Here is a 60,360-nt window from a genome sequence, read left to right on the forward strand (position 1 = left end):
ATGACTTTTTATGCCTTACTATACAATGATGTTTTTATGCCTTACTATACTATGACGTTTTTTGACAATTTTATGCCATACTATACTATGACGCTTTTTTGAAAAATTTATGCCACACTATACTATGACGTTTTTTGACATTTTTATGTCATACTATATTATGACGTTTTTTGACGTTTTATGCCATACTATACTATGACGTTTTTTTGAAAAATTTATGCCACACTGTACTATGACGTTTTTTGACAATTTTATGCCATAATATACTATGACGTTTTTTGGCGTTTTTTGCCATACTATACTATGACGTTTTTGACATTTTTATGCCATACTATACTATGACCTTTTATTTTTTTAAAATTGAAGCCTCACTATACTATGACGTCTTTTGACGCTTTATGCCATCCTATGCTATGACGTTTTTTGACAATTTTACGCTATACAATGATTGGACTTTTTTGACGTCTTATGCCATACTATACTATGATGTTTTTTGCCATACTATACTATGACGTTTTTGACATTTTTATTGCATACTATACTACGACGGTTTTTTTTTAAATTTGATTTTATGCCATACTATACTATGATGTTTTTTGACAATTTTATGCCATACTATACTATGACCTTTTTTTGAAAATTTTATGCCACACTATACTATGACGTTTTTTGACAATTTTATGCCATACTATACTATGACGCTTTTTTGAAAAATTTATGCCACACTATACTATGACGTTTTTTGACATTTTTATGTCATATTATATTATGACGTTTTTGACATTTTTATGCCATACTATACTATGACCTTTTTTTTTAAAATTGAAGCCTCACTATACTATGACGTCTTTTGACGCTTTATGCCATCCTATGCTATGATGTTCTTTGACAATTTTACGCTATACAATAATTGGACTTTTTTGACGTTTTATGCCATACTATACTATGACGTTTTTTGAGAAATTTATGCCACACTATGCTATGACATTTTTTTTACATTTTCATGCCATAATATTGTATGATGTTTTTTGAGATTTTTTTCATGACATATACTATGACATTTTTGTGCCATACTATAATATGACGTTTTTTTAACATTTTCATGCCATAATATTCTATGATTTTTTTTTAGATCTTTTCATGCCATATTATACTATTATATTTTTGTGACATACTATATTATGACATTTTTTGAAACTATATTATGACATATATTGAAATTTTTGTACCATACTATACTATGACGTTTTTGTTAACATTTTCATGCCATAATATACTATGATTTTTTTTTTGATCTTTTCATGCCATATTATACTATGTTGGTTTTTTGACATTTTTGTGCCATATTATACTATGACATTTTTTGCAATTTTTTTTATGCCATACTATTCTATGACATTTTTTTGACATTCTCATGCCATAATATTCTATGATGTTTTTTGAGATTTTTTTCATGCCATATTATACTATTATATTTTTGTGCCAAACTATACTATGACATTTTTTGCATTTTTTTTATGCCATACTATATCATGACATTTTTGTGCCATACTATACTATGACATTTTTGTGCCAAACTATACTATGTTGGTTTTTGACACTTTTTTGCCATACTATACTATGACATTTTCTTGCCACACTATACTATGACATTTTTTGTAATTTATTTTATGCCATACTGTACTATGACATTTTCATGCCATACTATAATATGACATTTTTTGCAATTTTTTATGCCATACTATATTATGACATTTTTGTGCCACACTATGTTATGACATTTTTTCCAATTTTTTTTATGCCATACTATACTATGACATTTTCAGATATTTTCATGCCATAATATACGATGTTGGTTTTTTGACATTTTTGTGCCATATTATACTATGACATTTTTTACATTTTTATGCCATACTATACTATGACATTTTTAGACATTTTCATGTCATAATATTCGAATTTTTTTTATGCCATACTGTACTATGACATTTTCATGCCATACTATAATATGACATTTTTTGCAATTTTTTTAATGCCATACTGTACTATGACATTTTCATGCCATACTATAATATGACATTTTTTGCAATTTTTTTTATGCCATACTATACTATGACATTTTTGTGCCATACTATACTATGACATTTTTTGCAATTTTTTTTATGCCATACTATACTATGACGTTTTTTGACATTTTCATGCCATAATATTCTATGATGTTTTTTGAGATTTTTTCATGCTATATTATACTATTACATTTTTGTGCCATACTATACTATGACATTTTTTGCATTTTTTTTATGCCATACCATATCATGACATTTTTGTGCCATACTATACTATGACATTTTTGTGCCATACTATACTATGTTGGTTTTTTGACATTTTTATGCCATACTATACTATGACCTTTTTTTGACATTTTCATGCTATAATATTCTATGATGTTTTTTGAGATTTTTTCAAGACATATTATACTATGACATTTTTGTGCCAAACTATACTATGTTGGGTTTTTTGACATTTTTTATGCCTTACTATACTATGAAATTTTTTGCAATTTTTTTTATGCCATACTATACTATGACATTTTTGTGCCAAACTATACTATGTTGGTTTTTGACACTTTTTTGCCATATTATACTATGACATTTTTTTGCCACACTATACTATGACATTTTTGCAAATTTTTTTTACATACTATTCTATGATGTTTCTGTGCCATACTATACCATGTCGGTTTTTTTTACATTTTCATGCCATACTATACTTTGATATTTTTCTAAAAGGCTCTACTACATCTGTGTTTTAAATTTTTTTTTACTATACTATGACATTGTTTGACCTTTTCATACCATAATATACTATGACATTTTTGTGCCATGTATGAAGAGATGATGAGACATCCAGAGTATAAGTCCAGTTTTGGTTTTCTTCCCCTCCTGTTCTAAGGCTTTCACCTCCTCCAGGCAGTCTCATCATGATCATCAATGTAAAGGGAAGTCTGGGAAGTGTGAACGGTCATTTTTCCAGCAGTGCCACAGGGAGTCTATTATGTGTTTGCAGGGTTTTTTAATGAGCTGGATGGGGAACACTCATATTTAGCGTTTGTATCATCACCATAAGACACTGGTGAATAATTATTTTAACCCCAGGACCACTGGAAATGTTGAAAACTGCAATAATGGAGAAAAGATGGTTCATCTAAGCAAAAGTAAAGAAATATTAATGCAAGTTGTCTTTTTCTAATATTTCAGTTTTCAGTGTAGACACAAAATTAGAGAACATACAAAATCTTCAGTGTAAAGTAATGCATCATTTGACAACGTTGATGTGTATTATTTCAGTGTTTCTTCAAGATGATCTATCAACTTCTATTCATCCAACACTTTATAGAGAATTTGTACTTTGTTATTTCATACAGTTCTTTCCAGATATTTGGACAAATGTCATCTCTTGAAAAATGTCTGTTCATAAAAACGAGGGGCAGCTGTTCAAGCTGCTTTATATCAATTTGAACTCCAGACTTTTTCATTTCACGCAGCTCAGATACCAGTGATGATGTAACTGCATTGCCCCGAGTTTGCACAGTCTTGGGCAGAACATTACTCTACTAGTTGTATATATAAGTATATGTAGTAACTTGTCAGCAAACACTTATATACACCTATTTAAATGGCTGAAGAAAGATTGAGGAGAACATTCACAGGACAGGAGTGACCAACCAAACAATCTCTGCCCATAGAACTATATCAATAAATGACCCTTCACTAAGCCAGTCCGACTCTGCTGTCACACTTTAAAAAAGTTGACCTTTGACCTTTTGGATATAAAATGTCATTACTTAATTTTATCCTTATAGACATTTGAGTTGAATTGTGTCATAATTATGTATGTATGTAGGCATATATGAATTCTTGAGTAATGGCCAAAAACTTTTTTTGTGGGGTGACAGTGACTTTGACCTTTGACCTTTGTCCACCAAAATGTAGTCAATTCATCTATGAGTAGAAGTGGACATTTGTGCCAAATTTGAAGAAATTTGCTCGCATTCACGAGAATAGGACTGACAGACAAACCAAATCATTGCGGCTCCAGCCCTCACTGTGACCAGCGCGGTGACATAATAGTGAAATCCATAGGGAATCATGACTAAACCTTAGCTCATAATTAAACCAACATGTTGACTTACCTTACTTTGCAAGAACAATGGTGTTCCTGTATATGTTTTTCCTGCACATGAGATGTCAAGACACGGGGTGCCTGATATTTGCCTTAATGTCCTCATCATTCACAATACTCAATTGCAAACAATTTATATGAACGTAGCTCTCAAATGTATATTATAGTTCTTTCTGTGTATTTATCTGTGATATTTCAGAAACATTACTCCAGAAATGCATTTTGCTTTCATTTGTTTTGATATTTTTCACTGATGTCATTGAAAACACTGTAGATTGACATGCCATGTTCAAAAGTTAGGTATAGCAACAGTAACCAAGGGAGGTGGAACTTTGTGAAGAGTCAATTGTACAAGACCAGCAAGCACAATTTAATAACCTACATATAACCTAAAACCTACATAACAAACATATTGTTTCAGAATTTGACCCTATTTAAACCTGAGGACCACCCCACTGACCTCACATAGGCTAGAATCCATAATGTGCCAATCTATCCAAACCCTGTATGACCACCAGTTCATAAAATACAGAAGCTGTGTGTGTATATGAGAGTGCAGAAAAATTATGTCCCTGGGATCAATAAAAGATAGAAAGAGAAGAAGCTTTTAATTAAACTGAGCTGGTTGACCCAGCTCTGCAGGTATGAACAAGCAGTAGAGACTCCATCATTTATATTTATGATGAGCTGACGAACACAGAGATTTAAATCAAACTGAAAGCTAACAGGGGAGAAGAGGAATACAAATCCACACTTCTGTTTACTCACACTCATATTGGGAATATTAAAATGTTCAGTTCACATTTCATGAGTTGATTGTCTAAAGAAAAAAGAATAGTTCACTTAAAATGCATAATCATGTAGTTGTCTTGTCTAGACTTGAAAAATATAACCAAACCAGTCTGGAAAAGTGATGTATGATGTTCAAAATCAATAAAGATAAGTTATTACAAAAACAATATGCAAAAGTAGTGTCACATGTCACTGTTTATAATACAGGATGTTTATCCTTTGCTGGACGTGCTGCTTAAAGAAATGTGGAGCATAAATTGAGAGTACATCCAGACACCACTACACCACTGTAGCAAACAGTTGTCTTTTGACAGATCCATACATCATATCTGTCTCTTTGGCTGCTCCACTGTGTTCAGCAGGTAGTCTCTGTCTGCTGCTTGGTGCTGAGCAGATGGTGAAGGGAGACAAAAATAAAACAGTAAAGTTATGAGCTTTGAAATCAAAGAAAGATGCTAAAAAGAGCTGAGCAGACAAGCATCCAATTTCACATTAGATATATTTGTTTGATCCCTAATTTATATAATTATTAGAGCACCCGTGATTGAGCACAGAACACTCCCTCCCTCTCTTTTGTGAACTGAATTTCTCACTTCCATAAATGTGAGTTAGAATTTTATTTATTTATTAATTTTTCTTTTGATTGCTCAGAGCACCTCTTCTTTATGCACCATGTTTCACGATATCTATGCCAGAACCAGTAACTGTACCACCAACCCTGTATTAATGTCATTTAAATTCAGTAAAAATCAAAATAACAAAAAGAGAAAAAAAAGTCATAATTATTTCACATCTATCTGACATGAATTTATAGCAGACGTTACAGTGTAATAAGCAGTGTCAGACTTGGGTAAGATACATGAGGATAGGGTGTTGTGATGGAATACAGGATTGGTTTTTACACCTCATTTTAACAACCACTGCATCACAGCTCAGACAGCAGCAGTTTGAAACAACTGATGTGTCCATCCGTCTGTTAGCGTGAAGGGAAACAGTCAGTGGGCTGAAACCAGCATCTGTCATAATGACCGTAAATCAACCCAACCACAGTGACTGCCTATTAGATTACACTTGTTGAACTCCTTTGATCTACCAATTATATTGTTTATGCGAGACACATCAGATCTGGCTTTTCAGCGTGACATTATGCTTTAAGTATGCATATAAACTGATTCAATACTTTTCTATGAATGATACTGTGATGATGCCATGAACAAACAATGACACCAGATGATATGTAAATTAAAGCATCCTGTTGACATTTACACAATTCAAGCTTTAATATATTCTTACATCAGGGAATGATGGAATTAGTGTACGGTTTAGACTGTATTTCTCTCTCTCTCTCACACACACATATACAGTATATATATATACACTGTATACACATATACATATATGTGTGTGTGTGTGTGTGTGTGTGTGTGTGTGTGTGTGTGTGTGTGAGAGAGAGAGAAATACAGTCTAAACCGTACACTGATTCCATCATTGTGTTTGTGTGTGTTCAAGTGAATGAAGGAGGTCAGGAGCTTAATTGTTGTTGGCTTCACAGATTATTTAATAATATTTTATGTTTCCTGTTATCATTTTGGTCATCATCTTAACTCTGCACACCGCCCACTGCAACAGGAAGTGGGCACCACCAATTATGTTTTATGCTATTTGGGCCTGGATTGGAGAAAACCATTGTAAGGCTCATAGCACCACCTGCTGGAATCAAAGCGCTCATTTGTTGAAATTCATCTCCAGAGTCATCCGAGTCTTTCGTTTAGCAGCTCTTTGTCTATGTACAGGAGAAGTAACATAAAAACAACAACAACAAAACAACAACAAAAACAAAAAAACATAGTAGTAGTACAAGAAAAGCCACATAAAAACGGTACAAAGTGACAAAGTGCATGTTTGTGAGTGCATCTGGGTTATGGATTATTACTCTCAGCAGTCAGTTATTCAGTCATTTAGTGGAAGGAGAGGGAGGGAAGGGGAGGATAGGAGGGCGACACAGAGGTGACAGCCTTTGGGAACAAGCTGTTTTTTGGTCTGTTGGTTTTGAATTAGTTTGTCCTGTACTTCTCCCAGAGGGTAGGGAGGAAAACTTCTTCTGACCTAAAATGTTCTTGTTTTTGTTAATGCTTGCTCAGTTGTTTCTATTATGATCTGCAATTATCTTGAATGTGACTTTTTGATTGTGTTGAAAAGACTGTCAATAAAAAAAAAAAAGCGTGTCTTCTAATGATGGCACGAGGTAAGCTCCGCCCATGTGTTTTGGTTCCACTGTCACGTGACAGATAAGGCTGCTAATTTTATCCAAAATAAGTTCTGAAATAACAATAAGTTCTTATAGACGAGTACGACGTATTATCATAACTGCATTTTATTCGATATAACGGCTCTCCTCTTAATTCACTGAATTCGTCTGAAGCACAGAATATTATTTTGAAAGTTTGAAGCGGAAGTTCGAGTTTCTTCTTTGGTCTCGCTTGATACTGACCGGTGATGAACCGTCTCCCTCCGTCACGGTAACTAAAGATGGAATCACCAGAAAACCTGTCCGGTCAGGAAGTCGGTGTGGAGCAGGATACTACACCGACCTCCGTGGATGTGGACACTGCAGTGCTGCTGCTGGGAGCGGGAGTAACAGCCGTTACACATCCGCTGCTGTACGTGAAGCTGCTGATACAGGTAGCTGATGTAGCTAACTAGCTAACAGTAGCCATAACAAAACAAAACGCCGTTGCTGTGTTGTTTTTCACTCATTCAAGTGTTACCTGCACTTATTCAGCTCAGCCACCAACATAATTATTAACACGCAAACATGTCAAACATTTTCTCAGTTCTGACTGAGAGTGAAGATGTGTCCACCTTTGGCCTTGACCTGCTCTGTGTGGTGGACCGCGGTGAAGACAGGTTGATGCTGGACATTCAGTGAAGATAATCCGCAATAACTATTGAGTGAGATCATCAGTCATTAGATTTGTTGAGCATTACAATAAAGCTTTATGGATGCTGCTCAGGTTATTCATATTTCAAGATGTATATAAAAATGATGATGATGTCCCCTTACATCTGGAGAGGCATCTCTGTAGCACCACAATGCTTCATTTATAATAGTTGTGATGTCATGACAGATTTTGCCTTTATCAAAAAATTGCAGCTCCTGTGATTTGGATATTGCTTTTGATCATATAGCAAATTCAGTAATGTCATAATTTGTCATTCTTCCAAAATTCTGTCAGATTATTTTACTGTGAGGGAAGACTAAACATGCTCCAATGTCCACAGCAAAGGACTGTTTTTGTTTAATTCTCTATGCAGGACAAACCCTGCAGTAGTCGTCAATATTATCATAATTCCCATGAAGCGGAGAAGCTGTTTTTAATCTCAGTTATCGCTGTCTCCAGGTGGGACATGAACCTCTTCCCCCGACTGTGGGCACAACCATGTTTGGGAGAAGAGTCTTATACTTGCCTGGCTTTTTCTCCTATGGTGAGTTAGCTGTGATTATTCAATGTCTGTTTGTTTCACTGGACATGAATGAAGAGCAGGTGACATGTGATGGGTTTGTTTTCAGCACATCACATCGTAAAAGTGGATGGAAAGAGGGGACTCTTCCGCGGCCTCTCACCTCGTATCATTTCCAGTGCCATCTCTACCATGGTTCGGAGCAAAGTTAAACAGGTGAGGACTGACCCTAAGAATGACCAAATATCTTTACAGTTTATATTAAGCATTGATCGTCGTATGTTGTGTCAAAGTTCTCTAGTGGTCATCCCAGAACTGGACTCAGCCTGGAACCAGCCTGATACGGTCCTGACACACCAGGAGTCTGATGAAAAAAAATAGATTTAGACATACAAAGACAGAAACATGCATTCACACATCAGATTTACAAAACCATTTGTACAGTTTGTTTGGTTCTGTTGTATAAATCCCACTCCACAGTTAGCTATCAATCAACTGGTTATTGATTAAATAACCAGTTTTCAGACCTGTCAGTGAATAAAACAGTGCAGAAGTCCAGTTTTGACTGCTTTTATGGGTGAGCAAATAAATATATAGCAGATTTCAGGTAAACAATTAATCCTGCAAGGCTGGATGGATCGTTTGGGTGGGCGGGGCTTGGGACATGGCCGAGAGCAGTGACTGCTTTGTTGTGACATCACAAAGTTACAGAAGTTCTGATGGCTCATTTTAAGGCAAGTAAAGTCTGGATCACCTGTGAATATTCTTCACAACATAAATTATAAACAACATGTACGAGCCACTTGAGAACTAGTTGGTTCATACGAGTGGATCCTGAATCAGCCAATTATATGTTGCATATAAGCGTGAGGTGGTGTGTGATTACCAGAAAAAATGTCTTTGGGTAAAAGGTTGTCACAGTAATTTTGGTTATTTATTCAGCAGGTGGAGCTTCTGTTCAAGAGAGATGAGCTGCAGACTTCACTCAGGAGAGTGGTCAAAGAGGTGAGACCTCAGTTGAAACTGAGTAACATGAACTCGTCGGACTGAAATGATACAGTTTCACTGTCTCTCCCTGCCTCCTGTCTGTTAACCTGTCAAAGGACAAGGGCGCGGTGACCTCACAAAACACTGTATTGGTCTTTTGAATGCAATATCTCCATAACGCCTTGAGGGAATTTCTACAAATTTGGTACAAACTTATTAGATTTTGGTCAAAGGTCAAGGTCACGGTGACCTCAGTTTTCATTTATCTAGAAAATCAATAGAATTTTTAAAAAATTTTTTTTATATATCCGATACTGAACATTTTATATTAGTGTTTTATTTTTGAACAAATCTTTTCAGCTCTCTCCACATTGTTTCCTCCGCAGACCACACATGAAATGATCATCCAGTGCCTGTCCAGAGTCGCCACTCATCCTTTCCATGGTATGTTATCTCACCGTACAAAGTGTCTCTGGTTACACAACCACGGATTAAACCAGTTAGTGCTGTGTTGTTGGTCCCCTGCTGTTTTTACAAGTGACATATACTGTTGTGTTTTCCTTTGGCAGTTATGTCAGTGCGGTGTATGGCCCAGTTTGTTGGCAGAGAGGTCAAGTACGGGTAAGAATATATATATATATATATATATATATATATATATAGACTGTATATATATTATATATTATTTTTCAGCTGTAAAATAAGCTGCTCACTAACCTGAAGGAACCCTCCACAAAAATGATAAAAAATAACATTGAGAAACTCTAATCTGCCTCATCAGGACTCTGTGTGATTGTCACTATGGCCCTGTTCACATGGTTTCACAAAGATATTTTAGAGTCTTATTTGTGCTCATAGATCAGTCTAATGCAAGTCAGACCGTTTCACAAAAATAAAGACTGACTAACTTTAACACAAAAACATTAGATACCCTACCCCCAGGCTAACTCAGGCCTGAGACCAATGTATCCATGGTAACAATCAATGTCACCTGTGCTGACCAGTAGCACCTAATCACAAAAAACAGGGAAACATTTATATATTTTCAGTGTGAACTTTGTACACGTGTTAATGGAGGTCGTTTTACCTTTCAGAGGGATGTTCAGCTGTATTGTCAGGATTTTTAAGGAGGAAGGAGTTTCTGGATTCTATGTGTGAGTCATGTTATAATTTCATTCATTAGTTACATTCGTACGACATACTCACCTCGACCTTTGACCTCCAGCCGTTTGAGCAGTGTTTTGTGTGTTTGCAGTGGTCTCATACCCCATGTGCTGGGAGAGGCGCTCTTCCTGTGGTGTTGTAACCTCCTGGCTCACTTTATTAACACCTACGCTGTAGACGAAAGTGTAAGTCCATCACCTTCACTCATACTAAGGTAGCACTGTGTTTAACAGGAGAGAGAGGAAAGAGGCTGTCATTTTATATTAACACAATCACTTAATTACTGATTTAAAAAAACCGTTGAATAACAAAACATAAAGTGTCAAAACTCTGCCATGTAAGACGGGAACATCTGCTTCTGAACCATTCACCATACTGAGTCACATCATCATCTTTATCAGCGTTCAGACAGTAAAGCCAGACTTGATAACTACAGTGTTTCACTGGAGGGACTGTTAATGTTGGATGCAGTTTTATTTTCAGCAGTAACTGTAACAGGGAACAGACTGTTTTCATTTGCTGTTGATGTAAACTCAACACTTCCCTCATGTTTACCCTGTCGTGTCTTGATAAATTGAGTGTAATGTCCATTTCCACAGAACTTATTCACTCTGCTGCTTTGAGGTCAGATTCACTAAGACACTGTGGTTTCAGCCAATCACACACACAATCTGTATAAGAGTCGTTCACATTCACCTCTTCCTTGTCTTTGTGTTACAGTTCAGTCAGGCCTCAGCAGTAAGAAGCTACACTAAGTTTGTGATGGGAGTAAGTTCAACGTTCGCACTCCAGTTGAAAACGTTTCTCCTGTGTCGTCACCTCAGACTGATGCAGTGTGTTTTTCTTCAGATTGCAGTGAGTGTTCTGACGTATCCGTTCATGCTGGTGGCCGATCTGATGGCCGTCAACAACTGTGGGTGAGTGAAACTTTCAAACTTCATATTCACAGATTAGTTCAGAAGCAGGATGATTCAACATGTGTTTAGTTCATTCAGTGTGGCAGCCCGATGGATTTTCAGTGACGGTTTATCTTCTGCAGCTACAATCTGTGGCTGATTCATATTCAGATAGAAATAATACATTTAAATATGAACTAATAAAATACATAAAGGTTCACTGATTTCTTACTTCTTCTAATGTTGGAAAATAACATTTACAGGAGTTTCAGAATTTCCTCTCGGAGGCCTGTATTTGTAAAATCCTGGCTGCAGCCCTGATGCTTCAGTCTGATTGGTTGTCTTTGTGTTGTCAGCCTGGTTGCAGGTCTTCCTCCTAACTCTCCCATCTTTAAGTCCTGGATGCACTGCTGGAATCACCTGAGCCGAAAGGTATGCTCATTTCTCCACTCTCACTTCTGACACAACAGCACAAGACACACTGTTTTCCAGCCACTCTCATTCTGACCTCTCACTTCTTTACAAACACATGAATTAGGTTCAACCTAGTCTGGATCTTTTGTTTACCTGCCTCACTGAGCCCGACTCTGATCATTACAGTCAGTTCAATTTAATTTGTATTGTTCCACATCATAACATCTTATCTGAAGGCGTTCACCTGAGCCAGCTCTAACTATAAGCTTTATCAAAGAGGACAGTTTGAAGCCTGACCTTAAATGTAGAGAGGGTGTCCTTTGTCTGAACCCAGACTGGGAGCTGGTTCCACAGGAGAGGAGCCTGATAGCCGAAGACTCTGCCTCCTGTTCTACTCTTCACAAGTCAGATAACCCCGAATAACCAGTTTATCTGTGTAGTTTATGAGAAAGAAGCACAGTCGTTAATTATAAAACATCATTAGAACTTATGTAGTTAACACGACATGTGGTGAAACAGTGATAAACCTGCAGAAGAAATTGACGATCAACAAGGAGAAATGTAAACACAAGAAGCTGTTGTATTTATATATATTATAATATGCTGTTTTTTAACAAGTGAACCCCCCCTGCCCCCAGGGTCACCTCTTCAGAGGATCCAGCTTCTTTTTCCGCCGGGTGCCTGTGACCTCCCTGCCCTCCATCGAGGACTGACATCATCAACATATTCACTTGCTGGGATGTTCGTCCTCTTCCTGCTAGGAAAGATTTTTTCAGACACCCCATTCCCCCTGTCAGCCTCTGATGTAGCAGGAGCAGCGGAGACGGCGCAGCTCGTGGTGCCAACAAACTTTTGGTTACAGGAGCTTTAGTTCAGTTCAGATGAGGAAGGAGGTTGTTACAGTGTTTTGTTCTTGCCTGCAGTGACTACAGCTCTGATCTCATAGCTACGTCTCCATAGCAACAGCTGCTGAGGCTCATGGGTACTGCAGTAATTAATGCTGTCACACAAACCACATATTCCTGATGATTATTATCATCAGATATATGATATATATCATAATAATATGGTCAGTGTTGGAGCACTTCCTGTTTCTGAACCTCATCGGGTCAGTGATGTCATCAATGATCCTGATTCTGTGTTGAAGAGGAGCCTGAATTTAACCTTTCAAAAAACTAGACCACCCACCTCACCACCACCCACCAGTCCTTCACATCAACCACTTTGTTTTCCATTAATTTCCTCGCAGTTTAAAAGTCTTACACTCTTTAAACCTGTTTGAGATGCGTCATCCACCACTGCCAGTCACATTATCAGAGGTTTAAATCAGTCTGTGATTGAGCTACATTATTATAGAAATGTTTGATTTTAGTGAATTATGTGCTTCAACACTGCAGGTTTGGATCATACAGGACAAACTGAAGGTTCGTTGTTTCACTGCAGTTCAAAACAGTGTCTTTGTTTCTGTTCATGGAAAAAGTGTCACAAAGTGTTTCCTATTTTTTTAAGTTTAAAGACGATTTAAAAACCATGAGCACATTGGAGAAAACACACACTTAAATAAATATATAAATATATATATATACACACATACACACACATATATATATATATACACATATATATGTACATACACACACAACTGAGTCTGAGATCTCTTTAAGACCCCTCTGTATGTGTATATATATATATATATATATATATATATAAGTATATATAAGTATGTAGATGTATACACTACTTTCTTACATTTTAATTTCACACCCTGAAGTTTTAAGAATTTTTGTTTTTAAAATATTTTTGTGCTACAACCTTTTCTAATTCCATAACAGAGTGTTTTTTATTTGTCAGCCTAAAACCTACAGGTGTTCTTATTGGATGATGTCTGTTCCCTGACGGCCAATTACACGCATGTTCATGTTTTGACTCCAGGCTGTGATTTGTGTTGTGGTTGCTCTGCCCACTCATTCTTCTTCTGTTGTGAAAATAAAATCTTTCCTGTTCGTCAGTGTTGAGTTCATGTTCAGAGTCTGTATTTACTGTAGTTAACAATTTACCACCAGGAAAAAGCTGAACTAAAGCTGAAACTGAAAGCTGAGTAACTAATTATTGACAGCTACTTGTTTTGCTAATTTTGCAAAAGTTACAGTTGAATTAAATTATTATTTTTACTAATATTCTAAGATGAACATTTGCTTTATTGAAGCAGCATGAAATTACTTCAAATTGTGTATTTGTCATAGCAAAATTTTTAAAATGTGGGTATTAGATTGGCTATGATCCAGTAGGTATTCTTAAAAAAACAAACCTAAATCATCGACATTATATATTTCTTCTTAATTAAATACGTTATATTTGTTTTCACACCTGTCACTGTCCATTTCTCTTGTACCTGGAGTTTAACGTGGTTAAAACAAAGTTTCAGTGAGTCTGGTCTCTGGTCCTGTTTAGTTCACCATCCTCAGACCCGAGTGCTGCAGGACCAGCATCCTCTAGGGGGCAGATCGCCTCAATCCTGATGTAGACACTAAGACATCGGCCATTCAAAAAGACATAACGCAGTACACAGTAAGTGCAGAGTAATTCATTGTCAAATAGCAAAAAACAATACAACAACCACACGCTACAAAGAGAACAGTGGTTTAAATAATGCACACACACCTTCCCAGAAACCCCCTCACCTCTGACTTTGTCACATGTGGTGTGTGATGACACAAACACACACACACCACACAAATCTGAGCATTATCTGTAGAAAACAACATACAGACCTTCAAGCAGTTCAACATTGCATTGTTGTTACTGAGCATGATTACAATCCCGCACACACACACACACACACACACACACACGCACACGCACGCACGCACGCACGCACGCACGCACGCGCACACACACACACACCAAGCATCATCATCAATAAAACCACTCCACGTGCTCTATTGCTTTACACTGACTCATCTGCTGCTCGGTAGAAACATGCGGCGCCGGAGCAACAATAGACAGTTTGTTTAAAAAATTGACCCCTCCGTAGAAAAAAGCTCCACCGTGTGCTTTTACTAAAACGTGTTACAATGTGCTGAGCTTCATCTACACACTACCTGAATACACTGAGTTTTATATGACAGACAAACTGAGAAAACACCTTCAGACTGAACTGTGAAGTATGGAAGCCCATTCCTACCAGAAAAACAGAAAATTAAAAGTAGGATATGACAAACCAAACTTTTTAAAGTCACAATCATAAAATATCTTTAAGTAATCCTTTTAAAGTCAACATCTTAAATTAATATAAATCCTAAAATATGATCCGAATCAAAGTTTTCAGTTAGAAAAAATTTTGATAAGCAAAAAGAACTTGCCAATTCAAAATTTATATTTTGACATAAAATTAAAATTTTGAAATTTACAAATTTAAAGTTATGACAATTTTATTTTAAAATGTGATATTTCGGTAAAAAAAAATCCACAATAAACCTAAATTATGTCAAAATCATGATGCAAATCAAAAATTTGTGTGTCAAACCTATGAGAGTATGTCAAAATAAATCTTAATAAAATAAATCAAAACTGACTTGTCATTAATTTTCAACTTAAACAAGTTAAATTTAGACCAACAAGGCAAATTTACCATACAAGACAAAATTGCGACAAAGTCTAAATTTATTTAAAATGTATTATGCCAATATTGTAATAATAAATATCAGAACTTTGACATCTGATCTTTTACTGTTCCAATCTTTTTTTTCCAGGGGAAATAGGCTTCCATAGTTACACGTCATGTGTCAGGGCAAAGATAAGAAACAAAAGGTTCAGGCTACATTCACACAAACAGCATTTTGGAATTATTGTGGCAAAAAAACTTTTTTCTCTGTGACTCCATAAATCTTCATTTACATTCATTTTAAATGACAGCATTTTGGATATTGTGTTCACTGGAAATAGTTTAGCCCTGTGCTTCCATACTGGATCACACTGCCGCACCGTGGAGTTAATCTTCATGATGCCGAGTGTCTCTAAGAAGTAAATAAAACAAACACACACCCACACAGAGTGACAACCTGACAAAAGCAATGCTAAAAGCTGGAATCAACTTCAAACATCTTGACCTCAGGAATGAACCGCCACACTGTTGCACATAACACACACACAGAAAAAACAGAAAGCTCTCATAAGTTTTTCAACCAAATTAATCCAATGTGTTGTGAATGCAGCAGGTGATGGTTTAAACAAGAAACTGCAACAGAACTGAAACGAAGGCCGGGGGCAGAGTTTTACGTCTCTGTCCATCATGTTTGTTATCAACTATTATTTACCCCCACGAGGCTCCATATGTCCAAGATCTCATTCACTCAAAATAATATTTAAACAACTCAGCTGCCACCAATCTTCCCCCGTTCCTCTTGGTAAGTCAACACCAGACTAAATATTTTTTATCAGGAACAATTTTCTACACCAGGTTCCCAGTTTTTCAGCTGGAACAAGCTAATCAGCCCAGCCCTCAACACAACAGTGAGAGACTGATAACAATATATATATATATATATATATATATATACACACATATATATGTGTATATATATACATACAGAGACACATACACACTCACATACACACACACACACACACACACACACACACACTACTGGTCACCCTGCTTAGACAGCTGCTGAGTCTACAAGAATTGCATTAGTTTAAGTAAGAATGGGAAGATGTGTTACATGTTTGTGGAGAAATGGTGGCTTCAGTTTTAATTACCACCATCCCCCCACGTGTGGACACAAGTTCTCTTTTCCAGTCTAATAAAAACACCCAATCCAAACACAAACAGCTGGAGGCCGGCCCAAACATCACATAAGGTGCTAAAGGTAACTGAACATAAATGGGTCATTGCGAAAATGTAACAAGACTCTTGTGTTTGTTCCACAAAAAGCATCATTCTCATATATTCACGCCTTTCAACGACCGAATCTGCTAATTTCAGTCCATAAAAGGACAACTGTAATATACAAAATGAGACGTGACGGAGAGATCAAGCAGAAACAAGCAGAAACATTCAGCTCACAGTCTTTGGTTAGGTCATCTGAAGAAGCCAGCAGCAATTTAGAGAAGCCTCATAGTGAGCTCTTTTAGGAAAAGACAAGAAACATTTGGACAGAATCCCTGAAGAGCACCTGATTCACTTCAAGTGACGACTTAATGCAAAGTTTGAGTTGATAAGTCAACATGAAACGGTGAAAAGAGCGGTTGTCCTGGGTTAGAGGGAGAGGAACCCTGGGTAGGTCCAACAGACTGGTGCTGGTTTGTAGAGAGGGAATGTAAATGATGCTGGTATCAGGAGTGAAGACGTCCCACTGTGGAGAATCACAACCACTTTAATCCCAGTTCAGTTCTGAAGTAGAAAGGTACCCTCGGAAGCGTCAGAGAAAGTGAAGACCTGCAGAAGTGAAGGCAGCAGTTCCTATGGTGAAAAGCAACGGATGAAAAATTGAGCCCCTTTATTATTTGCAACGTCCTGAGTGACAAGAATCCTCATCAGTCAGGTAACAGAGAACAAGCAGCGTTCTCCGTTCAGGGCTGAAGTTCTTCAGACAGCAGGGTTTTGGACGACTCGTTCAGGTTTCATGGTGCTGTTGCATAAAAGCCAGTCTGAAGGTGCTCATCTCTTCCCTGACTTCATGTAGGACGGTATCGCTCCTCGGGCGGTCAGGCCTTCGAAGCGTTTGTAGGTGTAGTTGATGAAGACCCAGTCCTTGTTCTTCAGGTCGGCCTCGGTGTGGTTGGACACCTGGGTGGCTAGAGGAGGAGGAGGAGGAGGAGAAGAGGAAGAGGGGTTCTTAAGCATTTCACAGCAGAGGCACAAAACATGAAAGGAGTTAATCAAAGACAGGTGGGGTACCTGCTGGTGTGAGGATATCTGAATCAGGGAACTCATCAAAGTTGGAGGTGTCGTCGATGCTTTTAATCTCTATGGGAATGGCAGCAGGTCTCTCCCTGGACAACAGATCAGTGACGTTAGACAAAAGACTCAGATCAATCGCAAAGTGAAATTGTGCATTTGATTAAAGACAAAACGGATGTCGACGACCAAAGGTTAAATACCCTGTACACGATGGAGGAAATGCAGCTGACGCTTAAACAACTTTCAAGTATCAGGGAGATCATTTGACAGCCTTTAAAGAACTGTTGAGCACTTTCAAATGTAAGTTCTCTTTCTCTTGAATGTATTCTTTAGAAATACATACAAATCAATTAACATGTTCAAACATGTAAATACATCAACTAACATTTTGCTGAACTTCAAAGTCACTGTTTATCCCAATTTAAGTTATTCTAACATGAACAGAAAAGATGTAGTTGAAGCATATTTCATCATAGAAATATTCTATCGCTATATAAAGAAACTTACATGAGAAATTTAAAAAACAGCAGTTGTTGGTACTAATTATTTGACAAACCCTATATATCCAGCAATGCTCGTAATCAATTAGCAAGATGGTGGCCACACACACACCCACACCCACACACACACACACACACACACACGCCAATCAGACCAAGGCTGAATTTCAAATATCTCCATGTAATAACATTGATGTCTTTAATATGAGCATGTTACCAGTCTGTACCTGATATGGTCATAGTCCACCCCCTCAAAGAAGGGGTTAGACTTGATCTCCTCCACGCCTACAGCCCCGATCCTGTGCTCCTCCTCACAGCAGAACCTGATCACAACATGTGTTCACTTAATATCATTCACACACAGCAGCTCAACACAAACCATCTTAGATGTTATGAGCTAACTTTGACATGTTCAAAACAAATCAACTGATTTCAGTGACTGACTAGCTGCTGCATCCACTACATGTGAGAGTGATGTGTTCCTGCCTGAGGATGAGGTCTTTGGCCTTCTCTGAGATTGGAACTTCTGGAGGGAAGGTGAGCGTCTCTCGCCAGTTCATCACCTTCCTGTACGTCTCCTGAGGCGTCTCTGAGCAGAAGGGAGGGTAACCTGCAGGAAGCAAAGATCAGCCATCATTCACACCACCACATCTGGTCTGGTCTGGTCTAAAGCCCCATCATGTCTCTGAGTCATTACCTATCAGCATCTCATACATGATGACACCCAGGCTCCACCAGTCACAGAGTTTGTTGTATCCATTCTGCATGAAGACCTCTGGAGCGATGTAGTCCGGGGTTCCCACCGTGGAGAAGGCCTGACAGGGAGGGGGGTGAGGGGGAACACCACAAAGATAATCAGAGGCTGTTCGCTTTCAAGTGACTAGAATGTGATTCAGGACATTTTTGTCACCTATGCTGAATGAATGTGGAGTAAGTCTCTGTGCCTTTTAGCACCATTGGTAAATAATATTTAAGCAATACTTTTTGCTTCAGACTGTCAGTGTTGCACATTTAGTGATGAAACTTTAATGTAACCGAGATATTTAAATTTTGAGGTTTTATTTTTTTTTAATTCAAGTTGTATAAATACTTTGCACTTATTGCCGTGTTTCGCATTTACAGAGGCTGACTGATGAATAAGGAAAACAACACTGGGGCACCTTGTCTCTTCATTTGAACTGTTGCTAATATGATCAGCTTTGGTACTGATGCCAAAATTGTACTTTTTTAACAACATGACTGAGAAATAAACTTGTTACGCTACAAGAGTGTTTTCATTTAACAAAATTAAAAAACAAGAATTAAATAAAATACAGTCTAATACAGGAACCACAGGATCTGATGAAAGTCAAAAAGATGATGAATCTGACATTTGGTGCCACGTTTGTGCAACAGACACATTTGAGTCCATATAAAAAAAAGTATTGAGTTGTAATAATTAGCTGATTTATTGCATCATTTCTTTTTGGGAAAAAACCTGTGAAGGTAAAAACATGTAATAATGAAACTTTAAATTGTGTTTTCTTTATTCATATGTTCCATAGATGAACTTCGTAAAAGGAGGATAAAAATCCAGCTCTTATCAAATGCGACCGAAATACTGTTAATGTGTTACATTTGGTCAGACCTACCAGCTGCCTCCTGTTCCTCTTCCAGGTCTCTGCTTTCCTCTTGGAGTTCATATTCTGGAAAGCTGTGGAGGTGGGACAGCCCAGGATTAAAACACGCTACGCTGAATCTCAACCAGTATAAAACAGTATGTGAATATAAAAATGACAGACTGGTGTTTTCGTGAAATTAATCATAAAATGTGAATAAATGTGAGTGGCTGACATTGCATGCAAGCTACAGTTGAAATAAATGAAAAGGGTTGCCTGACTTTGCTTACTGAGGTCACTGGGCAGGCTGTGGTTCAGGTTTTTGTAGAACTCAGTTCGGTGAGCCCTCTTCAGCCCAGTGCACAGACCAAAGTCTGACAGCTTTACATGACCCTGGAAACACAAAACACACTATTATAACTACCTACAGTTTTCTTTCTGGTACTTAGCCTTCCTTTATTGATAAAAATGGGGTGGTCAAAATAAAAGATACAAGCTTTAAAACTATGGCTGGAATCTGATGGAATCAATTCAGCACAAAATTTTAGTACAATTTTAGCACAGAGGAATGAAGTTGACATGATAGAACAATTTAAAATAATTTTCATATAAAGTTAAGACAAGTACACTCATGGTTAGAAACTGTTCTATAGTTAGTCTAATAAAAGCTGAAAGTGGTCAGAATCACTGTGATGGAGTAGGTTTATGAACATGACTCACCCTGGAGTCCAGTAGCAGGTTGTCTGGTTTGATGTCCCGGTGGATGAAGCCCAGCTGGTGGATGGAGTCGATGGCCAGCACCGTCTCTGCGATGTAGAACTGAGTGGCCTCTTCTGTCAGAGTGTCCTTCTTCATCAGCAGGGTCATCATGTCACCTGCAGCACAACAGCAGAGACCACAGTCAGAGCTGAAAATACAAAACATTCCTACTCCCTTTCTTGAAGATTATGCAACTTTTTTGGAAGTGGTGCCAGAGCGCCTGATAAGCCAAAGGCTATCTGGCCGCCCATGATGTGTTCTCGTCTCCTCTGAGTATTGTGCTGTATGGTTAGAGGGTCATACCTCCAGGCAGGAACTCCATGATGAGGTAGAGGTTCATCTTATCCTGGAAGCTGTAGAACATTTTAACCACCCACAGGCTGTCTGCCTCCACCAGAATATCCCGCTCAGCACGGATATGACCAACCTAACAGACAGAGACGCACAACACACAAAGATGTTCAAAGATGTTCAAAGATGCCCAACACAGGCAACAGCAGCATTCCAGTGTTCAGCAGTCCAGAAACAGCTATCATGGCTAACAGCACAGGTAAAATTAAAATCTTGTCTTCTGTTATTTATGCAAAATGTTGCATGGAATAATGCAGGACACTTTTTTGTGAAAAAACTAGTATATATGTTTTTGCCATGTGTATAATACATGTCAGGTGAGCACTGGTTGTACAAAGTGTATGATGAGAACTGTCCTTTATCCTTGTTCTGCTTGATCCTGTCCTTGATGCTCCCCATCATCAACAGACAAACTAAAAATTCATTTTCTTTTCAAAGCTTACCAAAACAAAATTCGATGAATCTCATATAAATGTTACTGTGGTTTTATACATTCAAATGTTTTCATTCTCTTCTTGTTATTGTGCATTTCTGACAATTGTGTTTTTGTTTTATTGATATAGTGTGATTTTAATAATTGTTTTATTTGTTGTTTTTGTGTGTGAGCTCAAGGAAGACTAGCGGCCACTGTGTGGAAGCTGACGGCGATCCAAATAAAGAAATAAAGAAAGTCCAGTGTGTGTGTATTCTGCCGCCTCACCTGTTCTTTCTCCAGCATGTCAGCTTTGCGGAGGATCTTCATGGCATACACATGACCAGTGTCTTTCTTCTGCACCAGACGAACCTGGAGGCAAGAACAACACAGTTCATACAACCTGACAGAGGGTTGATCTGAAATAGCCCTGAAATACAGTCGCGGTGGATTCAGGTACAAATATCTGAAGGAGCAGGCAGAGAGGCGGGGCTATGGCTCTGTGCTCTCATTTAAAATATTACGTCTTCAGACTTGTGACACATGTACATGTTTACTTACTGTCAAAAGGCCACCGACACTTTCAATTGACAGAAGATCATTTATCTTAATCACTGGATGATTAACTATGAGAAATACTGTGAAAACAATTCAGCTATAATAACACTGACACCATCTTGCTAACTTATTAAAAGTGAGTTTTTCGTGTGTTACAGTATTTTGTCCACTGTGATAAAACAGGTTGCAGTTTTCTGAGGGTGGGTCGATTATCAAAATGACATACCACAATGTTTTCTTGAAATGAAAACCTGTACTCTTGGGATCACACCTGCACACAGGTCTAATGTTTCAAGTTGAATGTAAAAGGTCTTCACCTCTCCAAAAGCTCCTCGGCCAATCACCTTCAAGGACTCAAAGTCCTCCAGACCCAGTCGAGTCCGTTTCAGACGCAGAAACTCTGTCTCTTTCCTTGCATGCTGAGAACGCCGGATACGTTTCTGCAGAGCACAAACCCCACATTTGAAAACATACTTGCTACTTAACGTCACGCATTACTGTATATTTTCAGACCACTAGCTGAGATTCACTACTTTACAGTCTCTTATAGCTTGCAGTTTAACCCCAAAAACAGGTAGAATTGAAGGAATGCAACTACTGTTTTCACTGTACAGAAATATTTTCAGAAAACTTAAAATCTCAGATCCAAATAAATGAGTACAGTCGAACATCCTTGCAGATATGTTATTGTCTCTGGGAATTTTTTCCCCCAATTCTCAGGCTACTTCCTGGCTGTGTTTTGCCCCAAATAAACTTCAAAGAGTTATACTCCATTATGTGCATCAGACTCTCAAAGAAAAAGATGGATTAAATGGGTTGAGGGATGAGTGATAATATTCAAATCTATCTACCGACTACTTGCTTGGGGGGTGTAAAATAGAAAAGAATCCAAGACTTCTTTCACATCTGTACAGTGGGCAACATTGGATCAAACACTTGTGAGGACAATCATTATAAAAGTTTACTCTTCAAATCAAAGAAAATAAACCTCAAGCTAAATCTATCTAAAAATCTGACCAACACTGTGACAGAACTGAAAACCTCAGTCCCTGTGAGTGAATTCTCCCATACTGCAACAGGGTATGGTGGGAAAACACTGCAGATGTGTATTTGTCACTCACCTCTTCATCAGCCAAGCCCTCCTGATCCATCACTTTCTCCAGCTTCTGCTGTCTGAAAAGGCAAATTGACTTTAAGCATTATCTTACAGCCACAGAACAGTGTATGCATATCTCATAATGTCAGTTACATTGGCAATAATCATAAAAGGCACTGACACACTTGAGTGATGTAATAAAAACAAAACAAAATAAGCAAATCAGCAGCGACTCCAGGGTCCAGCCCTTTTGCAACAACAGGAAGGAACATCAGCAAGTTTAATTCTGTTTAAAGGAGTGAGGCCTCACAGGGCCTGCAGCATTTCTCAATAGCATCTTCGTGAGTGATGAGCAAATATATGATAGGGCACACCCACTTGCACCAATCAAGGACAAGTCATTAATGAGTTTTTATTCAAAACTAAATAGAAATAAAAAATATAAAAGCCAACCTCCAAAATAATCACAACAGTGATGAATATACACTGATGTAACTTGCCACAGCAGGAAGTAGTCTTCCCTCAACTAAACTCACATAAACCACATCTTCTCACACACACACATGAAAAAATATGTTTATTTGAATGTGTGTGTGGCAGAAGAAGCAATTATTTCTCAGTTCAGTGTCAGTATGAATTACATGTTTAATCAGGAATTAAAAACCTCAAAGTCATCAACATATCAGCGCAAAGTGCTGCAAAAACGTAGCCAGTCAAAAAGTCCATGAGTAAGCCTGACACCTGTGAATGTTTTGTTACCTCATCTCTCTTTCCTCATGCTGAGCGATGAGGTTGCTGTAGAAGTTCTCCAGGGTCACTTTGGCCATGGTGACCCGCTCCTTAGTGTGGTTACTCATGGAGGAGCACGAGCTTTGGCCGGTCATCGCCATGCTTTACCTGAAAATACAGAAAAAAACCCACATAAAAAAACAAAATAATGTGAGTGGAGAACATTGTACAACACGCCCGTTGCTACACACCACTGGATATTCATATCCAATCAGACTGCTCCATCCAAAAGGTAGGATGGGATAATGGAGGCCTATAGGAAGCAGCAAAGTAGACCGCAAAGTCTATTAAATTGTACCTTGTTGTTATGCTAAGATCAAATGTTACAGTATTGAGCTGACCTCACAAAAAATGGATATGTAATATGTAATAAAATGATGGGTAGCTCAAAGAAAGAGGAAGGAAAGCTGCTGGCTCTGCTGCCTGAGCCGAGCGATGTTGATTAACATTGTGACAGAGCAGTTATGAAGAAACGATGAGGAAATCTGATTTGTGCAAGCAATGATGGTAGAGTCCTTCTGTGACATGGATGGGGTTTTGAGGCAAGATGAGCTCAATTATGTCTAGACTTAAACTCTGCAATCAGAGTTGACAATGGTTAAACAGAAAAAACGAGAAAATTAAAAACTATTGTACCGCAGGTGCATTTGTATCTGCAGCCTGTGTAGTTAAAGAGATAAAAGATTATTTAGACTGGTGCCCTATAAGCTTTGCTTTCACTATGCAATAATTTTGTGGGAAAATGAAGGCTCCATTTACAGCACAATGGAAATGCACCTGCCACTGCACAACCAACACACGCGGAGGATAGTCCTTTTGTTTTCCCTCTTTTCCCCAGGTAGCAAAAATAACAGTCAGTTGAACAACTGAAGTAACTGTGGAAACTCCACCCAGCCAAAGAAACACAGCCTCATTGTTGAAGGAAGCAAAGAAGGCGAAGAGATAGAGTGACAGAAATGGAGATAAAACAAGAGTACACCTCGATGTGGCTATCACTCGATGTGGAGAGAGCCATGCTCGGACTGGGACAGAAATTCAGCCCTGGACTTGTGTACTGGAACCGACTTTATTGATTTTTCTTACTGTCCGCTTGTACACTGATGCTGCAGCCCACCAGGCTTTGTTCTGTTTATCCATGTGGCCAGTCCCACTAGTGCAGAGCTCTGGGACTTGAGACAGCTCCAAACCGACATTCAGTTGGCATTATTTCTACTAGATCACTAAGTAACAAAACCTGCCAACTTATTAATACCTTGCAGCGTTTTACTCTGCCTTTATCATAGCACTTGGGTTTTTAAGGTCAAGTTGGGATTCTTCCATTTACTTCATGCTTCAGTCAGTACCCAGGCTGAAACAAATGATCATTGTGCATTTGATAATCTAAAAAAAAATACATGTTGGTGGTACCTTCTATAAAATGACCAGTGGTGAAACATACTGTATTCTTCTTCGTCACAGTGTGGCCAACATTAACACCACTTTTAAATTTCTAGTTGTAAATCAACTTTTGCAAACATGTAAACAAGTTTGTACATGTGTAGAAAAGCTTTGTATTTGTTTTTTTACACCTTAATCTTAAACTAGACAAACTGGACAAACCTCTGCCACAGGTCCTAAAAGGTGTAGCATAGATTTGCATACATGCACAACACATTGAATGTTTACCACAATATTCTACAGCACCATCAAACCTGGGTCACGGAGGAGCCCACTGACTGGACCCTGCTTTGTCATTGCATTATCCAATCAGATTCAGGTGTAAAAACAGGGTCAAAATTTGTACTTGTAATTTCAGTGTCACACAGTGTGGGAACTTGAGAGTTTTACACTTTACATCTTAGCTACTTTCCATGATGACAGTCACCAGTACTACCCTGTGACAGCGAGGTCGGCCTTTCCTTTCCAAAGTCTGTGGTGGTACTCCAGACGTTTTTTTGCAGTAGTTAATTGTTTTTATAATGATACACAACGGTTCAGACCACCCTGAAACTAAGCAGGTAAATTAACGCTACACTTGTACTTAATTTAAGCAATCATCATCGCGTCATTCTCCGTACGTAAAATAAACAAGATACATAGTGTTTGCGGCTATTTAGAAAACGTGAGTGATTGAGTATTTCTGGTTTTGGTCAGCTGTTGTCAAAAACTGACTAACCCGGTCAGTTTCAACAACACGTAGTCCTAAAAGTTGTTCGTTTCGGTTGCAACGTAGCCATCCTTGACATAAATTTCCTACAGAGCAAATGATTGTGAATAGATTATAATCAAACTCAATACTTAGTGTATTTTAACGTAATCTTGGTTTAGTTATACTTATAATGATAAGTTTGTATAGTTTCCGTTAACCTATGGCCTCAAAAACAAAAACTTTAACCCGCTAACATTAGTTAGCTTGCTAGTTAGCTATTAAAGTTCCTGGGTGTGTAAAGTCAGCAGATAAAGTATGAATAACACCGGAAGCGTCATTCAAAATAAAACTGCCCCGTTTTAGGAAACACCATCTCATTATCTGTTCGAGACAATGAATTTTATTTTGAAAGCCTTCAACGGAAAATCTCCATTTCCATTTTCACGAACTTGATAACCCAAAGTTACCCGAAGCAAACAGCGAAGAGAAAGTTAGCTAGTCAACGTTAGCCACTTATCTGCTAAAATGCCTTGAGTCGTTTGTTTCGAAATCCAACAGTATACGACAGAGTACATTGACAATTAAATTATTAGGATGATTATCTTAAGAAAACGTCTGACATGCTGTCTTTTCTCTGTTCTATACTGCATGTCTGTAGTTGGTCTTTGTTCGCTTACCTTGGTCGAAGGTGCGGTGTCTGCCGTCTCTTCCTCTGCGTTACCGATAGTTGCGTCACAATCAATTAGAACTCACCACGACACCCAGTGGCCAAACTTCGAGGTTTTCTTCTTCTTGAGTTTCCGGCGGATTAGATTGCTCGCGGCACATTGCTGCCTCTCACTGCCTGTGTGATCAGATTGCAGTTCGGAGTGACTACATAAGTATAATCCTGTTGCGGCGATGTGATGCAAGGACTGCTTTAAAAGCTGATTGTTCGTTCTCAGTGGGATTGAGCAAGATCTTCATTGTAATAGCCTTTGTGCCTAGGCCTGATGCTGCAGCATGAAGCCTTTCTCTTTGTTTCATGTAACATTTGCATTCCTCGAGTAGGTGTTTCAGTTTGTTGTTTCTTGCACGGTCCACACACCTCATCTTCATGCTTGCCAATCTTTGCCAAGTCCCATGCCAGTCCACAGTGCCCCAGCCTCGGTCTTGTCATAACTACAGTTTGTCTTCTCTCTCCCTAAATAACAATGTTCTCTGTTTACATGGCTCTGTACAGCAAAGTGATGATGACACTTTTCATTTTACTACTCTTTCAGCCACAGAGCTGTTGCTTCTTTGTACTGGGCTCCTATCTTGCATTGTCACCAGGACCAAGGCCAAATCTGAACATATGGCTGCACGACTTGGCTTCACCTCCTCAATCTACTGTAATGCCCAAATTATAGCTCAGTGATTCTTGAGAACTGGGACAAAACCTTATTTTTTGGGGATTCTGATTTTTATTCTCTAATTTTGCTGGGAAAATATATTGTAAAAGATTAAAATCTTGGCTATTAAATCCTGTAACAGGCCAATTTCCCATTGATATATTTTTTTCTTAAATTGCACTTTTTGCAGCTGAGGGCTTGAATTTTTTCAACTCCTTCAGGCACACAAAATGTCATAGTATTATAATATAAAACATGCAGGAGATGTTTAATGTTTGTTATATTAAATACAAGATTATTTACTTATCTGTATAATCAAAAAGTTCGATATCTTTTCATCCAAGAAATAAAAACCATCATAATGTTGCCGACGTACAATTTCCATTGAAAATGTTATTTGTGTTTGTGATAAACTACATATAATATTATTTTTAACACAAAGAACAAACATTAGATGTACCTTATAAACTTTTTATTGACATAAACTCATTTATAAATCATTCTGAACATATATTTGATGAATATAACAGAAAAAATCCATCTGACAGAGGTGACTTCTCAACTGACGGAGTTGACATCATATGAAACACAAAATAGAAGACAAACATAAAAAAGTTGGAAGCATACTGAATGCCATTTTCAAACATAAATCTTCTCTTTTTGATTGTTTCAGATTTTAACAGAACTCAGCTATTACATCAAAACCTGAGAAATTTGAGAAGATGTTAGACTGTGTAACCAAACTCATCAACTTTCAAACATAACTGAAAGACTTATCTTCCTCTGTCAGAAATCAACAGTCACCATCGATTACATCTAGGGATGGGACGATATATCAACGTTTAATTTCACATTACAAAAATGTGAGGACATGTATGGGTCAGAAAAATGAATGGGGATATTATCTTCATGTTTTCTGTAGTAGTAATCACACATGGGAGGCTTGACTGTCATAATTAAACACAATTCATCCAAATTATATTATTTACACTTTGTAATGACATTTGGAAATTGTTAAACTTTTAATCAAAAAAGCGCCTGTAGTTGAAATATTTGTGGCTCAGAAATAAAAAAAACAGTTGGACAGCCATCCTTTGTCATTGAACTTTACATCACACTTACAAATAATTTGATGTGACATTAACATTGGACATTGGCCTAAAGTGTGGCTCTTCAGTCATTGGGAATCAGATACTGTAGCTAACATGTTCACCTTCTATGAAATCCATTACATCTGGAGAAATTCTATATATTTCCCTTCTTCGACTGAGATGCATGGGAGCCGCATTTCCCACCAGTTTAACCAGAACATCTTTAACTTTAACTTCCACAAACCATTTTCTCAGTCATGGTTTGAGGAGAGTAGATTCCTTACATTCTTTTGTACACGTCTCCAGTGATGTAAGTTGTTGAAATTAATGTAGTTTTAATGTGAAATAAAGTTTTTTATGAAGCTTTGCTTTGTTGATGGTTTTTACGGAGCGTGTCTGGTATGAATTCTAACAGTAGCAACACGCACAGTATAGAAATCACAACACATTGAAGTTTTTCCTGAATTTGTAATTAATCACAAGACATTCTATGTTGGCTTTTATCAACAACAAAAATGATAGAAATGTTTAAATGTGGGCGTCCTTCAACAGTGACAAAAAAACCCCCCCAAAAAACAATGAAAGGAGTTTTTAAACATGTTTAATGTTTTTATGGATAATTTCATTTAAAAACATTTATATACAGTATATATATATTTTTTAATTTTTTTTTTAATCTTTTCACAAAAATCGTACTGTTTTGCAAATTACTTGCATGCCCACTTGCAATACATTCACAGTCCACCAGTGGGCCCTAGCTCACAGGTTGGGAACCACTTATAAATCTTTTGAGAGAGAACTGGACTGCTCAGCTCTATTTCCTACTTTTTAGATTCTAAATCACTTGTCAGTCACAAATAAAGAAAGAGAGTGAGAAAAGAAAGATTGTAAAAGAAAATTAGACAGATATATAGATATAAACCAAAATGGACAAAAGGCGACCAGCCATTGGGGCCTTGCTGCCTAAAAATCAGAGACTGCAGGTGCGTGGATTTAGAAAACTAGTCTTTATTTGAAATGATTTTCCTGCTCATCAGCGACACACTTTAGCCACAGGCTGAGGACCAACACGTGGATCTGAAGTCTGTCAATTTGCCAGTGTTTCACAGAGTAGCAGCAAGATAGCCATACAGTAATTCACACATTGTTACACACATACTTAAAACCAAACTGACACAGGACATAAAACACACAACATTCACATATTCTCGTATGCACTCCTTTATACACACCCAGGTACCCTGAGAGCTAGTGTTTCTTTGTCTTATCACTTTTCTTCTTCTCTTGGTATTCAAGGATCTTTTTGTGAAATATTCCTGCAGGACAGAGAACAGGATCATAAATCAGTTGTTCCAACAAGAGCTTAAGTTACAAGACTCCGTAACTTAATTAAATATGAAATGTGATAACTAGACAATATACATTGGCCAGACTGAGTTAGTTAATAAGGGTGAGTTGATTTACTTAAATTGGTGGTTTTTTTTGTGTAGACCTACACTGTAAAAGTTAGTTTTTCAAATGAGTGATTTTACACATGCCAGCTGTTGGGGGTTGGATGCTAGCAAGGAGCAGTGGCCTTTAGTAGCTTTAATGCTACTCTCCTATTCCTAATGCTATTCTCCTACAGATGCACATTACACTCACATAAGGAGAAAAAAACCTGATTTCAAAATGATGAGATTCAGATCTCGTAATTATAAGATCTGTCGTCCCTCTAATCAATGGAGCTGTAGGGACAGTTTTGGCTTTTAGCATCATTTCCTTATACCAGAAATAATGAGATCAGATGTTACAATGCTGGTTTAATTGGCTCTGACAGAGAGACATGAAAATGTTAACCCAAAAAATCGAATTGTTTATTTTTTGTTTACTGGGCTGTTCACAAGCTGCTCACAATCCTCACCTGACGGCTGTCGTCCAGGCTGCTGCTGCTCCACCTCCTGGATAAACAGGTCAAACATCTGTGTCTGGATGAACCTCTTGACAAAGTGTCGAGTAGTCTTGGAATCAATGGCCTTGTAGAACCTTTTCTTTTCAAACACCCCCTGCCCTCCTGCATGGCTGTATTTCACATAAGAGCTGTAATGGCCGACTGTTTTAACAAAGAACTGCAGGAAGGCTTCCGACACCACCCGGTTCAGCTCCTCCACCGCTGAAAGAAAGGACAGAAAACATTTGTGATGATGGAACTAACTAACTGTTACACTTGTGTTTGACTTTGGTTGCAATTCACTCACTTGATTTGTTTTGTCTTGTACTTAGTACCTCTCGTATTTCAGTTTGGAGCTTCGGGGGCAGAATAGATTCTTCATCACCAATCTGAAAAATATTTTGAAATTTGAACTTTGACAAAATGTTTGTTTCCTGTGAAGTTCAAAATAATAAGTGATAACCAAAAGATTTACCACATTTTTGTTGATAAAACACTTACTGAAACAATGAAGGTCTTCGTTTTATCCTCAGACAAGTCGACCACCAGCAGCTGTGTTACAGGGAGAAGAAAGGGGCAGAGGGAGGAGGTCACTCCAACATGAATTCACTAAAAAGACACAAAACCTGCCTTTGTACAAATCAAACCAAGTTATGGTTGCTTTTAAGATGTTTTGCTGTGTTCTCAGTGATAACTCACATCACTCTGGTCGGTGACCTCGTCCAGCAGGCGTTTCTGGACTCCCAGCAGGTAGGGGGTGGGTGCCATCACTACATCGATCAGGATTTCCGGAACAATGGAGATGAAGGTGTGCTGCCAGGTGAAGGGGTAAAGGAGGGCTGCTACTGCATGAATGACCTGGGATAACGTGCTGCAGAGAGACAAGAGATCTGACATCAGAGCAGTAGCCATATTCAAACCAATCAGAATACAGCAGAACAAAATCCAAATGGTCAAACAATCATCAGCTTTGAGAAAAATGTTTGAAAACATTTGTGTTTGATGGACGACAATTCAAATCAAAATCAATTATCAAAATTTTTTGTAATTATTTTTCTGTTGACCGACTCATCAGGAACCCGTGACTGCAGTCTAGCATTACAAATCTTTGGTAGCCATCTTAGAAGATGATTTCCTTTGATGCCAACACTGATGTTATTTATAAAAAGTATATCTCAATGTCTTTTTCTATGTGAGTGTGTAAGTAACTATGTATTACCCCAGTTCATCAGCGATGAAAACGATCCGTCTCTCCAGGACAGCAGCAGCAAACACCAGTAACACCTCGTCATCTGTCAGGCAGCTGAAAAGCTTGGCGAAGTTGACGTGTTCGAGCCAGGAATCCAGTGGACGGGTCAGACTGATGATCTAGTGGAGAGTAACCACTGTCACAAATAATATCAACAGTGGTACCAGCCTGTCATCACTCAAATGACATGTCACCGACTTTCAGCTCTGACTACACGCCACTGTTTGTGAAGGCACTTCAGCCTTGTTTAGTTCTAAAGGAAGGGATGAGCTACAATTCATTTTAGTGGTATTTCATGATCTATTCTTCCACATTACATTATTGTACGTAATTAGAGCAACACAGTTACTACCATTATGAACAAGACTCTACGGAGTCAGTACACAGAACCATCTCCTTGTCCTTCTTTCAACCTGAGGGCTGGTCACATTAGCAGTGTATTGTAGCACAAACAATGGCCAGAATCAGTGAATACTTGAGATGACTGAGAGCTGTTGAAACATGGTATGTGGCCTGTTGGGAGAAGGGAGGTAAAGGTTGGGTAACGAAGGACAGGTTTAGACACAACTCCACATAAACACACCCACCTGGAGGATCTCATGTGTCACTGGGTTGCACTGCACTACACACTCTGTGTGTAGGTTTGTGTGAGTGTTTTTTATTTTTTTGTTCTTTAAGCCTTTTCTCTACGGTCTACTCCACCACATTTCAGAGGAATAGAGGAGAATGAGTAATGACACGACGGCCTCTGCATCCATGTTTATCAGTTCTGAAGAGCTGGGGAACTCTCCACCAGCACAGTTCTTTGGAACTAGTCCCGTCTACAGTTGTTACTTTAATTTTACTAGCTCAATGTTTTCCTCTTGTGTCACTGAACGAAGTCATACTTCCTTGATGCAGCTTGGCTGAAGTCCCAGGCAACCGGTCAATGTTGGGACACACAAATTACTGTGGAGGAAGTAATCCCATTTTCACACATTATTTTAGGCTGCCTGAAATCTCTGAGATATACTATATGTATCCTGTCTAGTGGGTTTTATAATATAATTATATTGTTGTATTTTATGTTTCAGGTAGAAGCGATGCTGCCACTACACAGCGGTTCAAAGTTATATTTGTCAAATGCCAATGTACAATGTAAAGTAAACACAGCAGTGAAATGAGGGCCGGACTTGGCAGCAGGGGAGACTATGCAAAACTGCATAAAACAAAACAAAAACAAAATCCCCCAAAAAACTGATATTATGAAAAGTATCGCATTAGGCGGAAAGTTTTGTGATATTCAATATATATTATATATTACAATGGTAAGTGTGGCATGTCCATGTTTAAGCAGGAGGTGGGTCTATAAACTGTGATGGTTTATCATCATTTTCTCCTCCAGATAAGTTTGACTGACCCAGAGGGTTGTTTCCAACCTGTCGGATCATCTAACGGCTTTTTAGACAAATAACTTTGTGAGAACAATGTTATTGAAACTGACTGTAAACTACAGTAAAACTGAGCTATTCTGAAATTTGAAAAAACTCTGATTTACACCCCATCAAATTGAGATCAGCTGCCACCAAGACATCTGCATGGTTTTTTATTGTAACACAAAAACTTTAAGTGGACTGTTCAGAGCATGAAGGAGGGGTTTTGGTCTGACCTCAGTGCCCGACTCAGGAATGAAGCTCTTAATCTCCACAGTGTTTCCCGGAGCTGGGAATGGGGCCTCCCGCAGCTTCTGCATGAATGGGTAGATCATAGCCATGGATTTCTGCCGCCGCTTCTCCACCTCATCAAATATCTGCACACACATAGGAGATCACAGTCATGATGCTGTATAAATAAATAGTAATAACCCAACTCATTCTTAATTAAATTTCGAGGACTTTATTTTAAAGTGTACTCTAAAAGATACAGGTAGTCTCTCAAGCAGTGGGGTAATGTGCTCCTTTCTTAACTTTACCACAAGTTACTGTTCAAATAAGACTGAGAAAACATTGGGAGGTGGTATTACCAGTACTACAACAATTTATTTCCACACCGCCGGCTCCATCAGTGCAGCGACAGCCACACTAATCAGTCTGCTGAGAACACTGTCACCATATAAGATGTTGGTGGGCCTTACAGAGGTGTCATAGAATTACAATAATGTACACAATTACTAATAGAGATACATGTAAGGCTCCTTCTGAATTAAAAGGGTTCAACTTCAGCTTATGTTTTTAACACGAAGGAGAGATACAGTATCAAGGCAGCACTGTTTTACTGTTAGACTGTAGTGAAGTCTGAGCTGGTTGAGAGCAGGATTTTATTTATTCAGTTCAGTGTTCAGTTATATTCTCTGAAAATGTTATTTCCAAACATTAAACAGTCTAAGGACTTTTTTTAACACTGCCAGGAATCAAATCATGGTGGAGAAATACTGAATCATTTATTTAAATATTTATTTGCCAAATTCAAACATACTGAATATACAAATACCAGATATAAAATATTAGTCCGCACAGTCATTTTTTCAAATCAACGCTTTGCTATCATTGAGCTCCAGGCTGCATTTTAGCAAGTGACTCATACAACTAAACAAACACAAAAGCACCTGACACAGGTGTGTCTCCTAGTTAGTAATCAGCAGGCAAGACGCCCTTGACACACTTATAGTTCTGTTAATATTAAGTCAACACAGAGCTGCTCTTACATACAACACACCAATACTGTAGGTACAAATCAGTACATATGGCGGTAGTACTACTGTACTGATATCGGACTCTTTCTCTGTAAGGTCTAAGGCACTTGAGATGTTTATTCTTCTCCAGATACCAGATTCATTCTGCAGGACAACCAGAGGAACAAGGGACTAAGGCAGGTTCTCCAGGATGTTTGGAACAACCTACCTGACAACTCAAGCTACTGTCGCTGTTGCTAACTGCACACTTGCCCTGCAGCTACAATGTGTTAATATTAATACTTAATGCCTGCTCTCCAGTTACATCTGAACAGCATTGGTTACAGCATGATGCTGATGACACTAACTGACAGAGTGACTTAATAACTCCCTGTTCATGTAGAAATGTTTTTTTTTTTTCTATAGATATAAAGGTTTTGTACAGAACAAGGAATCCAAAGTTGCAAAAACATCAACTAAAAACCACCCGTCTTTATTTCCTCTTTCAGGTGCAGAATGGGAGGGGCAGTATATGAACTCAATATGGCCATATAAACAATGCAACGAGCTCAGGGTGTGACACACAAACAATGCAATAGGCAGGTCACAGCAACGGAGCATGTACAGTGTACTGTGTATGAGCTTTGACAGCCGGCAGCTTCACTATGTTCAACCCAGCAAGTCAGTGAATGTTTCCTGCAGGAGCCGAGCTCTGATGGCTCTCAACTGCAGGTAAGACATGGGACCAGCTTCAAAGTCCATGCACCAGATCCTTTTAACAAAACACTGTTATACTGTCACCACCCGTTTCTGAGCTGCACAACACGCAGACACAGAGCCACCACATCCTGTACCCTGTAGCATTCATCTCCCCTGCAGTCTCTGTCAGTGATACAGTAAAAGTATTTCCACATATTATTTAGTGAATGACCCGAATCATTAGCACAGGCTGAGCTCATTGTAAAAACAGAGACTGTCAGATAAAGGCCGAAGACAGGAAAGAGTTTTCTCACTCAGGGAACACAAACAACTTTGTCTTGGACTTGTGACATTTATACACCCTCATGTTTCGGTCGAAGTCCTACATGGAACAGCTTTAACTACAGGATACTGTTTGCCTGGGGAGGGAGCAGACAGACATGCGGCATCTCCAGTCACTTCTTTTCACTGGTCTTCTGTAATATTCAAGAGAATTTTGCTCCTCCCCCAAAGAGTAATCATATTTACCAAACCAAACTGGGTCTGTGTTGAGTGTTCATGACCTTCCACTTCCCACAATGTGGTAAAGTCTAACTCACCACATACTGAACCAGGCACATATCAAGATCAAGAACAGAACTCACACACAGTTCAGAATGACTGAACCAGCTCCTAACACAATTCTCTTCTGTATTTAGAGAAGTACAGCTGATTACAGCCACATTAAGAAATAAACTGACACTCATGATGTTTCCTTCTTTTGTTCGGTTGACTCACCTTGGAGAAGAGGCCGAAACACGCCAGGCTGCTGATGATGCAGTACGCCTCAGGTGGGCGAGCTCCTTTCCCTCCAGGCTGCAGGTCGGAGGGTAAAAATAGAGAATATTTAATGAGCGCTAGAAAATGATGACACGCTGACGGTTTCAGACTAAACACTGACCAGTAACCTCCTGCAGTATCCGTTTCTTCTGCTGCCATCAACCTCAGTCAGAACAAAGGAGAAGGTCTCACTGCAAACAGAAGAGGAAAAATCATTACACTGATGTAAAGTTGTATACAGGAGTTTGGGTGTCCTGAGCAAGAGATTTATTTTGCTGATATTTGAAGTGAGTAAATTTTGTAAAGAAAACCCCTGCATGAAGCTAACTGCTATAAAAAGATATCAAAGTGCTTCCAGCTTGAAATTTCCAGTCTGAAATGCCATTAAGTTAAGGAGACCTGTGGAAGTGAAGATACGCCAGAGTGGTTTTGGAAACAAGTGCTGTGAACAGGTGAAGTTAAAACTGAGCTCTTTAGCCACGATCACCAAAGGTGTGTTTGGAGAGAAAAAGGAGCAGCGTTTGTCAGCTGTTGAGCATGGGGGACGGAAATATTGTGGTTTGGGGTTGCATGGCAGTCAGTGATACGGGAAACACTGCACAGATAGTGAGAAGAATGGATTCCACTAAATATCAGGAGCCGTTCTGCAGTCAGTCGAGAAAATGAAAGTGAAATCCACTCACAGACTCCTGACCTTAACCTCAATGAGGTTGTGGGGACACGTTAAACCTGCTGTGTGAGCCGGAGCCTGAGGTGATCTACAGAAAGAGGCTGAAAATCTCTCAGTCCTGAACAGAGAGACTGAGCAGCTACAAGAAGTGTTTGCAAAAAGTCATATTTCGTGAGTAAAGTGAGTATTTAGTCCTGATGGATTTAGGTGCATAGACTTTTACACAAGACAAAATTATTGTTTACTTTTTTTATTTAACAGAGCATTAATATTTAAAGAAAGTCTAATTTTCAATGGCTCACTGTCTTCAATATCTGCTGCAGGGTTTGGATTCAACAAAATATGGAATTTGCCTCGGGATCAAACAGCTGTACCTGTGGTATTCTGTCAGAGGAGCCCAGTTGATGCCCTCTGGGAAACAAAACAGAGTGATTGCCTTCAGCGTCTTCTCCTCCTCCTCCTTCTGATATCTCACCATCCCATCTCTCTGAAAACACACACACACACACACACACACACACACACACACACAGACACACACAGACACACACACACCTCTGCTCTTTAAAAAAAAAAAACCTACACACGCTACATAACAATAACATCTCTTGACTTCCTGCTTCACAGTGGTAACAGACTGAAACCTTCAAGTGTCTGTATCTGATTTTATTTTCTTTAAACATCTTGAGAAAATTATTTGGTCTAATGAGCTGAGAGTTTGGTTATTTTTGGACTGAATTATCACACATTAATTAACACTAATAAATTTGGTGTCCTGTAAAGTTTAGATCAGCATGCAATCTTCTCTTTTATTTGCTGCACATTATGGAGACAAGCAGTATTACAACAGTCAAAATTGCCGTATAAGAATCTTTGTAGCAACAGAAAAACTTCCTGTAGGTTTGAAATGTAGTTACTGTGACTGTGCACCTTAAAACAGACCCTGAAACGGTTCAGCATCAAAAACTAATAAATCCATTTCTATAATTAATGCAGTTTAGTCAGAAATGAAACTGAAATTGAACTACTGAGTGGTAATGATTGGCTACGTCCACACTGCTATGTTTTCACTTTAAAACGTCCATCCAGACGACCGTTTTAGTTCTGTATCAGAAATAATCTCCGTCCACACTGACACACCTGAAAACGCATATCACATGATCATTCACGTACACTGGGCATGAGTCTGCGGGTGTAAACAGGAAGCAGATTGTCTACTCCGCCATTGATTAGTTGCAGAAAATACTGCGAACGAGGCAAAGGCAGGCTGATAAGACTCAATCAGGAAGTAATAGTGGGTGTCATTGTATCCAAAGGTCTCGGTTTCACAACTGAGCACAATCCTGGAGTTTTCAAACTAAAACGGAGTCTGCAGCGCTTCCAAATTCCAGGCGTAAACGCAGCAAAAGAGACGTAGTGGTGTGGATGTAGCCTCATCTTTGTGTCACTTGGGTCATTGGTTATATGAATGCAAACTAGGGTTCATTCCTGCAACACTATTGATGTGAATGTGAAATTATTAAGTTATATATTTAATATTAAAATCTGAGAAACAAACTCTTCATCTAATGTTGTTTGTTGTAGTTCAAGCCTGTATACAGTGTAGAGGGTTACTGACCTTGGGAAACTGGTAGGTGATCTGAGGCTCATAGCTGCTGCCATCCCTGGTCTTCTTGAGGCTGACCACCACCAGATACTCAAAGAAGTATTGACCGCTGACATAGCGGTGCTGCCTGGATGTGTTGTCTGCCTCTGCTGGGCCCGGTGACTCCGAAGGCTCCGGGTCTTTGACTCCTACAAAGAAATGTCCAAATACATTGTGCTTTAACATGCAGGGTTACTGCTGTTGTCCAGACGGAAATGTTCACAGGCCTCATTAGATCAACACTTTGTTGTTGACCTATGACGGCTCATATCACAGCAGAGCCATGCCTTCAAACACTGACTCACACTCCCTGCAGCAGAGACAGAAAACATTGATCACTCCAGTCAGAAACATCTCAGAGACGATCAAGAGAAAATGGAGGAACCTGAGCTAAATTCAAGTGTCATAGGAAAGTCTCTGAATATCTATGTCAATGTGATATTTCGGTTTTAGTTTTTAATACATTTTTAAAATGCTGTTTTAGCTTTGTCATAAGGGGGTATTGGGGTACTCTAACTACCCTCTCTCCTGCTCTGTTCAGAGTCCATTCGTCAACTGCTCAGCTTCATCCTGTGTCCTTCACAGTCCGCCAGCCTGCTCATGTGTTCTCTGCTGCATTCCTCCCTTTTTGTTTCAAATAAAAGCCCAGCAGCACAGAGCTTTTTCTTAGCTTGACAGCCTAGTGTCCCTGTTTGTTGTAGACCTACTGGTGCAAAACTGACCACACCTACATGTATGAAGACTTGATGTTGACTAATGTTAAATTTGATGATTATTACACTTATTTTGTCTTACTTTGTCTTGTTTGGATTTGTTCCACCTGAAAAACCTGTTCCTCTGAGGTGACTCTCTGAAGGTGGTAGCTAACACTCAGCTCAATACAGGATCCTGTTAATTGAAAATACTGAAGAACCACAGCTGTGTCTTTTAAAAGAATATGTTCAGTGATTGTTAATTTGGTCAGCTGATCTGATGGGACAGTAAAATGAGCTGCATAGCTGCTAAATGTAATATGAATTATTATTATTACCCTATTGCAGTCTTTCCAAGCAGAAACCTCCGGGGCCGAAAACTGCAGTTCCTTTACAGTGGTTTTGCTCTCTATTGCCAATTTCCTCCTTCATTTCAACTGTACAGAAATGAATTTTTATATAATTCAACTACTTAAATTTTATTAAGGTTTAAAGTTATGTATGATTGAGGGCGTGGTCACTGTGAGTGGCAGGTGGGTGAGCGTATGCATGAACAGAAGTCTCAGCTCCACACCCACCCCACCTGTCTGCCCATTTTTCGATTACACTGCAGTTATGCGGAGTGGGGCACTGCCAAGATGGCGACAGCGGAGCAGCCCACTTTGGACTTCAAAGCAGCTCTTTAGAAACCTATGGGTGACGTCACGGAGGCTACATCCATCTTTATATACAGACTATGAGCTTTTCTCAAAGAGTGTTCAGTGAGTAAATTTGTTAAAATATCATGTTTTAAATTTAGTGTTTCTCAAACTGCCTGCAAGTGACCACACAAGCCTGGTAGTGTGTATTGTATATGTGTTGTTTTCAATATTAAATCAACTCATATTAATTGTAAAATTATTATTTTAATTGGCTGTTGTGTTGTTGGACTTCAGTGTAACCCAGTGTTTTGCGACACTGTCTACTCATGTAGCTACATCAGTTTACAGGTTATGTTTTACATCAAAAATAATCAGTGTGAAAGGAAATGTGGATGAAGGTAATGATTAACCTGCCCTGGGAATGAGCTAAGTTTCACCATTTATCAGCAGCCAAATGACTATCAAACATTGACAATGGACAAGATTGTGGACCTGGCTTAAGACTGGGTCAAATAAAATCAAATCAAAAGAAGCCTCCGACACAACGGAGACAACAGGCAAGTGTTAAGTTTTACTTGTAAAGTAGTCACCATGATTGACTCTGTCCCAGGTGACAAGCTCTCTACAATACTACTAAAGTAGTAGGTCTTGCTGGTTTTGGGGATGTTTAGGGAGTAAGGTGGTCCATGAGTGTTATTTATTTATTTTCAGGGAGAGAACAGGGGAATGACACGCAGGAAATTGTCCGGCCGGCCCATGTGGTATGAGCCCTAACCATTCGGATATAAGGTCGCCCTGTGAGTTTTATTTTCATGGTTAAGTCCTTGTGCTGAAAAAGTTTGAGAAACAGTGATTTATTGCATAATTTCAACAGGGTAGATTTACCCATGAGAAGATGAATAGCAGCATCCAAAGTGCATGTGTGTTAAGATTTGACGCTGCCATTTTTGATGCTAATCACAGTCATCAGGCGCTAAAGGTTTTAGCTGTATGACGCTGCTGCTGCTTCAACAACAGCTGACTCTGTTGATAAGCAGACAAATCAGCAGTCAAATCACCATTACTAACTTCCTGTTGTTTCAGAATACAGGCGTGCACCTGTCCCTTTCACTTCATACAGTACATGTCTCTCCTTCCTTACCAACCCCTGAAAAGGTGCGCCACACACCTCGCCTAAAACCTGTGTTCTAGCTATCATAACAAGTCATTTAACCAGCACTTCCTGGAAGAGATGCAAGTGAGGGAAACAAGAAGCCATGTTGAAAGCACCCAGTGTCTGCAGCAGCACTCAACAGCTTACAGAAGCTTTTTGGAAAAGGTCTGTTAAGTATCTGTTCACAACAGCAGAAAATATCAGTGGTCATGTGACCTTTAATCACAACTTCACCAAATGCCCAGCCCCAACTCTTTCAAAAACCTGAACCATTTTTCTGCAACGTAATACTCACTATCTCTTTTGCCTTTGCGGAAGGAGGACCACATGGCACTGAACCTCTTGAGGGCCCCTTGTCGTCCACCTTCATCTTCACTTGATGGGATGGCACCTGAAAAACAAAACAGGCTGCTCATTATTGAAACCCTCACACAACAACATCAGCTTCCCCAATGTCCCTCTGCTGGTTTGAACGTCCTGCAGTATTCTGGTTGATTAGACTCAAGTCTCAGGTTGGAGCCAAGTGACACAGTTGGGTCAGAACTATGTCACCAACATCCATACTGAGCATATAGATCAAGCACAGAGAAGTGGATTATGCTGCAGAAATGGATGTTTTGACACCTTCTTTGACTTAGATGTGCCATTGAAAGCGACTGTAACAGCTACAAACTTCAGACCCATGTTTCAAGCCTATAGGTGAAGAGTATTAATAGGACAGGACAGTTTGATGGAGTAATCCTCCAGGACTGATTAGATGTAAAATGACAAACCTATATTTGACTATCCAGTTTAACAAAAAAACGGAAAATCTTATCTTCTCAGTCAAAAGGAAAGTGAATAATTGAGAAAATTGTTGGACTCCAGTGACTGTACTTACTATCTTTCTCAGCCATGTCAGAGATGAGGTTACCTCTGGGCTGCTCACCTGTATAACATAGATAAAGATTTAATGAATAAACAGCTGTGAGACAGCCTCTTTCCATTCCTGATTCACTGGGAAAGATTAGGACTTTTACCATGGCTGCCATCATGATATGGCATGCCACAAACAAACTTAAACCTTGCTTATTAAATTGAAGCTTGCTACACAAGTGCGGCACTACAACTTTACTAAGAGAAACTGGAGTGAATCGGTACATGGTAAAAAAAAAAAAAACATATATATATATATATATATATATATATATATATATATATCGAAACTGAGGCAAAGAAATTCTGCCTAACAAATGGAGCTCTGCTTAAACAATCACCATCAGGAAAACAACATGAGGGTAGGATGGAGCATGAGATTGACAGGCGGTGCAGCGTCAGCAGTAAAGCATTTACTTCTGCTAATTCCACGTTAGCTGTTGGGACATGGGCCAAACTAAAACATCAAGTATACAACAAGTATACATCAAATACATTTTTTCCCAAATATAGTTTTTGTCATTTTAGTTAGTTCTTTTCATGCTGATGTTTGTTCACCTGTTTATTTTTCTGGTAAGTTCAGTTTTAATAAGCTATTTGATGCTATAAAACAGGAATGTGACATCATGATTAATATCTGGGACTGACTCGTGTTTGGATGGGACTTTGATACTGTGGCTACACTTCCTGATCACGACTGCACAGGAGCATAAGGATGTATAATTGAGTACGCATAGATGGGAGCAGGCCCAGAAGTCACTCTGAAGGCAGCATTAGTGATTTGAATTTGATTCAGGCACCCATGTGTAGCCAGTGGAGGTTGATTTGTAGTGGACAGACAGGGCTGCTGCATTCTGGACCATCTGTAAGGGTTTCACTGTGCACAAAGGAGGCCTGTCAGAAGGGCATGAGACATAATAGAGGTCATGTGATGGAAACAGTGTTGAAATACCTGCTGAATGTCACATTTCTTTACTTTCATTTTGTTTACAATTAAAATGAGAGCAGATGGTGAGAATACTACACATTATTTTAGTACTTTCACAATCAGGATGTGGCCACAAGTTACTCATTAGCTTTACTTTAAGCAGCCAAGTAGCCTAAAGCAAATGTTTGCAGAGCATTTGGGAGAACAGAGAAAGAGTGGTCTGGAATAGTGGCCAGATACTTGAAATAGACAAAGGTCTGAATTTTGAATGTCAAGTTAGTAATAACTGAAGCTGAAAATAAACTGTGGTAAAGGTCCTTTGAGGGGAACTAAGTGCAGAGTGCTGCGTGTCGGTCAGGCAGATTCATTGTAATGCTGGTTAAGTCTGAGGTGAAGCTAAGCCTGCAAACTAGCTTGACCAGGACTAGACTTGTCTGGAAGGTCAGACTGATATAAACCTGCTTTATGAAACACCGGCTTGAGTAAGCAGGCTTACTTCAGTTATCAGTTATCCCAGACACACAGCCTGTTGTAGAATATAATCTTATTTATTTACATTGGTAATCACAATGTACTAAAGCAACCATCAATAACATCTCCCTGTTGTCTGACAGTCTAACAGTCTGCTGAATCATTTGTTTACTTCAGACTCTTGAGGAAAGAATTTTCACAGTTGTGCTGCGTTCAGGTCATGTGGGATAAAACAGGTTTCTACAGGGAAAACCTATCTCAACTTACAGATGGTAAATAAACAGCAGTAGGAAAAATATGGTAAACACTATTCAGAAATTGCAATTCACGTCAGGCTTCAGTGAATGACTATGTTAGGAAAAAAACCTTTACCTTAACTTTCAGACACGTAACCTCACTTGGAAATGGAGTTTAGTGATGGACTGGTATTAAAAACAAGGAAATACCACAAGTCACAACTCTGAAAATGTCACTGCAGCAAGAGAAAGCAAAAGAAATACCATGCTGGAAGTTGGCCCGAGTAAAAGTGAAAGTGAGCAGATCTGGTGTTGCTCAGAAATTCTAAGATGTCTCATGTTTGGGGCTCAGAAGTATCAAAAGTAAGTTATTACTCAATATAAAAAAAAAAAATTATCTATTTAGAGAGGGAGAGAGAGGGAGAGAGAGAGAGAGAGAGGGAGAGAGAGAGAGAGAGAGGGAGAGAGAGAAGAGGATGACATGCAAAATAGTTCCAAGCCAAATCGGGGATGTTGCGGTTAATGCAGTATGTGGCCCAGACAACAGGAGTTTTGGTCCTGATTCTCCCCTCCCAACAATCACAGGAGATATCCGGTCCTAGACATTGGTTGATACTGATGTTCGTCCCAGATTATCTTAACATCAGATTTGTTTTCAGCACACACAGTGGACAGCTGGCAGATGGCGAGGGGACATCGACTGAATTTGACAAAAAAGTGTATTGGATCACAATCACTTACTCCACCTTTAAAGCATAGATCAAATATTGTTATTTCTTCGATGGAAATCAACTATTGTTCAGAAAGTTCGTCCCAACACTGTTGCTAAAGTTCCAACTAATGTGTGTCACTTGCACGTTTGCTTTTCTTTCACCTTATGTCCAGTTCATCCTGTTGTGGCTCATTATCTTGCTGTATGATGAACACCTGCCTAACCAGTCCGTCTTCTTTGTTACTTCCCTTTTTCTCTCCATTCTGACCACAGTAAATAGTTCTACTTCCTGCAGTACAGCCCCAGAGGGTATAGGAACACGTAGCACCGCCTTAGTACAGACATCAACAAAAGTTGTTGCATCAACTTTTGTGATTGGACCTGTAGAAACTGTAATGCTAAATGGTAAATGGACTGCACGTGTAGCATCTTCCTACTCTGATCGACCACTCAAAGCGCTTTACACTACAAGACACATTCACTCATTCACTCACACATTCATACTGCACTTTTCTATCACACGGACTCACACATTCATGATACATCAGGGGCAAGTGTGGGGTTCAATATCTTACCGAAGGACACTTTGACATGGAGGCTGGAGGAGCTGGGGATCAAACCACTGATTCTCTGATAACTGGACGACCCGCTCTACCCCCTGAGCATTAACTTCCTATGCTTCATTTACTTCAATTGCTGCAGGAAAGCTGTAATTTCTTAATTCCTGAAAAAGGATTTTTTTTTTCTTAACCTTAGCTTTGTAACATTTGAGTTAATTCCCGGGACATGAACTGCTTAAATCTCTTAAAATGTTCTAAAACTTTTGAGCAGTAGTGTACTTGTTAACTTAAAAAGAGCACATACTGAACATTAGGAGTGATTTCCACTGAATGTATCCTAGATGACCTACAGCTGGAGCAGACCAATAAAAAAAAAAGAAAAAAAAACTCACACTAAACTTTGTCCTGGTTTCAATTTTAGTCTGGCTCCCGACAGCCTTTACTTAAGCTACAATACATAACCTCTGCTGACAGAACAAGGTGTTTGCACTTGACGCCAGTGGATGTGGTTGCTCACCCATCGCCTTGCAGTTGCATAACTTTGCAATCAGTTAGCTGCAGTGGAACACAAAAACTACATTAGATTGTAGTATCACTTTTAACTCTTGTCATGGATAATTACGGAGCAGCCTTTTCGTTTGCTTACATGCTCCTGCCTGGTGGTGCTGCTGCTGCTGCTCAGCACTGATGTGGGTGTAAATAACAGTCCTGTTAAACAGCTTCACACCCTGAGGCTCCTGAACATGTTACAACACCATGCTGTCAAATAAGGAAAGAAACTGCACAGTGTCTAAGGCCAACCAAAACTACCTGAATCCTGTTCTTGTCTTTTTATATTCAAGTACCTGAAACCTGTTTATTCAAAACGAAATATGTCCCTTATGTGTTTATCTGTCCAGTTTGATCCAAAAATAGCAGTTTTTAGCTTTTGACTTTACTCTTTGATGTAAAATATGAAAGATGGCTTGATCGCACCAGTGTTTCGAACTGACTGTATAAAGAGAGATATTTTTGACACAACTGAACCCATTAAATAGCTAAGAGTTGATGGACTAAGCTAAAGGACAAGGTAATAGGTATGAAGGGTTCAAGTTAGGAAACATGCCAAACGTCTGATTTTGGATTACATTGTTAAAATGCTGGTTTATTGGGGTATAACACTAATTTATCTTCCAATATCCACCTGCCACCAAAGGAAACAACAAACTAAACTGCATTTTAAAATAAGCAAAATTTAATGCCGCTCTACATAACAAATCATTGAAGTACTTTATTCAGTTCGACATGTTCAATATTTCAACCAGGCTGCACTTTATGATATTTAGTCCCAAATATTTAACTAGAAAAACATAGAGAAGAGGGTTGTTAGTTTACTAATGTAGTCAGAAGTCTAGCTGAGGTGGTGGACCACAGACCCGGATATAAAAGTGGGCACAAACCTGTTCGACACAAGTATCAGCGCACGTTCTGACAGGTAAAACAACTGTCCGTGTTTGTTGATAAAAACAACCGCAAACAGCAAAACAAATAACGTCAGAGTTTTTTATCCACATGTAACAGACTACTGTTGTCGCGCGGGATTTATGTCTGAACATCAGGTGAACCCATCAGTAAAATAAATGACAGTGACCTCGGCGGTGTAAGCTGTACTCACTCCATCTGTTCTTTAAAGGTCCTTTTCTCCTCCTCGTCACCGTTTCACTCATTGCTGCTTAACTCCACAGGCACACTGTATTCCTCTGAGTACACTCAGTAACACAACTGCGGCACTTTGTCGGCTCCATTCCGGCACATAAATTTCATCCTGACTCTCGCGCTCACTGCCGCTCCGCGTGCATCCAAGGCTGAAACATCTCTGCCACGGCTGTGAGCAAACCACAGCGGAGCTCTCCTGTGCTGCGTTCAAGTCATGTGCGAAAAACGGAGCACTGACTGCTGTTTTACAAGTTCAGCGTCGATTGTTTGTAATAGGGAACCTGGTTTGCTGCCAGTAAACAAAAGCAGGTCAGTCACGTTAAGTTGAAAATAATTAGACAGGCACAGCAAACTTCCCAGTAAGCACTCCAGTTCTGATAGTTAACTTGTGTTAAAAGTGCTCATAGAGGACAATACCAGCAGAAATAAGACATGATTTAGTGTTTCAAGTAACCTTGAAACAACAAGCAGCCAGTGACTTGGCTGAGTTGTGAATTGGCCAGAAAAGCTTTTATCTTCGTAGGAACCCGTTAAATGTCAGAGAGCTTAACTTTTACTTTAACCCCACTTCAACAAACTTCACCATGTGAGGTGCTCTGTGACTCTTCCCAAGGCTAATCACATCCGGATTTCCAAGGAACAAGCTGCTCAGCACCACAGCACATTTGACTATATATCAAAGCATTTATGACAAATGATGATAGAGTTAGATTTGACAAAAAAAAAAAAAGGCTCTGCTACCTGGGAAGCTTTCTGCTGATTCTGCTGGAGAACTAACCCTCAACCCAACCAATGCATGAATATTAAATTTTAGTTTAAGCATCAATTTCAGCAGAGTAAAGGTGTTTTAAGACAGAATGCAAAGCAGACTTTCCCTTAGGGTTCTGTCTGAACACACCTTAATAGCTTAAAGTATCAGGTTTTAATAGCTGAGCTCACACCTGTATGAATATAATTAGATTTTACTAATCTGCTGGCAGCCAAGCAGCTGAATCCATGAGGGTTTAGGACTGTCCAAGTGTCAAATCATCAGCTGCTTGAGGGCTCTCTAGCAGACATTTTGAGCCCTTTATGCACACTTTCTAAAAGTTTGCATTTCTGCAGGCTTTGACTCAGGGAATTACCCAAAGTTCACAGTGTTGTGATGTTGAACATGGGGTTACCATGGTAACGGAAGCCCGGAAACATTTGTAGACTCACACGCTCAATAACTTACCAGGTGAAGTCAGTTAAGTCTGTTAAGGTTCAGGCTTTAGGGGGAACATTGGGATTGGGCCAGTGATAGTGAAACATGAATGAAACAGCTGATCCGCTAAGTGCGACTTCAGTGCTCTTCTTTAGGAAATAATATGGACCATTTAGTTTGCCACACTTTGACATGTCCTCTTAATGTTCATGGTACGTCGTAGCATACCTGTCCTCTTCATCTGGTCCAGAGTACTGTGTAGTTGTGAGGAACCATCTTCATCTGGGTCCCACTCTAGGATTGCAATGCAAAAACAAAATGAAGATCCTGAGGTGTACAGGGTTTGCATTGAAAACTGTTGGTGTTGTCCCTGAGGGAACAAACTGATCTGTCATGTTATTGTATGAGTATTTCTGTGATTACTGTCATCTCTTTGGAAGATTTAACAAAGTAAAAGAAGCTGACCGAATGAGAATTATGAAAGTACTGTCTGTTGTTATTTACCCTTTCTTGATGTCTCTCGGACTGATGAAAAAGACAGCAATCCTCTCCGCTGTTGAAATGCACCCTCTGCATAACTGTTGGGCCTTTCTGTAGGAAATTCACATTGAAATGCAGTAATGAAAGAATTATCTGTCAAGGAAAGGTTCATTTTACATCTCTGTGGATGTGTTTAATATGATCCACCATCTTACTTTTAATCCGGAGAGATGAGAAGTTGAAACTCCTCCTTGTGTTTTGAGACAGTTTTTTCTCCACATTCTGAGAGAGAAGAAAGAAATAAAGATTTTTGTCAGTCCAGAAACTAATAAAAATATAAAATATTAGTAAAAATAGTAAAATATTCTATTAGGACCCGAGCACTGAGGTGCACCAAAGGTGAAAGGAACATATTGTTTTTGAAGAGATCATTATTTTTATTGTTCTGCTGGAAAACTGGCTCAGTTGTGGCCAGTGGGATCCATAGTGCCCCAAAATGCAGAGTCATATTGGGATAAAGGAAAGACTTTTACTCATACACAGGAAGTGGTGCCGTATCTTTACATTGTTCTGTCTGATTAACACCAAAACTTGGGCGTTCAGTTTCCTGTAACACACCAAAGTTCTGTACATTTCATGCATATTGGACACTGAGCGGCACTTTTACACAAAAACTGAAAAGCGTAGGTTTGCTGTAGTTCAACTTCTTCAAGTGTTAAGTAATCAGCTTGCAGACCTATGCTTTCAAAGTAACTTCTCCAACATTGTTTAAATGTAATACTGTACGTTTCCCACTTATCTTTTGTAGTAGTTACTCAGACTGTCAAAAGGTATTTTATGTAAACAGTATATTTGTCTGAGCTTATCAGACCATATGTACAGTCTCAAACTGTCTAGTCTTTACTTTGCTTTAATAGCTTGTTTGCTCCGCTGTGGCCTTTAAAACTCACGTCAGTGTCAAGCCCAAGTCACTGATACACACTGAACAGGATTAGTAAAGCATAACAGTGTTTGTAATATTAGTTGGTTAAAGTATTAAACTGTGTCTGCTTTCTGTTTTTATTGTTAGAAATGACATATTTCAGTTTCCTTTAACACCATTAGTAAGAATTTAACACCTTTAACATTTGCTATTGAGTCATTGATCTTTCCTGTATGAAAAATCCTCTGGAACAGGAAGTGATGAGTTATATGCTTCTCGTTTGTTTTGAATAAATTAAAGAGAAACTGAGTAGTGACCATGTGCAGAGGAGGAAACCAAAGCAAAGAGCACCACCTACAGTGGTCTCAGGCTTTCGGACCCCTCAGTAGAACCCTGGCTGCTCAACCACTCATCGCCAGATTGTTCAGTCTACTCAGCAGTAGCTATGCTCTCGTCTCTACAGTAAAACTTTCTTGTGTTAATCAGTTGTTATCTTCCAGCTCGTCTCCTAACCTGTGTCTCTTTATGTCGAAAATACCAGTGCCTGCCTTCATTTATCCTTCGCTCCCCACACATCCACTGCTCCCTTCATCTCCAGCCGGTCCCCGCCATTCCCAGCTTCACCCCCCCACTACTCTTTTGTTTTATTACTTTAGATGATGGTATATAAGAATGCTGACAACAGTTTGTCTGTTAAACACGAGCACTGACAAAAGTTCAAAATTACACCAACACCTCTAAAGATCACTGCTATCTTTTTTCATATGATCTATCCACAAATTAAAATGTAAAAACGACAATTTGTGGTTTGAGGGAGAGTTTCATATTAGAGTCACTTCTTGACAAACAACAGTGTTTCCATTCACCCAGCTTTGGGACAGATTGTCAGTTATGGTTGGTGAGTTCAGGCTTTGTTTTTGGCCTCTGTACAGACATAATGGGTCAAACCTGACAACCTCACTGTGAAAAGACTTTACTAAGCCCTGCACAGTTACTGCAGGTTGGCTGCTCCTTGTCAAGAAATTGTTCCGGTGCACAGCTCCACCTAAAACCACACATTGTCACTTTTACATTGTTTGTGTTTGGATTAAACAAACATGATGCTTCAGAGGCATCAGACTGAACTTTGGACAGAGCAAAGCTACCTGTTTCCTGCTGCTTTCAATCTAAATACTGAGTTAGGCTAACGACATCCTGCCTCCAGCTCTGCACAAGTATATTTCCCTAAATGTTCAAATACTTGTTCAAGTCAGGTTTGGGCCTCTCAGTGGTAGGTTATAAAAAAGACACTGTGTCATACTGTGTCACATAATGCACACTCGACACTAACTCCCCCACGCCCCAAAACAGACAATAGCACTAGAATAAGACCACTCCCGAACTCGGTATATAGAGAATTGAAATGAACCCAGATCCCCCTGTTGTCTCTCAAACAGCACATCAGACCACTGACATGCTGATGTTATTTGAGGCCTCAGGTGAGCGGTTGTCGAGATGCTTTGAGGCCTGTACACACACGTCCTTCCTCTGGCTAATCATTCACTTCGAACAACAGACGGCACTTACAATGACCACGCCTGTGAACACAATACGCAATGTCGTTTGTGCACAAGAGATACACGTTTATGACTTCTTTAGTTCATCTCTACAGCAGGAGGGTATTACCGCTGACATGCTGTACAGCACCTTCATTGGGCAGAAAAGTTTTGAGTTTTCTTAATTTAAATGAATTATAAAGTGCGAAGCTTTCAGTTGCAGTGTGTTCCACTCTTCATTCCCAACCTGGCAAAGCAGACAGCTGCCAGTGGTGTAGTAAATACCATGAAACACTCACAGCCTCCATTTTTCTGAAAATGAGCACTTTTATTTTTGACACTCTCTTGATTCTCACCACTCACCAGAGCATGTGGTGGAGGTTATCAAAACCCTATGCCATCGGGCTCTGAGTGTGTCAACGAGGACAGAGGTGGGAGGAACAAAAACACATCAGGGTGGCACTGAAAAAGTGTGGTTAAGATCAAGATAGTTAGGAAGATGCAGAGCAGACAACAACGATAAACAGAACAACAATGTAATTCCTTACATTGCTGGAATATCTGAAAAACTTTGCCCTGTCCACCCTGAGGACAAAACACCCAGACATAAGCAGAGCGATGTAGTGTCCACAGTACAGAGACCTGTACACTGCGGAAACAAAACAACCACTTCACAAGTGCATGGCACAAACACACGAGAGGGCTACATCCAAGGGACACTCATTTTGTCCAGAGAGGACCGGTGGTTTGAAAGAGGAGTGAAAGAAGCCATCTACGTCAAACTGGATCGACTGTCACTAAACAGAGGAGGTGGTCTCGAGTCTTGAGATCCCTCCCCAGACAACTGAACACCCGACCACACCATGGCTTAGGTGACACTTACGGCTAAAGTGTGATCTCAACCACACAGGAGGTGAAACACCTGGAACTCCCCAGCAGCCAGTTAGAACTGAAGCCTTTCAGATGAGAAGTGAAACGTCCAGTTGCTTTCGTACAGCTCAGGGAGATTCAGACATTATCCAGATCCCAAACATCTGGGACTGACCAACAAAGATGAAAATATATGTTCAAATAAAAATATATTTTTTAACCATTTTAGCAATTGCATGTTCTTAATGGAGAAAGTGGTGGCTACATGTTTACATTATTTTACTGATGGCCATTATCAAAGACACACTCATTGTAAAGAAGCAGGAAGCAACGCTGGCAGTTTGGACACGTGTGGGCCTCAGTAGCTCAGCGAGGTCGCGTCAGGTGAAGGTGAGCTAAGAGGTGTGGCCCAGGACTAAGGTTTGTCAACTCACTGCTGCTCACTATATTATCACTGGTCCAAAACAACCCAGGCCACCGGGAAAGGTCCCAGTACTCCAGACCAGTATCTATATCTTGAAACAACAGAATAAGGCAGTTTGCGCTGCTAGAATTATGAAAAAATGATTGTAAGAAATTTTGAAATTAGTTCAGTTGAATCAAAATAAGTTGAAATATTCCTACTTGATCTTTTCCTAATAAAAGCTGCAGATAGTTTAGATGAAAAATAATCAGCAAAATATGTAAATTAACTTTTTGCAGCTGTTAGAAAAAATGCTGCGGAGCAGAAGTAAAAAGTAGCTGGAAATGGAAACAATAATAAAGCAAGTAAAATACAGACCTGTACTTAAGTACAGTTGTTTAATACAGTTATTATTTTCACTATAATTCCACCCAGAAGTGACACAAGGACAATGTGTGAATATTCTGGTCTTGGGTTTCAAACAATAGCTCCGCTCCCAGTGTCGAGATTATCAATATAATCCTGAGAAAGTGAAAGTGGGAGAAGCAGCATCTGCACCTGCTCTGTAATCAAACTGTGTGTTTTTGTTTCACTTACACAATGACAGTCTGATGTAACTGTAACTACTCTGGTGGATAGAAAAACCTTTTAAAGTGAAGTGATAGAACTGGTTTTATAACACAATTAACGGTGTTTAGTGTGTGGTTTGTAATCAGTTCTAGATTTTGCAACACTTAAACAAACTGTCGTTTAATTGCAGAGTTTTCTAGCTGAGACAGGTGCACAGGAAGTTGCAGGAGCTGCTAGTTGAGTAGAATAGTTTTTTTAGGGTAATTTCACTGAGAGGCAACCTCTGTTTTACAGTATACCAATATTTTTTCTGTAAACATACAACTCCCCACCCGCCCCCCGCGCACCACCCAACACCCCAGAATTAACATCAAAATGGTGTGAAATCACAGGAAGTAAAAGTGAGATTGTCAAGAAGAAAGTTCTCTATTCCTCCTGTCATGTGATATTCACAGGAAATGTCAGTTTCTCTAATGTTTTCCCGTTAATCTCTTTACATTTCACTGCAGAGTTTTGTTCTGGTTAACTAATTGCCACTGACTGTCGTAGTGCGCCCTAATCTTCTGAATTCAGTCGGTCTTTTGCAAAGTCAGCATGCAAGTGTCATGTTACAAGCATATTCAAACAAATAATGCAGCTTCAAATTCAAAACACAAAAAGCGTAGAACACACTCACCACCTTTGCTTGCTGTGACATCTTGTCTTGGCTGAGCAGATGAAAGAAGTGTATTAAGCCACTGGATCCACTGTCATGTGCTGGTTTTGACACTACTTTGATTTAGTTCTTCATCAGTAAGTACAGGCTAAAGACTCTCCCGGCCTGTGCAGTCACCTCGTGTGCAGCTGGTAACGGTGAAACAGCAAGTGTATATGTATGAGGAAGTGCGGGTCTTGAAATGTGCAGTTGATGGACTTCAGTTTGAAGCTGGGATTTCCTCTTTCATTGCTAAAGGACAGTGACGTAGAAACCACAATGTGGGTGTGGGAATGTGTGGGTGTGTGTATATGTGTGTGGGTGTGTGTGTGTGTGTGTGTGTGTGTGTGTGTGTTTGTGTGTGTGTGTGTCTGCATACATGTCTATTGTGTGTGTGTAGTGAAACCTGTTCATCCTCTTTTGAAAGCAGTTAAAACATGTATTACTTGAAATTGTACAACTGTTAATATTGTGTATATTCACTCTATATTCTATATACCTGAGTCTGCTTGTGTTTGCAGTCCGATGCTAACTTTGATAATTTGCATTTTGAGCATGCTGGCTTAAGTCAAGTTTATTATTTGTACAAGACTATTATATACTGTGTATATGTGTGTGTGTATATAATGCATATATACATGTATACATACACATATACATATATCTCTGATTAGACGGTTCATAACAGTTTTTACACCTGTGAAAAAGAAGAACTGAATCATAGGGGAAACACCATAATCTGTACAGCAGAGTTCTCTGCCTTTGTTACGCATGAGTTCCTTGTTTGTAGGTTTTAAATTTAGCAAAAATGGGTCATGGACAATTATTGGAGGGATTCTTTCCTTCACCACTTACAAGATGTGACAAAATAATTATTTTTTCAAGGAAGAATGGTGCTTTCTGTTTTAATGTATAGTTATTACACTGCAATGACAGATGGGCATTGTTAGTGTGTATCAATGCTGATGCTCCTACTGGGGAACACTTTACATTAAGGTCTTGTGGGTTATGAGCTGTTCCCCTTTCCTCCACACTTTCCTCCTTCCATCATTTTCACAGATGTCGATTTCAGTCATAGAAATTAATTTTAACCCGTCTCCTGCGCAGGTGATAAAGTTCATTGAACAGTCGACAAACTGAAAATACCTAACTATAACCTACTGAATAAATAATGTTCAAATACCAATAGAAGCTCCAGGCCACAGGTGCGTATCAGGATTATGGTCCAGGAACCGGCACCAATTTAAGATCTCTAGCTGTGATCACAAAATCAGTCTTTCTTCAACTATCACATCTGGCTGCAATGTTCAGGTCTTGCACACCCCCAACACACTTCCTTCAGGCGTCCACATTCTGTCCACAAAGTGCATGTCTGCTGCTAGTCAAATCTTACAACCCCCCCTTCTTAATTACAATCACTCTCTGTGCATTATACTGTGTCACTGACACCAGGTTTACTCATCTGTCTCTTCCTGTAAGAAACTTTGGTTCCTCTTCCTTCCTTCAGAGTGTTAGGACCTGCCCTTCTCATATCTTTTATACATGTAGATGATAGTGTGATGATAAAGTCTCCATTATAGTGTGCTATACATATAATTTACTATGTTCTGGAGCGAGATCTGACTTCTTAGTGAGCTTCCTTTTCTTAGAATAGATCTGTTGGCAGAACAAAGGAACGTATGCAAATCAGCAGCTGTCTTGCAACTGTGGGGAGGGTACATGCGTGCATGTGCGTGCACTTCACAGTTTATATGTTGCACATCTCAAACGGTCTGAAATGTGTGTAGAATTTGTTGTGTGCAGGGACAATGGCAAACACTGACCTTCTGAAGTTGGACAGAACGTGTTGAGAAGAAGAGTGTAGAGCGTCTGTGGCAGGAACAGTTAATGCTGAGAAGGTCTGGCTCTCAGATGAAAATTTCCCTCCTTTTTAGTCTGAGCAAATTATGTAGATTGGTGTTAAGTAAAACTCAAGTATTTCTCTAAAACAAAAGCAAAGCGAACAATTGCCTTCAGGTGTTAGTTCAACAGCCACAAAATTCACCAGAACTCTATGGTTACATCCGACTTGAGTTACAGTAGCCACATAACCAACCGGCCATATTATGCTAAATCCTGATTGGTGCATGAAAGTATGTGACATCACGTTCCCTCACATTTCAGACCTGTGAAAAGAGCAGAGAGAAAAAAGAAACAGATAGTAAAGCATTTCTGGTCCTTTGAGTGATGCACCTCAGCTCCAGAGACCGGTGGTGTTATTAAAAACGTTCTTACTTCACAATGTTGAACACAGGGGCCCTCTGGTGGATTAATGTACTGGCCCCCATGTTTGACTAAGAGGGATTTCAGGTCTTCTGTTAATGATCTGGTGAAGTGTGTGTTCAGTGATTACAATATTAACCCCTGGGATTGTACATTGTTCCTGGATGAACCAAGATTAACTTGGAAAATAGGAAAAGATGAAGAAAAGGAAAAAATTTCTATGGAAGAAGATGAAAAGTTTACAATGAGATCAGTTGACCAATCAATGCACAGCCCCACAGTGAGGGGGTGTTACCATTCAGTGAAACACTCCTCTCTGCTCGGAGACAGTCGGTAGGATGAAGGAGCGATGACTGCAGGAAGCAGCCTATGTTGTTCCATCCAACATTTTCATAAGGTTGGTTGTAATGACCATTTCATGTCACTAGGGGTCAGTACCAGGGGATAAACTCCCTGTCGCAGTTGGAGGAGATCATACACGTTACAAATACTGAAGATATAAAAACAGAACAAGTAGTGAAAGTGTGGAGATAGACGAGCAGAAATCCAAACAACATGATTATGTCACTGTCATATCTCTTCCGACGGAGGTGTTCCTGCCTGTCACTCGTCCTGTGATGTGATACTGCACACACTGGATCAGGACGTCACTCAGAGCCACACAGTCTGGACATGTTGGAGAAATGGGTCACAGACAAGGACTAATCACAAAGTCCTTGTCCCACAGGGTAGAGTGTCATTGTGTCTCTGGTCCAACAGCACGACACCGAGCGCATCAGAGATAAATCATTTACATAACGCCTGCTGGGGTTCAAACACTCAAAGACAGCTCCTGTATGTGCAGAGTTCGTCCGTCCCATTCTCATGAACGCGATATCTAAGTAACATCTTGAGGGAAATTTGGCACAGACATTCACTTGGACTCACGGATGAACAGATTAGAATCTGTTGGTCAAAGGTCAAAGATCATTGTATGATCACTATAACTCACACGCTACTTATGAAACAATTTTTACGCAACTGTCAAATGGGATAAGATGGTGAAGGGATGACATTTAATATCCAAAAGGTCAAAGGTCAACTTCACTGAGACATCATAAAGTTCTGCAAAAACAGTGTCATTTTCAATGTGTGTGTGTGAAACAACAACGAGGTGGTGATTCTAGTTACACTAGAAGTCTGTTCCCCTGTGTTTTATGGGCATAAAGTCAATGACTGTGTATAGGGCTCATTTTTGTGCCTAAACCTGACCAAACCTGAAAGAATAAGAGCTTCAGGACAAAAATACTAAAATGTCTTCGCAGGAGGCCAGTTGTTCATCAAATGAACTGTCGTGTCATTTCCGTTTAATTTAACAGAGATGTCTGGAAGAAGTTATGAAAGCAACAGATAAAAGAAAGGTCAAAAGACTAAGTGACTAAAAAAATGTTTCTGAAGATGAGCCACTCTCTGCTCCTCACACTTTATCATCTGTGTTACTAATCTTAACAGTGTACCCAGATTAATCACTATCAACTGTGCACTACTGTTATTGTCATATTCATTCATATTCACTGCAGTGTTTTAAATCCTGCATCATTTACATCCGTGTTAACCAGATCACAGTCTTCCTCTTCTCTACCTCTGCTGGTGCACTGTTATGTGTTATATTCATGTCATATTGTTTAAAACATAATTACAAGCAGCCAAGTGGGAACTCTGATATTCCAGCCTCCACCTTGTAATTCTAAATCGACATTGGGAATTTCTGACAGTGACAGTCTCCCCCACAGGCACATCAAAACACTGTTGGCAGAAGGGCAAGTTACATCCAAATAAGATCCTCCACACTGTCTGAACTCTAATTCAATCCAGTCACCTCATTTTATAGCAACTTGACCTACACAGGCTTTTTGTATCTGGTTTCCCTTGATAACAAAGTGATGTAACAAAAGAAGCTAATTCAGTTTCTCCTGGAGCTCTTCGAAAAAAGACAGACTGTCTCTACGGCATGACAGCTAACCGTTAGCGTACTGACAGGTCACGTAAGACAGAGCCCGCCAGCGTAATAGCCTATGATGCTTGCACGACTCATAGGCTACAACAGCTTTGACAATGACACAAACAGACCAATTAGTGTTGAATTCAGATGCATGCTGCATTGTTTATGTTTTTGTATTTGGGTAACTGGCTATTTATTAAGAAGATATACTAAAACTCAGAGCTGAGAAGCCAACTACACCGTTGAAGCACTGGGAGTTTTTCTACCTTTGAAATAGCACCGAGAGGTTCGAGTGTGATGTTGCATCAGTGTACTAAAGTGTGGATCTCCACATGTATTAGGTATTTTGAGTTTTCCAGCATTGGGTGATGTGCACTAACATGTAATGTGGGTAAATGTGTTAAATTACATCACCATATAAGTCAAGTTAAAAAATCATAGCAGGAATTGCACAGATGGTAACTCTTAATATGACTCACTGAAGTAGAGGAAGTTTACAGAGGTGGAAATAGTGTAGTCACTTCCAGTCTGTGAATATAGTGTGAACAATGCTGCCCTCTAGGGAGCTGAACCTTCACCGCACTAGGATGCTGGCAGAGGGACATCCTCGAAAATGTCTCTTTCTTTGGGACAGTAACAGCTCCTGAACTAGTGATTGCTGTCACCTGCACTGAAGGTCCAGTGTAGACAGCCAGACAGACACTGTCCTGTGTTGACGGCAACAAAACTAAGCATGTGGTTGGTGGTTGGAGGCCAGTTTGTCCCACTGGCTTAATCAAACATGAACACTGCAGATAAGGAATCTCAGTCCAGCACTACAGACAGGACGGAGGGGGATGTTCACTGTCATCTCGCTGTGAGGAACAAAATGTAATACCAGTTCAGACTGTACTTTTTTTTTTTTCTGTTAAGCACTGTTGTTGTCATCAGTGTGTAGTGTACATTCAGTGTTGGGTATGTGTATAAATGCTGCTGATTGAGCTGCTGCTGAGTTTTGTTTTATTAAAAGTTCCATCTGGTTTGTGTATCTATCTAGGGATGAATATTGCCAGACATCCAGAGCTTCTTTTCTTTCTTCTTTCCCAAAGGTAGAGCAGGTCACTGGTTTGATCCCCTGCTCCTCCAGTCTGCATTTCGAAGTATTCTTGTGCACGATACTGAACCTAAAACTGCCCCTCATGCATGTGTCAATGTGCATCACCCTGGTTGCATCAACAAAAGGCCAATGGGATTTTTACATTGCTCGTTGAATTATAAAGTAAACTCTGTGACATACGTTTTGTTCACGGGGATAATCTTCACTAGTGAAAACCACATTATCGTTTTTAAAGCCTAAATACAAATCACCAGAAGCACTGATGCTGTCAGCTCTGTTGTTGATGTGTTTACACAATGTGTTATTGGTCCAGGTCGAGTGCTGGCTGTTCGCCCGGCAGCTTGTCGCTGTGTTTACAGCTGCTCTGCTGCAGATGTGACTCTGCTGATACAGCAGCAGGAAAAGGAGCATCAGCAGCCTTGACTGTGCTTCTGTAGCCAGAGGCAGGTGGGCCTGTTGACACTCTATAGAAATAACAGGCTTTGAGCACAGAAAAAAGCAGGCATTGTTTATAATAATAGACTTGCTCATTGGTCACATTGCGAGACAGTGGAACTGAAATGAGTGAATGCAGCTGCAGAGAGGTGAGGGACACTCATGTCATTTACTCCAGATTTCAGACCTTGAAGTCTGCATGAAAGGTGTATCTGTACTTCTCTATATGAAACTTGCTGGAACCAGTTAGAACAGAAAACCAGAAAGGGCGATTATGCTGTAAATCAACTGTTCCTGATGAAAGTTACATGGTTCCTTCATCACAGACTTGTTAATCTTGTCAAATATATAATTTGTGCAACATGTTACATTTGTCCTTTTTGTCTGACAAAAGCAGCTCACTCATGGCCATGAGATCAAATGTGAGTGGGGGATTTCTTAGAGCAGCTCCGCATGGGAAGAGATGGGAGTGAATAATACTATCTGACTGTGACGCAAGCAGCCACAAGGAGAAAGCTCTCCCTTACTTCCTTATCAAGGTGACTCTGAACAGCTGTTACTATGTTGTGGGTCAAAAGGCCAGAAACACCTTTCTGCCTGAGAAGAACTTGACCAGCCCGCTGACACCCAAATCAGCACCTCAGCTAATTATATCTGTCACTCAATAAAAGCTTCTGTACACAATGATAATGGATACTAGGCAATTAAAAAACGAGAGTAAGTGGGCTGACTTGTAATAACCTCTGTTTAAATACTTGTTGTAATCTGTAAATACTTGTCGTCACTATGTTATCGGGGACTTTGTTAGCTTGACTGTAATTTCATAGGAAATCTCTGTGGTGTGACTGTTAACCAGCAGTTAGCTGAATCATTTCCTTCTGTGTTGTAGCAGTTTCTGCATCTTATTACTATGAAGCTGGCTGCGAGAAACCTACGACGAATCTGTTGTTAACATAACTAGAATTACCGCCTCGTGGTTGTTTACTCCATGTCACAGATAAGTTGACCTTTGACCTTTTGGATAAAAAAATCCTTATAGACATTTAGAGTTAAATTGTGTCATAATTAGTGTACAGTTGTGTGTGTTTTGTGAATCCAAGAGGACATTTGTGCCAAATTTGAAGAAATTCCCTCACGGCGTTACTGGGATAACGCGTTTACACCTGAAAACATAATGCTTCCAGCCCTGGATGTTCAGAAGAGGAAGCTGTGTACCAGTTGGTTCACGCTTTAGCTGGTGCATCTGAGAACATTAGCAATGCACATTACTGACCTACCCATTATTCTGTGAAGGAGATTTATTTGGTGTTCAGTGTTTACTTGGTCTATTCTTAACTTTTTGTTTCTGAATTTCCTCACAATGCTGAAATACAATAATTTTTAACTGTATACTGTTCCTGGTCACAAATAAAGGCAACTACTTCCTCTACAACACAACACCCCCCTCTCCACAGACGCCAATTGATGTTTCTACTGGTCATGGCCCTGACAAGTTGAATGTCCCACCATCATGCCCAAAATAAACATTCTGCAAAAACAGAGCCTAAATTACTTGTTATTTTACTGATGTGGAAAAGGTAGCCCAATGAGCGCGTGTTTTTGGATTTCTGATCACAAGTTTGTCCATTTTGTTTAAGCAAAGTCTCTTTGGTCAAAGCAAGTTTCCAGCCAGCCTTATCCTACATTGGCGCTTTGTTAGACCCCGCTATGCTGTGCACGTGTACCGTGTGCTGGGTCTGGTGGAGTGTGGTAAACTATGGATCAGATTGTATTGAAGTCTATGGGAAAAGGACTCTACTTGTCACTC

General features: G+C 39.4%; 3 protein-coding genes across 8 annotated transcripts; 1 reads left to right on the forward strand and 2 right to left on the reverse strand.

Moving 5' to 3' along the window:
• The first annotated feature begins 7,385 nt into the window (after window positions 1-7,385).
• On the forward strand, window positions 7,386-13,905 carry LOC111658856 (mitochondrial carrier homolog 1). Of its 2 annotated transcripts, none has more exons than XM_023411532.2 (12): window positions 7,386-7,656; window positions 8,376-8,460; window positions 8,546-8,652; window positions 9,382-9,441; window positions 9,810-9,867; window positions 9,993-10,044; window positions 10,518-10,577; window positions 10,679-10,772; window positions 11,308-11,355; window positions 11,437-11,504; window positions 11,840-11,915; window positions 12,536-13,905. In XM_023411532.2, the coding sequence occupies exons 1-12, from the start codon at window positions 7,504-7,506 to the stop codon at window positions 12,608-12,610; spliced, it is 936 nt and encodes a 311-aa protein (XP_023267300.1). In that variant the 5' UTR covers window positions 7,386-7,503; the 3' UTR covers window positions 12,611-13,905. The 2 variants fall into 2 exon arrangements, with proteins under 2 accessions (XP_023267300.1, XP_023267299.1); XM_023411531.2 differs by having other exon boundaries at window positions 7,396-7,656; window positions 9,379-9,441.
• A 560-nt stretch (window positions 13,906-14,465) lies between these two features.
• On the reverse strand, window positions 14,466-26,722 carry stk38a (serine/threonine kinase 38a). 2 transcript variants are annotated; one of them, XM_023411520.2, is made up of 14 exons: window positions 26,668-26,722; window positions 23,833-23,970; window positions 23,099-23,150; window positions 22,295-22,417; window positions 21,708-21,791; window positions 20,960-21,083; window positions 20,618-20,772; window positions 20,188-20,290; window positions 19,931-19,992; window positions 18,997-19,114; window positions 18,786-18,909; window positions 18,527-18,622; window positions 17,797-17,891; window positions 14,466-17,693 (listed from the first exon to the last, which is right to left on the reverse strand). In XM_023411520.2, exons 2-14 carry the CDS (start codon window positions 23,961-23,963, stop codon window positions 17,557-17,559), a joined length of 1,404 nt encoding a protein of 467 aa, XP_023267288.1. In that variant the 5' UTR covers window positions 23,964-23,970; window positions 26,668-26,722; the 3' UTR covers window positions 14,466-17,556. The 2 variants fall into 2 exon arrangements, with proteins under 2 accessions (XP_023267288.1, XP_023267287.1); XM_023411519.2 differs by having other exon boundaries at window positions 20,179-20,290.
• A 2,720-nt stretch (window positions 26,723-29,442) lies between these two features.
• dennd2da (DENN/MADD domain containing 2Da) lies at window positions 29,443-52,923 on the reverse strand. 4 transcript variants are annotated; one of them, XM_023411511.2, is made up of 17 exons: window positions 52,765-52,923; window positions 48,001-48,067; window positions 47,810-47,896; window positions 47,534-47,599; window positions 41,483-41,530; window positions 40,898-40,993; window positions 38,090-38,265; window positions 36,846-36,958; window positions 35,923-35,992; window positions 35,760-35,837; window positions 33,282-33,422; window positions 31,604-31,752; window positions 31,084-31,255; window positions 30,886-30,936; window positions 30,692-30,773; window positions 30,358-30,606; window positions 29,443-29,770 (listed from the first exon to the last, which is right to left on the reverse strand). In XM_023411511.2, exons 1-17 carry the CDS (start codon window positions 52,780-52,782, stop codon window positions 29,703-29,705), a joined length of 1,731 nt encoding a protein of 576 aa, XP_023267279.1. In that variant the 5' UTR covers window positions 52,783-52,923; the 3' UTR covers window positions 29,443-29,702. The 4 variants fall into 4 exon arrangements, with proteins under 4 accessions (XP_023267279.1, XP_023267278.1, XP_023267280.1 ...); XM_023411510.2 differs by having other exon boundaries at window positions 52,762-52,923; XM_023411512.2 differs by lacking the exons at window positions 47,534-47,599; window positions 47,810-47,896; window positions 48,001-48,067; window positions 52,765-52,923 and adding an exon at window positions 46,079-46,289.
• Window positions 52,924-60,360: the final 7,437 nt, after the last annotated feature.

This window comes from Seriola lalandi, unplaced genomic scaffold (assembly GCF_002814215.2).
Source record: "Seriola lalandi dorsalis isolate HSWRI2012SDOR001 ecotype SW California unplaced genomic scaffold, Sedor1 jcf7180002054469, whole genome shotgun sequence".
In the NCBI taxonomy this organism is placed as follows: Eukaryota; Metazoa; Chordata; class Actinopteri; order Carangiformes; family Carangidae; genus Seriola; species Seriola lalandi.

Excerpts from the sequence above, each read along its gene's own strand:
- stk38a (XM_023411519.2), bottom strand. The coding sequence starts at position 23,963 with ATGGCGATGACCGGCCAAAGCTCGTGCTCCTCCATGAGTAACCACACT. Across the intron at positions 20,291-20,617 it reads ACCTGCTACTGGACTCCAGG|GGTCATGTAAAGCTGTCAGA; the intron begins GTGAGTCATGTT and ends TTGTGTTTCCAG. Across the intron at positions 18,623-18,785 it reads GCCAAAGACCTCATCCTCAG|GTTCTGCTGTGAGGAGGAGC; the intron begins GCAGGAACACAT and ends TGTTGTGATCAG.
- dennd2da (XM_023411510.2), bottom strand. The coding sequence starts at position 52,782 with ATGTCACAGCAAGCAAAGGTG. Across the intron at positions 48,068-52,761 it reads TGTCACAGCAAGCAAAGGTG|AATGTGGAGAAAAAACTGTC; the intron begins GTGAGTGTGTTC and ends CTTCTCTCTCAG. Across the intron at positions 31,256-31,603 it reads TTCATCGCTGATGAACTGGG|CACGTTATCCCAGGTCATTC; the intron begins GTAATACATAGT and ends GTCTCTCTGCAG.
- LOC111658856 (XM_023411531.2), top strand. The coding sequence starts at position 7,504 with ATGGAATCACCAGAAAACCTGTCCGGTCAGGAAGTCGGTGTGGAGCAG. Across the intron at positions 10,045-10,517 it reads GGCAGAGAGGTCAAGTACGG|AGGGATGTTCAGCTGTATTG; the intron begins GTAAGAATATAT and ends TTTACCTTTCAG. Across the intron at positions 11,505-11,839 it reads ATGGCCGTCAACAACTGTGG|CCTGGTTGCAGGTCTTCCTC; the intron begins GTGAGTGAAACT and ends TTGTGTTGTCAG.